Genomic DNA, 72089 nt, shown 5'->3' with positions numbered 1-72089 from the left:
TCATCTAGCACCAAGGGAACGGTTTGCAGGAGTCACTTTTTCTCTGCTTTCTCAGTCTGTTTCCTAGTGCCGGTTTGAAGTTCCTGCAGTTTTCACTGTAAAACAGAGTTGGAGCTAGTACCTCCCCATATATATGTATGGAATGGAGTTTGCAACTGAAAAGAAACTTTGTGTTCCCAACAAGCAAGGTGAAGGACGGCTTTCACACACACATATCTCTCAGAACTGAGCAAGTGAAGAGACGTTCGTTCATCTAGCACCAAGGCAACGGGTTGCAGGAGACACTTTTTCTCTGCTTTCTCAGTCTGTTTCCTAGTGCCGGTTTGAAGTTCCTGCAGTTTTCAATGTAAAACCGAGTTGGAGCTAGTACCTCCTCATATATATGTATGGAAAGTAGTTTGCAACTGAAAAGAAACTTTGTGTTCCCAACAAGCTTGGTGAAGGACGGCTTTCACACACACATATCTCTCAGAACTGAGCAAGTGGAGAGACGTTCGTTCATCTGGCACCAAGGGAACGGGTTGCAGGAGAAACTATTTCTCTGCTTTCTCAGTCTGTTTCCTAGTGCCGGTTTGAAGTTCCTGCAGTTTTCAATGTAAAACCGAGTTGGAACAAGTACCTCCCCATATATATGTATGGAATGGAGTTTGCAACTGAAAAGAAACTTTGTGTTCCCAACAAGCTAGGTGAAGGACGGCTTTCACACACACTTATCTCTCAGAACTGAGCAAATGGAGAGACGTTCGTTCATCTAGCACCAAGGGAACGGGTTGCAGGAGTCACTTTTTCTCTGCTTTCTCAGTCTGTTTCCTAGTGCCGATTTGAAGTTCCTGCAGTTTTCACTGTCAAACCGAGTTGGAGCTTGTACCTCCCCATATATCTGTATGGAATGGAGTTTGCAACTGAAAGGAAACTTTGTTTTCCCAACAAGCTAGGTGAAGGACGGCTTTCACACACACTTATCTCTCAGAACTAAGCAAGTGGAGAGACGTTCGTTCATCTAGCACCAAGGGAACGGGTTGCAGGAGACACTTTTTCTCTGCTTTCTCAGTCTGTTTCCTAGTGCCGGTTTGAAGTTCCTGCAGTTTTCACTGTAAAACCGAGTTGGAGCTAGTACCTCCTCATATATATGTATGGAATGGAGTTTGCAACTGAAAAGAAACTTTGTGTTCCCAACAAGCAAGGTGAAGGACGGCTTTCACACACACATATCTCTCAGAACTGAGCAAGTGGAGAGACGTTCGTTCATCTAGCACCAAGGGAACGGGTTGCAGGAGACACTTTTTCTCTGCTTTCTCAGTCTGTTTCCTAGTGCCGGTTTGAAGTTCCTGCAGTTTTCACTGTAAAACCGAGATGGAGCTACTACCTCCCCATATATATGTATGGAATGGAGTTTGCAACTGAAAAGAAACTTTGTGTTCCCAATAAGCTAGGTGAAGGACGGCTTTCACACACACTTATCTCTCAGAACTGAGCAAGTGGAGAGACGTTCGTTCATCTAGCACCAAGGGAAAGGGTTGCAGGGGACACTTTTTCTCTGCTTTCTCAGTCTGTTTCCTAGTGCCGATTTGAAGTTCCTGCAGTTTTCAGTGTAAAACCGAGTTGGAGCTAGTACCTCCTCATATATATGTATGGAATGGAGTTTGCAACTGAAAAGAAACTTTGTGTTCCCAACAAGCTAGGTGAAGGACGGCTTTCACACACACTTATCTCTCAGAACTGAGCAAGTGGAGAGACGTTCGTTCATCTAGCACCAAGGGAAAGGGTTGCAGGGGACACTTTTTCTCTGCTTTCTCAGTCTGTTTCCTAGTGCCGATTTGAAGTTCCTGCAGTTTTCACTGTAAAACCGAGTTGGAGCTAGTACCTCCTCATATATATGTATGGAATGGAGTTTGCAACTGAAAAGAAACTTTGTGTTCCCAACAAGCTAGGTGAAGGACGGCTTTCACACACACATATCTCTCAGAACTGAGCAAGTGGAGAGACGTTCGTTCATCTGGCACCAACGGAACGGGTTGCAGGAGACACATTTTCTCTGCTTTCTCAGTCTGTTTCCTAGTGCCGGTTTGAAGTTCCTGCAGTTTTCACTGTCAAACCGAGTTGGAGCTTGTACCTCCCCATATATCTGTATGGAATGGAGTTTGCAACTGAAAGGAAACTTTGTTTTCCCAACAAGCTTGGTGAAGGACGGCTTTCACACACACATATCTCTCAGAACTGAGCAAGTGGAGAGACGTTCGTTCATCTGGCACCAAGGGAACGGGTTGCAGGAGACACATTTTCTCTGCTTTCTCAGTCTGTTTCCTAGTGCCGGTTTGAAGTTCCTGCAGTTTTCACTGTCAAACCGAGTTGGAGCTTGTACCTCCCCATATATCTGTATGGAATGGAGTTTGCAACTGAAAGGAAACTTTGTTTTCCCAACAAGCTTGGTGAAGGACGGCTTTCACACACACATATCTCTCAGAACTGAGCAAGTGGAGAGACGTTCGTTCATCTGGCACCAAGGGAACGGGTTGCAGGAGACACTATTTCTCTGCTTTCTCAGTCTGTTTCCTAGTGCCGGTTTGAAGTTCCTGCAGTTTTCAATGTAAAACCGAGTTGGAACAAGTACCTCCCCATATATATGTATGGAATGGAGTTTGCAACTGAAAAGAAACTTTGTGTTCCCAACAAGCTAGGTGAAGGACGGCTTTCACACACACTTATCTCTCAGAACTGAGCAAATGGAGAGACGTTCGTTCATCTAGCACCAAGGGAACGGGTTGCAGGAGTCACTTTTTCTCTGCTTTCTCAGTCTGTTTCCTAGTGCCGGTTTGAAGTTCCTGCAGTTTTCAATGTAAAACCGAGTTGGAGCTAGTACCTCCTCATATATATGTATGGAAAGTAGTTTGCAACTGAAAAGAAACTTTGTGTTCCCAACAAGCTTGGTGAAGGACGGCTTTCACACACACATATCTCTCAGAACTGAGCAAGTGGAGAGACGTTCGTTCATCTGGCACCAAGGGAACGGGTTGCAGGAGAAACTATTTCTCTGCTTTCTCAGTCTGTTTCCTAGTGCCGGTTTGAAGTTCCTGCAGTTTTCAATGTAAAACCGAGTTGGAACAAGTACCTCCCCATATATATGTATGGAATGGAGTTTGCAACTGAAAAGAAACTTTGTGTTCCCAACAAGCTAGGTGAAGGACGGCTTTCACACACACTTATCTCTCAGAACTGAGCAAATGGAGAGACGTTCGTTCATCTAGCACCAAGGGAACGGGTTGCAGGAGTCACTTTTTCTCTGCTTTCTCAGTCTGTTTCCTAGTGCCGATTTGAAGTTCCTGCAGTTTTCACTGTCAAACCGAGTTGGAGCTTGTACCTCCCCATATATCTGTATGGAATGGAGTTTGCAACTGAAAGGAAACTTTGTTTTCCCAACAAGCTAGGTGAAGGACGGCTTTCACACACACTTATCTCTCAGAACTAAGCAAGTGGAGAGACGTTCGTTCATCTAGCACCAAGGGAACGGGTTGCAGGAGACACTTTTTCTCTGCTTTCTCAGTCTGTTTCCTAGTGCCGGTTTGAAGTTCCTGCAGTTTTCACTGTAAAACCGAGTTGGAGCTAGTACCTCCTCATATATATGTATGGAATGGAGTTTGCAACTGAAAAGAAACTTTGTGTTCCCAACAAGCAAGGTGAAGGACGGCTTTCACACACACATATCTCTCAGAACTGAGCAAGTGGAGAGACGTTCGTTCATCTAGCACCAAGGGAACGGGTTGCAGGAGACACTTTTTCTCTGCTTTCTCAGTCTGTTTCCTAGTGCCGGTTTGAAGTTCCTGCAGTTTTCACTGTAAAACCGAGATGGAGCTACTACCTCCCCATATATATGTATGGAATGGAGTTTGCAACTGAAAAGAAACTTTGTGTTCCCAATAAGCTAGGTGAAGGACGGCTTTCACACACACTTATCTCTCAGAACTGAGCAAGTGGAGAGACGTTCGTTCATCTAGCACCAAGGGAAAGGGTTGCAGGGGACACTTTTTCTCTGCTTTCTCAGTCTGTTTCCTAGTGCCGATTTGAAGTTCCTGCAGTTTTCAGTGTAAAACCGAGTTGGAGCTAGTACCTCCTCATATATATGTATGGAATGGAGTTTGCAACTGAAAAGAAACTTTGTGTTCCCAACAAGCTAGGTGAAGGACGGCTTTCACACACACTTATCTCTCAGAACTGAGCAAGTGGAGAGACGTTCGTTCATCTAGCACCAAGGGAAAGGGTTGCAGGGGACACTTTTTCTCTGCTTTCTCAGTCTGTTTCCTAGTGCCGATTTGAAGTTCCTGCAGTTTTCACTGTAAAACCGAGTTGGAGCTAGTACCTCCTCATATATATGTATGGAATGGAGTTTGCAACTGAAAAGAAACTTTGTGTTCCCAACAAGCTAGGTGAAGGACGGCTTTCACACACACATATCTCTCAGAACTGAGCAAGTGGAGAGACGTTCGTTCATCTGGCACCAACGGAACGGGTTGCAGGAGACACATTTTCTCTGCTTTCTCAGTCTGTTTCCTAGTGCCGGTTTGAAGTTCCTGCAGTTTTCACTGTCAAACCGAGTTGGAGCTTGTACCTCCCCATATATCTGTATGGAATGGAGTTTGCAACTGAAAGGAAACTTTGTTTTCCCAACAAGCTTGGTGAAGGACGGCTTTCACACACACATATCTCTCAGAACTGAGCAAGTGGAGAGACGTTCGTTCATCTGGCACCAAGGGAACGGGTTGCAGGAGACACATTTTCTCTGCTTTCTCAGTCTGTTTCCTAGTGCCGGTTTGAAGTTCCTGCAGTTTTCACTGTCAAACCGAGTTGGAGCTTGTACCTCCCCATATATCTGTATGGAATGGAGTTTGCAACTGAAAGGAAACTTTGTTTTCCCAACAAGCTTGGTGAAGGACGGCTTTCACACACACATATCTCTCAGAACTGAGCAAGTGGAGAGACGTTCGTTCATCTGGCACCAAGGGAACGGGTTGCAGGAGACACTATTTCTCTGCTTTCTCAGTCTGTTTCCTAGTGCCGGTTTGAAGTTCCTGCAGTTTTCAATGTAAAACCGAGTTGGAACAAGTACCTCCCCATATATATGTATGGAATGGAGTTTGCAACTGAAAAGAAACTTTGTGTTCCCAACAAGCTAGGTGAAGGACGGCTTTCACACACACTTATCTCTCAGAACTGAGCAAATGGAGAGACGTTCGTTCATCTAGCACCAAGGGAACGGGTTGCAGGAGTCACTTTTTCTCTGCTTTCTCAGTCTGTTTCCTAGTGCCGATTTGAAGTTCCTGCAGTTTTCACTGTCAAACCGAGTTGGAGCTTGTACCTCCCCATATATCTGTATGGAATGGAGTTTGCAACTGAAAGGAAACTTTGTTTTCCCAACAAGCTAGATGAAGGACGGCTTTCACACACACTTATCTCTCAGAACTAAGCAAGTGGAGAGACGTTCGTTCATCTAGCACCAAGGGAACGGGTTGCAGGAGACACTTTTTCTCTGCTTTTTCAGTCTGTTTCCTAGTGCCGGTTTGAAGTTCCTGCAGTTTTCACTGTAAAACCGAGTTGGAGCTAGTACCTCCTCATATATATGTATGGAATGGAGTTTGCAACTGAAAAGAAACTTTGTGTTCCCAACAAGCAAGGTGAAGGACGGCTTTCACACACACATATCTCTCAGAACTGAGCAAGTGGAGAGACGTTCGTTCATCTAGCACCAAGGCAACGGGTTGCAGGAGACACTTTTTCTCTGCTTTCTCAGTCTGTTTCCTAGTGCCGGTTTGAAGTTCCTGCAGTTTTCATTGTAAAACCGAGTTGGAGCTAGTACCTCCTCATTATGTATGGAATGGAGTTTGCAACTGAAAAGAAACTTTGTGTTCCCAACAAGCAAGGTGAAGGACGGCTTTCACACACACATATCTCTCAGAACTGAGCAAGTGGAGAGACGTTCGTTCATCTAGCACCAAGGGAACGGGTTGTAGGAGACACTTTTTCTCTGCTTTCTCAGTCTGTTTCCTAGTGCCGGTTTGAAGTTCCTGCAGTTTTCACTGTAAAACCGAGATGGAGCTACTACCTCCCCATATATATGTATGGAATGGAATTTGCAACTGAAAAGAAACTTTGTGTTCCCAACAAGCTAGGTGAAGGATGGCTTTCACACACACTTATCTCTCAGAACTGAGCAAGTGGAGAGACGTTCGTTCATCTAGCACCAAATGAACGGGTTGCAGGAGACACTATTTCTCTGCTTTCTCAGTCTGTTTCCTAGTGCCGGTTTGAAGTTCCTGCAGTTTTCAATGTAAAACCGAGTTGGAGCTAGTACCTCCTCATATATATGTATGGAATGGAGTTTGCAACTGAAAAGAAACTTTGTGTTCCCAACAAGCTAGGTGAAGGACAGCTTTCACACACACATATCTCTCAGAACTGAGCAAGTGGAGAGACGTTCGTTCATCTAGCACCATGGGAACGGGTTGCAGGAGACACTTTTTCTCTGCTTTCTCAGTCTGTTTCCTCGTGCCGGTTTGAAGTTCCTGCAGTTTTCACTGTCAAACCGAGTTGGAGCTTGTACCTCCCCATATATATGTATGGAAAGTAGTTTGCAACTGAAAGGAAACTTTGTTTTCCCAACAAGCTTGGTGAAGAACGGCTTTCACACACACATATCTCTCAGAACTGAGCAAGTGGAGAGACGTTCGTTCATCTAGCACCAAGGGAACGGGTTGCAGGAGACACTATTTCTCTGCTTTCTCAGTCTGTTTCCTAGTGCCGGTTTGAAGTTCCTGCAGTTTTCAATGTAAAACCGAGTTTGAACAAGTACCTCCCCTTATATATGTATGGAATGGAGCTTGCAAATGAAAAGAAACTTTGTGTTCCCAACAAGCTAGGTGAAGGACGGCTTTCACACACACTTATCTCTCAGAACTGAGCAAGTGGAGAGACGTTCGTTCATCTAGCACCAAGGGAACGGGTTGCAGGAGACACTTTTTCTCTGCTTTCTCAGTCTGTTTCCTAGTGCCGGTTTGAAGTTCCTGCAGTTTTCACTGTAAAACCGAGTTGGAGCTCGTACCTCCCCATATATATGTATGGAATGGAGTTTGCAACTGAAAAGAAACTTTGTGTTCCCAACAAGCTAGGTGAAGGACGGCTTTCACACACACTTATCTCTCAGAACTGAGCAAGTGGAGAGACGTTCGTTCATCTAGCACCAAGGGAACGGGTTGCAGGAGACACTTTTTCTCTGCTTTCTCAGTCTGTTTCCTAGTGCCGGTTTGAAGTTCCTGCAGTTTTCACTGTCAAACCGAGTTGGAGTTAGTACCTCCCCATATATATGTATGGAATGGAGTTTGCAACTGAAAAGAAACTATGTGTTCCCAACAATCTAGGTGAAGGAAGGCTTTCACACACACTTATATCTCAGAACTGAGCAAGTGGTGAGACGTTCGTTCATCTAGCACCAAGGGAACGGTTTGCAGGAGTCACTTTTTCTCTGCTTTCTCAGTCTGTTTCCTAGTGCCGGTTTGAAGTTCCTGCAGTTTTCACTGTAAAACCGAGTTGGAGCTAGTACCTCCCCATATATATGTATGGAATGGAGTTTGCAACTGAAAAGAAACTTTGTGTTCCCAACAAGCTAGATGAAGAACGGCTTTCACACACACATATCTCTCAGAACAGAGCAAGTGGAGAGACGTTCGTTCATCTAGCACCAAGGGAACGGGTTGCAGGAGACACTTTTTCTCTGCTTTTTCAGTCTGTTTCCTAGTGCCGGTTTGAAGTTCCTGCAGTTTTCACTGTAAAACCGAGTTGGAGCTAGTACCTCTTCATATATATGTATGGATTGGAGTTTGCAACTGTAAAGAAACTTTGTGTTCCCAACAAGCTAGGTGAAGGACGGCTTTCACACACACTTATCTCTGAGAACTGAGCAAGTGGAGAGACGTTCGTTCATCTAGCACCAAGGGAACGGGTTGCAGGAGACACTTTTTCTCTGCTTTCTCAGTCTGTTTCCTAGTGCCGGTTTGAAGTTCCTGCAGTTTTCACTGTAAAAGCGTGTTGGAGCTAGTACCTCCCCATATATATGTATGGAATGGAGTTTGCAACTGAAAAGAAACTTTGTGTTCCCAACAAGCTAGATGAAGAACGGCTTTCACACACACATATCTCTCAGAACAGAGCAAGTGGAGAGACGTTCGTTCATCTAGCACCAAGGGAACGGGTTGCAGGAGACACTATTTCTCTGCTTTCTCAGTCTGTTTCCTAGTGCCGGTTTGAAGTTCCTGCAGTTTTCACTGTAAAACCGAGTTGGAGCTAGTACCTCCTCATATGTATGTATGGAATGGAGTTTGCAACTGAAAAGAAACTTTGTGTTCCCAACAAGCTAGGTGAAGGACGGCTTTCACACACACATATCTCTCAGAACTGAGCAAGTGGATAGACGTTCGTTCATCTAGCACCAAGGGAACGGGATGCAGGAGACACTTTTTCTCTGCTTTCTCAGTCTGTTTCCTAGTGCCGGTTTGAAGTTCCTGCAGTTTTCAATGTAAAACCGAGTTGGAACAAGTACCTACCCACATATATGCATGGAGTTGAGTTTGCTACTGAAAAGAAACTTTGTGTTCCAAACAAGCTAGGTGAAGGACGGCTTTCACACACACATATCTCTCAGAACTGAGCAAGTGGAGAGACGTTCGTTCATCTAGCACCAAGGGAACGGGTTGCAAGAGACACTTTTTCTCTGCTTTCTCATTCTGTTTCCTAGTGCCGGTTTGAAGTTCCTGCAGTTTTCACTGTAAAACCGAGATGGAGCTACTACCTCCCCATATATATGTATGGAATGGAATTTGCAACTGAAAAGAAACTTTGTGTTCCCAACAAGCTAGGTGAAGGATGGCTTTCACACACACTTATCTCTCAGAACTGAGCAAGTGGAGAGACGTTCGTTCATCTAGCACCAAGGGAACGGGTTGCAGGAGACACTATTTCTCTGCTTTCTCAGTCTGTTTGTTAGTGCCGGTTTGAAGTTCCTGCAGTTATCAATGTAAAACCGAGTTGGAGCTAGTACCTCCTCATATATATGTATGGAATGGAGTTTGCAACTGAAAAGAAACTTTGTGTTCCCAACAAGCTAGGTGAAGGACAGCTTTCACACACACATATCTCTCAGAACTGAGCAAGTGGAGAGACGTTCGTTCATCTAGCACCAAGGGAACGGGTTGCAGGAGACACTTTTTCTCTGCTTTCTCAGTCTGTTTCCTAGTGCCGGTTTGAAGTTCCTGCAGTTTTCACTGTCAAACCGAGTTGGAGCTTGTACCTCCCCATATATATGTATGGAAAGTAGTTTGCAACTGAAAGGAAACTTTGTTTTCCCAACTAGCTTGGTGAAGGACGGCTTTCACACACACATATCTCTCAGAACTGAGCAAGTGGAGAGACGTTCGTTCATCTAGCACCAAGGGAACGGGTTGCAGGAGACACTATTTCTCTGCTTTCTCAGTCTGTTTCCTAGTGCCGGTTTGAAGTTCCTGCAGTTTTCAATGTAAAACCGAGTTGGAGCTAGTACCTCCCCATATATATGTATGGAATGGAGTTTGCAACTGAAAAGAAACTTTGTGTTCCCAACAAGCTAGGTGAAGAACGGCTTTCACCCACACATATCTCTCAGAACTGAGCAAGTGGATAGACGTTCTTTCATCTAGCACCAAGGGAACGGGTTGCAGGAGACACTTTTTCTCTGCTTTCTCAGTCTGTTTCCTAGTGCCGGTTTGAAGTTCCTGCAGTTTTCACTGTAAACCCGAGTTGGAGCTCGTACCTCCCCATATATATGTATGGAATGGAGTTTGCAACTGAAAAGAAACTTTGTGTTCCCAACAAGCTAGGTGAAGGACGGCTTTCACACACACTTATCTCTCAGAACTGAGCAAGTGGTGAGACGTTCGTTCATCTAGCACCAAGGGAACGGTTTGCAGGAGTCACTTTTTCTCTGCTTTCTCAGTCTGTTTCCTAGTGCCGGTTTGAAGTTCCTGCAGTTTTCACTGTAAAACCGAGTTGGAGCTAGTACCTCCCCATATATATGTATGGAATGGAGTTTGCAACTGAAAAGAAACTTTGTGTTCCCAACAAGCTAGATGAAGAACGGCTTTCACACACACATATCTATCAGAACAGAGCAAGTGGAGAGACGTTCGTTCATCTAGCACCAAGGGAACGGGTTGCAGGAGACACTTTTTCTCTGCTTTTTCAGTCTGTTTCCTAGTGCCGGTTTGAAGTTCCTGCAGTTTTCACTGTAAAACCGAGTTGGAGCTAGTACCTCCTCATATATATGTATGGAATGGAGTTTGCAACTGAAAAGAAACTTTGTGTTCCCAACAAGCTAGGTGAAGGACGGCTTTCACACACACATATGTCTCAGAACTGAGCAAGTGGATAGACGTTCGTTCATCTAGCACCAAGGGAACGGGTTGCAGGAGACACTTTTTCTCTGCTTTCTCAGTCTGTTTCCTAGTGCCGGTTTGAAGTTCCTGCAGTTTTCAATGTAAAACCGAGTTGGAACAAGTACCTACCCACATATATGCATGGAGTTGAGTTTGCTACTGAAAAGAAACTTTGTGTTCCAAACAAGCTAGGTGAAGGACGGCTTTCACACACACTTATCTCTGAGAACTGAGCATGTGGAGAGACGTTCGTTCATCTAGCACCAAGGGAACGGGTTGCAGGAAACACTTTTCTCTGTTTTCTCAGTCTGTTTCCTAGTGCCGGTTTGAAGTTCCTGCAGTTTTCACTGTAAAACCGTGTTGGAGCTAGTACCTCCTCATATATATGTATGGAATGGAGTTTGCAACTGAAAAGAAACTTTGTGTTCCCAACAAGCAATGTGAAGGACGGCTTTCACACACACATATCTCTCAGAACTGAGCAAGTGGAGAGACGTTCGTTCATCTAGCACCAAGGGGACGGGTTGCAGGAGACACTTTTTCTCTGCTTTCTCAGTCTGTTTCCTAGTGCCGGTTTGAAGTTCCTGCAGTTTTCATTGTAAAACCGAGTTGGAGCTAGTACCTCCTCATATATATATATGGAATGGAGTTTGCAACTGAAAAGAAACTTTGTGTTCCCAACAAGCAAGGTGAAGGACGGCTTTCACACACACATATCTCTCAGAACTGAGCAAGTGGAGAGACGTTCGTTCATCTAGCACCAAGGGAACGGGTTGCAGGAGACACTTTTCTCTTCTTTCTCAGTCTATTTCCTAGTGCCGGTTTGAAGTTCCTGCAGTTTTCACTGTAAAACCGAGATGGAGCTACTACCTCCCCATATATATGTATGGAATGGAATTTGCAACTGAAAAGAAACTTTGTGTTCCCAACAAGCTAAGTGAAGGATGGCTTTCACACACACTTATCTCTCAGAACTGAGCAAGTGGAGAGACGTTCGTTCATCTAGCACCAAGGGAACGGGTTGCAGGAGACACTTTTTCTCTGCTTTCTCAGTCTGTTTCCTAGTGCCGGTTTGAAGTTCCTGCAGTTTTCACTGTCAAACCGAGTTGGAGCTTGTACCTCCCCATATATATGTATGGAAAGTAGTTTGCAACTGAAAGGAAACTTTGTTTTCCCAACAAGCTTGGTGAAGGACGGCTTTCACACACACATATCTCTCAGAACTGAGCAAGTTGAGAGACGTTCGTTCATCTAGCACCAAGGGAACGGGTTACAAGGGAAATTTTTACTCTGGTTTCTCAGTCTGTTTCCTAGTGCCTGTTTGAATTTCCTGCAGTTTTCACTGTAAAAATGAGTTGGAATTAGTACCACCCCATATATATTTATGGAGTGGAGTTTGCAACATATAAGAACCTTTGTGTTCCCAACAAGCTTGGTGAAGGACGGCTTTCAAACACACTTATCTCTCAGAACTGAGCATCTGGAGAGACGTTCGTTCATCTAGAACCAAGGGAACGTTTGGCAGAAGAAACTTTTGCTCTGGTGCCTCAGTCTGTTTCCTAGTGCCGGTTTGAATTTCCTGCAGTTATCACTGTAAATCGGAGTTGGTGCTAGTACCTCCCCATATATATATATGGAGTGGTGTTTGCAACTGAATAGAAACTTAGTGTTCCCAACAATCTACTTGAAAGACGGCTTTCACACACACTTATCTCTCAGAACTGAGCATGTGGAGAGACGTTCGTTCATCTAGCACCAAGGGAACGGGTTGCAGGAGACACTTTTTCTCTGCTTTCTCAGTCTGTTTCCTAGTGCCGGTTTGAAGTTCCTGCAGTTTTCAATGTAAAACCGAGTTGGAACAAGTACCTACCCATATATATGCATGGAGTTGAGTTTGCTACTGAAAAAAACTTTGTGTTCCAAACAAGCTAGGTGAAGGACGGCTTTCACACACACTTATCTCTGAGAACTGAGCAAGTGGAGAGACGTTCGTTCATCTAGCACCAAGGGAACGGGTTGCAGGAGACACTTTTTCTCTGCTTTCTCAGTCTGTTTCCTAGTGCCGTTTTGAAGTTAATGCAGTTTTCACTGTAAAACAGAGTTGGAGCTACTACCTCCCCATATATATGTATGGAATGGAGTTTGCAACTGAAAAGAAACTTTGTGTTCCCAACAAGCTAGGGGAAGGAAGGCTTTCACCCACACTTATCTCTCAGAACTGAGCAAGTGGAGAGACTTTCGTTCATCTAGCACCAAGGGAACGGGTTGCAGGAGACAATTTTTCTCTGCTTTCTCAGTCTGTTTCCTAGTGCCGGTTTGAAGTTCCTGCAGTTTTCACTGTAAAACCGAGTTGGAGCTAGTACCTCCTCATATATATGTATGGAATGGAGTTTGCAACTGAAAAGAAACTTTGTGTTCCCAACAAGATAGGTGAAGGACGGCTTTCACACACATTTATCTCTCAGAACTGAGCAAGTGGAGAGACGTTCGTTCATCTAGAACCAAGGGAACGGGTTGCAGGGGACACTTTTTCTCTGCTTTCTCAGTCTGTTTCCTAGTGCCGGTTTGAAGTTCCTGCAGTTTTCAATGTAAAACCGAGTTGGAGCTAGTACCTCCTCATATATATGTATGGAATGGAGTTTGCAACTGAAAAGAAACTTTGTGTTCCCAACAAGCTAGGTGAAGGAGAGCTTTCACACACACATATCTCTCAGAACTGATCAAGTGGAGAGACGTTCGTTCATCTAGAACCAAGGGAACGGTTTGCAGGAGACACTTTTTCTCTGTTTTCTCAGTCTGTTTCCTAGTGCCGGTTTGAAGTTCCTGCAGTTTTCACTGTAAAACCGAGTTGGAGATACTACCTCCCCATATATATGTATGGAATGGAGTTTGCAACTGAAAAGAAACTTTGTGTTCCCAACAAGCTAGGGGAAGGAAGGCTTTAACCCACACTTATCTCTCAGAACTGAGCAAGTGGAGAGACGTTCGTTCATCTAGCACCAAGGGAACGGGTTGCAGGAGACACTTTTTCTCTGCTTTCTCAGTCTGTTTCCTAGTGCCGGTTTGAAGTTCCTGCAGTTTTCACTGTAAAACCGAGTTGGAGCTAGTACCTCCTCATATATATGTATGGAATGGAGTTTGCAACTGAAAAGAAACTTTGTGTTCCCAACAAGATAGGTGAAGGACGGCTTTCACACACATTTATCTCTCAGAACTGAGCAAGTGGAGAGACGTTCGTTCATCTAGAACCAAGGGAACGGTTTGCAGGAGACACTTTTCCTCTGCTTTCTCAGTCTGTTTCCTAGTTCCGGTTTGAAGTTCCTGCAGTTTTCAATGTAAAACCGAGTTGGAGCTAGTACCTCCTCATATATATGTATGGAATGGAGTTTGCAACTGAAAAGAAACTTTGTGTTCCCAACAAGCAAGGTGAAGGACGGCTTTCACACACAATTATCTCTCAGAACTGAGCAAGTGGAGAGACGTTCGTTCATCTAGCACCAAGGGAACGGGTTGCAGGAGACACTTTTTCTCTGCTTTCTCAGTCTGTTTCCTAGTGCCGGTTTGAAGTTCCTGCAGTTTTCACTGTAAAACCAAGTTGGAGCTTGTACCTCCGCATATATATATATGGAATGGAGTTTGCAACTGAAAAGAAACTTTGTGTTCCCAACAAGCTAGATGAAGAACGTCTTTCACACACACATATCTCTCAGAACTGAGCAAGTGGAGAGACGTTCGTTCATCTGGCACCAACGGAACGGGTTGCAGGTGACACTTTTTCTCTGCTTTCTCAGTCTGTTTACTAGTGCCGGTTTGAAGTTCCTGCAGTTTTCACTGTAAAACCGAGTTGGAGCTAGTACCTCCACATATATATGTATGGAATGGAGCTTGCAACTGAAAAGAAACTTTGTGTTCCCAACAACGTAGGTGAAGGAAGGCTTTCACACACACTTATCTCTCAGAACTGAGCAAGTGGAGAGACTTTCGTTCATCTAGCACCAAGGGAACGGTTTGCAGGAGACACTTTTTCTCTGCTTTCTCAGTCTGTTTCCTAGTGCCGGTTTGAAGTTCCTGCAGTTTTCACTGTCAAACCGAGTTGGAGCTTGTACCTCCCCATATATATGTATGGAAAGTAGTTTGCAACTGAAAGGAAACTTTGTTTTCCCAACAAGCTTGGTGAAGGACGGCTTTCACACACACATATCTCTCAGAACTGAGCAAGTGGAGAGACGTTCGTTCATCTAGCACCAAGGGAACGGGTTGCAGGAGACACTATTTCTCTGCTTTCTCAGTCTGTTTCCTAGTGCCGGTTTGAAGTTCCTGCAGTTTTCAATGTAAAACCGAGTTGGAACAAGTACCTCCCCTTATATATGTATGGAATGGAGCTTGCAACTGAAAAGAAACTTTGTGTTCCCAACAAGCTAGATGAAGAACGGCTTTCACACACACATATCTCTCAGAACTGAGCAAGTGGAGAGACGTTCGTTCATCTAGCACCAAGGGAACGGGTTGCAGGTGACACTTTTTCTCTGCTTTCTCAGTCTGTTTACTAGTGCCGGTTTGAAGTTCCTGCAGTTTTCACTGTAAAACCGAGTTGGAGCTAGTACCTCCCCATATATATGTATGGAATGGAGCTTGCAACTGAAAAGTAACTTTGTGTTCCCAACAACGTAGGTGAAGGAAGGCTTTCACACACACTTATCTCTCAGAACTGAGCAAGTGGAGAGACGTTCGTTCATCTAGCACCAAGGGAACGGTTTGCAGGAGACACTTTTTCTCTGCTTTCTCAGTCTGTTTCCTAGTGCCGGTTTGAAGTTCCTGCAGTTTTCACTGTCAAACCGAGTTGGAGCTTGTACCTCCCCATATATATGTATGGAAAGTAGTTTGCAACTGAAAGGAAACTTTGTTTTCCCAACAAGCTTGGTGAAGGACGGCTTTCACACACACATATCTCTCAGAACTGAGCAAGTGGAGAGACGTTCGTTCATCTAGCACCAAGGGAACGGGTTGCAGGAGACACTTTTTCTCTGCTTTCTCAGTATGTTTCCTAGTGCCGGTTTGAAGTTCCTGCAGTTTTCACTGTAAAACCGATTTGGAGCTAGTACCTCCCCATATATATGTATGGAATGAAGTTTGCAACTGAAAAGAAACTTTGTGTTCCCAACAAGCTAGGTGAAGGACGGCTTTCACACACACATATCTCTCAGAACTGAGCAAGTGGATAGACGTTCGTTCATCTAGCACCAAGGGAACGGGTTGCAGGAGACACTTTTTCTCTGCTTTCTCAGTCTGTTTCCTAGTGCCGGTTTGAAGTTCCTGCAGTTTTCAATGTAAAACCGAATTGGAATAAGTACCTACCCATATATATGCATGGAGTTGAGTTTGCTCCTGAAAAGAAACTTTATGTTCCAAACAAGCTAGGTGAAGGACGGCTTTCACACACACTTATCTCTGAGAACTGAGCAAGTGGAGAGATGTTCGTTCATCTAGCACCAAGGAAACGGGTTGCAGGAGACACTTTTTCTCTGCTTTCTCAGTCTGTTTCCTAGTGCCGGTTTGAAGTTCCTGCAGTTTTCACTGTCAAACCGAGTTGGAGCTACTACCTCCCCTTCTATATGTATGGAATGGAGTTTGCAACTGAAAAGAAACTTTGTGTTCCCAACAAGCTAGGGGAAGGAAGGCTTTCACCCACACTTATCTCTCAGAACTAAGCAAGTGGAGAGACGTTCGTTCATCTAGCACCAAGGGAACGGGTTGCTGGAGACACTTTTTCTCTGCTTTCTCAGTCTGTTTCCTAGTGCCGGTTTGAAGTTCCTGCAGTTTTCACTGTAAAACCGAGTTGGAGCTAGTACCTCCTCATATATATGTATGGAATGGAGTTTGCAACTGAAAAGAAACTTTGTGTTCCCAACAAGATAGGTGAAGGACGGCTTTCACACACATTTATCTCTGAGAACTGAGCAAGTGGAGAGACGTTCGTTCATCTAGAACCAAGGGAACGGGTTGCAGGAGACACTTTTTCTCTGCTTTCTCACTCTGTTTCCTAGTGCCGGTTTGAAGTTCCTGCAGTTTTCACTGTAAAACCGAGTTGGAGCTAGTACCTACTCATATATATGTATGGAATGGAGTTTGCAACTGAAAAGAAACTTTGTGTTCCCAACAAGCAAGGTGAAGGACGGCTTTCACACACAATTATCTCTCAGAACTGAGCAAGTGGAGAGACGTTCGTTCATCTAGCACCAAGGGAACGGGTTGCAGGAGACACTTTTACTCTGCTTTCTCAGTCTGTTTCCTAGTGCCGGTTTGAAGTTCCTGCAGTTTTCACTGTAAAACCGAGTTGGAGCTTGTACATCCGCATATATATATATGGAATGGAGTTTGCAACTGAAAAGAAACTTTGTGTTCCCAACAAGCTAGATGAAGAACGTCTTTCACACACACATATCTCTCAGAACTGAGCAAGTGGAGAGACGTTCGTTCATCTGGCACCAACGGAACGGGTTGCAGGTGACACTTTTTCTCTGCTTTCTCAGTCTGTTTCCTAGTGCCGGTTTGAAGTTCCTGCAGTTTTCACTGTAAAACCGAGTTGGAGCTAGTACCTCCCCATATATATGTATGGAATGGAGCTTGCAACTGAAAAGAAACTTTGTGTTCCCAACAACGTAGGTGAAGGAAGGCTTTCACACACACTTATCTCTCAGAACTGAGCAAGTGGAGAGACGTTCGTTCATCTAGCACCAAGGGAACGGTTTGCAGGAGACACTTTTTCTCTGCTTTCTCAGTCTGTTTCCTAGTGCCGGTTTGAAGTTCCTGCAGTTTTCACTGTAAAATCGAGTTGGAGCTAGTACCTCCCCTTATATATGTATGGAATGGAGTTTGCAACTGAAAAGAAACTTTGTGTTCCCAACAAGCTAGGTGAAGGACGGCTTTCACACACACTTATCTCTCAGAACTGAGCAAATTGAGAGACGTTCGTTCATCTAGCACCAAGGGAACGAGTTGCAGGAGTCACTTTTTCTCTGCTTTCTCAGTCTGTTTCCTAGTGCCGGTTTGAAGTTCCTGCAGTTTTCACTGTCAAACCGAGTTGGAGCTTGTACCTGCCCATATATATGTATGAAATGGAGTTTGCAACTGAAAGGAAACTTTGTTTTCCCAACAAGCTTGGTGAAGGACGGCTTTCACACACACTTATCTCTCAGAACTAAGCTAGTGGAGAGACGTTCGTTCATCTAGCACCAAGGGAACGGGTTGCAGGAGACACTAATTCTCTGCTTTCTCAGTCTGTTTCCTAGTGCCGGTTTGAAGTTAGTGCAATTTTCAATGTAAAACCGTGTTGGAACATGTAACTACCCATATATATGCATGGAGTTGAGTTTGCTACTGAAAAGAAACTTTGTGTTCCCAACAAGCTAGGTGAAGGACGGCTTTCACGCACACTTATCTCTCAGAACTGAGCAAGTGGAGAGACGTTCGTTCATCTAGCACCAAGGGAACGGGTTGCAGGGGACACTTTTTCTCTGCTTTCTCAGTCTGTTTCCTAGTGCCGGTTTGAAGTTCCTGCAGTTTTCAATGTAAAACCGAGTTGGAACAAGTACCTACCCATATATATGCATGGAGTTGAGTTTGCTACTGAAAAGAAACTTTGTGTTCCAAACAAGCTAGGTGAAGGACGGCTTTCACACACACTTATCTCTGAGAACTGAGCAAGTGGAGAGACGTTCGTTCATCTAGCACCAAGGGAACGGGTTGCAGGAGACACTTTTTCTCTGCTTTCTCAGTCTGTTTCCTAGTGCCGGTTTGAAGTTCCTGCAGTTTTCACTGTAAAACCGAGTTGGAGCTAGTACCTCCTCATATATATGTATGGAATGGAGTTTGCAACTGAAAAGAAACTTGGTGTTCCCAACAAGCAAGGTGAAGGACGGCTTTCACACACACATATCTCTCAGAACTGAGCAAGTGGAGAGACGTTCTTTCATCTAGCACCAAGGCAACGGGTTGCAGGAGACACTTTTTCTCTGCTTTCTCAGTCTGTTTCCTAGTGCCGGTTTGAAGTTCCTGCAGTTTTCATTGTAAAACCGAGTTGGAGCTAGTACCTCCTCATATATATGTATGGAATGGAGTTTGCAACTGAAAAGAAACTTTGTGTTCCCAACAAGCAAGTTGAAGGACGGCTTTCACACACACATATCTCTCAGAACTGAGCAAGTGGAGAGACGTTCGTTCATCTAGCACCAAGGGAACGGGTTGCAGGAGACACTTTTTCTCTGCTTTCTCAGTCTGTTTCCTAGTGCCGGTTTGAAGTTCCTGCAGTTTTCACTGTAAAACCGAGATGGAGCTACTATCTCCCCATATATATGTATGGAATGGAATTTGCAACTGAAAAGAAACTTTGTGTTCCCAACAAGCTAGGTGAAGGATGGCTGTCACACACACTTATCTCTCAGAACTGAGCAAGTGGAGAGACGTTCGTTCATCTAGCACCAAGGGAACGGGTTGCAGGAGACACTTTTTCTCTGCATTCTCAGTCTGTTTCCTAGTGCCGGTTTGAAGTTCCTGCAGTTTTCACTGTAAAACCGAGTTGGAGCCTATACCTACCCATATATATGTATGGAATGGAGTTTGCAACTGAAAAGAAACTTTGTGTTCCCAACAAGCTAGGTGAAGGACGGCTTTCACACACACATATCTCTCAGAACTGAGCAAGTGGAGAGACGTTCGTTCATCTAGCACCAAGGGAACGGGTTGCAGGAGACACTTTTTCTCTGCTTTCTCAGTCTGTTTCCTAGTGCCGGTTTGAAGTTCCTGCAGTTTTCACTGTAAAACCGAGTTGGAGCTTGTACTTCCGCATATATATATATGGAATGGAGTTTGCAACTGAAAAGAAACTTTGTGTTCCCAACAAGCTAGGTGAAGGACGGCTTTCACACACACATATCTCTCAGAACTGAGCAAGTGGAGAGACGTTCGTTCATCTAGCACCAAGGGAACGGGTTGCAGGAGACACTTTTTCTCTGCTTTCTCAGTCTGTTTCCTAGTGCCGGTTTGAAGTTCCTGCAGTTTTCATTGTAAAACCGAGTTGGAGCTAGTACCACCTCATATATATGCATGGAATGGAGTTTGCAACTGAAAAGAAACTTTGTGTTCCCAACAAGCAAGGTGAAGGACGGCTTTCACACACATATATCTCTCAGAACTGAGCAAGTGGAGAGACGTTCGTTCATCTGGCACCAACGGAACGGGTTGCAGGTGACACTTTTTCTCTGCTTTCTCAGTCTGTTTACTAGTGCCGGTTTGAAGTTCCTGCAGTTTTCACTGTAAAACCGAGTTGGAGCTAGTACCTCCCCATATATATGTATGGAATGGAGCTTGCAACTGAAAAGTAACTTTGTGTTCCCAACAACGTAGGTGAAGGAAGGCTTTCACACACACTTATCTCTCAGAACTGAGCAAGTGGAGAGACGTTCGTTCATCTAGCACCAAGGGAACGGGTTGCAGGAGACACTTTTTCTCTGCTTTCTCAGTCTGTTTCCTAGTGCCGGTTTGAAGTTCCTGCAGTTTTCACTGTAAAACCGAGATGGAGCTACTACCTCCCCATATATATGTATGGAATGGAGTTTGCAACTGAAAGGAAACTTTGTTTTCCCAACAAGCTTGGTGAAGGACGTCTTTCACACACACTTATCTCTCAGAACTAAGCAAGTGGAGAGACGTTCGTTCATCTAGCACCAAGGGAACGGGTTGCAGGAGACACTAATTCTCTGCTTTTTCAGTCTGTTTCCTAGTGCCGTTTTGAAGTTCCTGCAGTTTTCAATGTAAAACCATGTTGGAACAAGTAACTACCCATATATATGCATGGAGTTGTGTTTGCTACTGAAAAGAAACTTTGTGTTCCAAACAAGCTAGGTGAAGGACGGCTTTCACACACACTTATCTCTGAGAACTGAGCAAGTGGAGAGACGTTCGTTCATCTAGCACCAAGGGAACGGGTTGCAGGAGACACTTTTTCTCTGCTTTCTCAGTCTGTTTCCTAGTGCCGCTTTGAAGTTCCTGCAGTTTTCACTGTAAAACCGAGTTGGAGCTACTACCTCCCCATATATATGTATGGAATGGAGTTTGCAACTGAAAAGAAACTTTGTGTTCCCAACAAGCTAGGGGAAGGAAGGCTTTCACCCACACTTATCTCTCAGAACTGAGCAAGTGGAGAGACGTTCGTTCATTTAGCACCAAGGGAACGGGTTGCAGGAGACACTTTTTCTCTGCTTTCTCAGTCTGTTTCCTAGTGCCGGTTTGAAGTTCCTGCAGTTTTCACTGTAAAACCGAGTTGGAGCTAGTACCTCCTCATATATATGTATGGAATGGAGTTTGCAACTGAAAAGAAACTTTGTGTTCCCAACAAGATAGGTGAAGGACGGCTTTCACACACATTTATCTCTCAGAACTGAGCAAGTGGAGAGACGTTCGTTCATCTAGCACCAAGGGAACGGGTTGCAGGGGACACTTTTTCTCTGCTTTCTCAGTCTGTTTCCTAGTGCCGGTTTGAAGTTCCTGCAGTTTTCACTGTCAAACCGAGTTGGAGCTTGTACCTCCCCATATATATGTATGGAATGGAGTTTGCAACTGAAAGGAAACTTTGTTTTCACAACAAGCTTGGTGAAGGACGGCATTCACACACACTTATCTCTCAGAACTGAGCAAGTGGAGAGACGTTCGTTCATCTAGCACCAAGGCAACGGGTTGCAGGAGACACTTTTTCTCTGTTTCTCAGTCTGTTTCCTAGTGCCGGTTTGAAGTTCCTGCAGTTTTCATTGTAAAACCGAGTTGGAGCTAGTACCTCCTCATATATATGTATGGAATGGAGTTTGCAACTGAAAAGAAACTTTGTGTTCCCAACAAGCTAGGTGAAGGACGGCTTTCACACACACATATCTCTCAGAACTGAGCAAGTGGAGAGACGTTCGTTCATCTAGCACCAAGGGAACGGGTTGCAGGAGACATTTTTTCTCTGCATTCTCAGACTGTTTCCTAGTGCCGGTTTGAAGTTCCTGCAGTTTTCACTGTAAAACCGTGTTGGAGCTAGTACCTCCTCATATATATGTATGGAATGGAGTTTGCAACTGAAAAGAAACTTTGTGTTCCCAACAAGCAATGTGAAGGACGGCTTTCACACACACATATATCTCAGAACTGAGCAAGTGGAGAGACGTTCGTTCATCTAGCACCAAGGGAACGGGTTGCAGGAGGCACTTTTTCTCTGCATTCTCAGTCTGTTTCCTAGTGCCGGTTTGAAGTTCCTGCAGTTTTCACTGTAAAACCGAGTTGGAGCCTATACCTACCCATATATATGTATGGAATGGAGTTTGCAACTGAAAAGAAACTTTGTGTTCCCAACAAGCTAGGTGAAGGACGGCTTTCACACACACATATCTCTCAGAACTGAGCAAGTGGAGAGACGTTCGTTCATCTAGCACCAAGGGAACGGGTTGCAGGAGACACTTTTACTCTGCTTTCTCAGTCTGTTTCCTAGTGCCGGTTTGAAGTTCCTGCAGTTTTCACTGTAAAACCGAGTTGGAGCTTGTACTTCCGCATATATATATATGGAATGGAGTTTGCAACTGAAAAGAAACTTTGTGTTCCCAACAAGCTAGATGAAGAACGGCTTTCACACACACATATCTCTCAGAACTGAGCAAGTGAAGAGACGTTCGTTCATCTGGCACCAACGGAACGGGTTGCAGGAGACACTTTTTCTCTGCTTTCTCAGTCTGTTTCCTAGTGCCGGTTTGAAGTTCCTGCAGTTTTCACTGTAAAACCGAGATGGAGCTACTACCTCCCCATATATATGTATGGAATGGAGTTTGCAACTGAAAGGAAACTTTGTTTTCCCAACAAGCTTGGTGAAGGACGGCTTTCACACACACTTATCTCTCAGAACTAAGCAAGTGGAGAGACGTTCGTTCATCTAGCACCAAGGGAACGGGTTGCAGGAGACACTAATTCTCTGCTTTCTCAGTCTGTTTCCTAGTGCCGTTTTGAAGTTCCTGCAGTTTTCAATGTAAAACCATGTTGGAACAAGTAACTACCCATATATATGCATGGAGTTGAGTTTGCTACTGAAAAGAAACTTTGTGTTCCAAACAAGCTAGGTGAAGGACGGCTTTCACACACACTTATCTCTGAGAACTGAGCAAGTGGAGAGACGTTCGTTCATCTAGCACCAAGGGAACGGGTTGCAGGAGACACTTTTTCTCTGCTTTCTCAGTCTGTTTCCTAGTGCCGGTTTGAAGTTCCTGCAGTTTTCACTGTAAAACCGAGTTGGAGCTAGTACCTCCCCATATATATGTATGGAATGGAGCTTGCAACTGAAAAGAAACTTTGTGTTCCCAACAATGTAGGTGAAGGAAGGCTTTCACACACACTTATCTCTCAGAACTGAGCAAGTGGAGAGACGTTCGTTCATCTAGCACCAAGGGAACGGTTTGCAGGAGACACTTTTTCTCTGCTTTCTCAGTCTGTTTCCTAGTGCCGGTTTGAAGTTCCTGCAGTTTTCACTGTCAAACCGAGTTGGAGCTTGTACCTTCCCATATATATGTATGGAAAGTAGTTTGCAACTGAAAAGAAACTTTGTTTTCCCAACAAGCTTGGTGAAGGACGGCTTTCACACACACATACCTCTCAGAACTGAGCAAGTGGAGAGACGTTCGTTCATCTAGCACCAAGGGAACGGGTTGCAGGAGACACTATTTCTCTGCTTTCTCAGTCTGTTTCCTAGTGCCGGTATGAAGTTCCTGCAGTTTTCAATGTAAAACCGAGTTGGAACAAGTACCTCCCCTTATATATGTATGGAATGGAGCTTGCAACTGAAAAGAAACTTTGTGTTCCCAACAAGCTAGGTGAAGGACGGCTTTCACACACACTTATCTCTCAGAACTGAGCAAGTGGAGAGACGTTCGTTCATCTAGCACCAAGGGAACGGGTTGCAGGAGACACTTTTTCTCTGCTTTCTCAGTCTGTTTCCTAGTGCCGGTTTGAAGTTCCTGCAGTTTTCACTGTAAAACCGAGTTGGAGCTAGTACCTCCCCATATATATGTATGGAATGGAGTTTTCAACTGAAAAGAAACTTTGTGTTCCCAACAAGCTAGGTGAAGGATGGCTTTCACACACACTTATCTCTCAGAACAGAGCAAATGGAGAGACGTTCGTTCATCTAGCACCAAGGGAACGAGTTGCAGGAGTCACTTTTTCTCTGCTTTCTCAGTCTGTTTCCTAGTGCCGGTTTGAAGTTCCTGCAGTTTTCACTGTCAAACCGAGTTGGAGCTTGTACCTGCCCATTTATATGTATGAAATGGAGTTTGCAACTGAAAGGAAACTTTGTTTTCCCAACAATCTTGGTGAAGGACGGCTTTCACACACACTTATCTCTCAGAACTAAGCAAGTGAAGAGACGTTCGTTCATCTAGCACCAAGGGAACGGGTTGCAGGAGACACTAATTCTCTGCTTTCTCACTCTGTTTCCTAGTGCCGGTTTGAAGTTCCTGCAGTTTTCAATGTAAAACCGTGTTGGAACAAGTACCTACCCATATATATTCATGGAGTTGAGTTTGCTACTGAAAAGAAACTTTGTGTTCCCAACACGCTAGGTGAAGGACGGCTTTCACGCACACTTATCTCTCAGAACTGAGCAAGTGGAGAGACGTTCGTTCATCTAGCACCAAGGGAACGGGTTGCAGGAGACACTTTTTCTCTGCTTTCTCAGTCTGTTTCCTAGTGCCGGTTTGAAGTTCCTGCAGTTTTCAATGTAAAACCGAGTTGGAACAAGTACCTACCCATATATATGCATGGAGTTGAGTTTGCTACTGAAAAGAAACTTTGTGTTCCAAACAAGCTAGGTGAAGGACGGCTTTCACACACACTTATCTCTCAGAACTGAGCAAGTGGAGAGACGTTCGTTCATCTAGCACCAAGGGAACGGGTTGCAGGAGACACTTTTTCTCTGCTTTCTCAGTCTGTTTCCTAGTGCCGGTTTGAAGTTCCTGCAGTTTTCACTGTAAAACCGAGTTGGAGCTAGTACCTCCCCATATATATGTATGGAATGGAGTTTGCAACTGAAAAGAAACTATGTGTTCCCAACAAGCTAGGTGAAGGAAGGCTTTCACACACACTTATCTCTCAGAACTGAGCAAGTGGTGAGACGTTCGTTCATCTAGCACCAAGGGAACGGGTTGCAGGAGACACTTTTTCTCTGCTTTTTCAGTCTGTTTCCTAGTGCCGGTTTGAAGTTCCTGCAGTTTTCACTGTAAAACCGAGTTGGAGCTAGTACCTCCTCATATATATGTATGGAATGAAGTTTGCAACTGAAAAGAAACTTTGTGTTCCCAACAAGCTAGGTGAAGGACGGCTTTCACACACACATATCTCTCAGAACTGAGCAAGTGGATAGACGTTCGTTCATCTAGGACCAAGGGAACGGGTTGCAGGAGACACTTTTTCTCTGCTTTCTCAGTCTGTTTCCTAGTGCCGGTTTGAAGTTCCTGCAGTTTTCAATGTAAAACCGAGTTGGAACAAGTACCTACCCATATATATGCATGGAGTTGAGTTTGCTACTGAAAAGAAACTTTGTGTTCCAAACAAGCTAGGTGAAGGACGGCTTTCACACACACTTATCTCTGAGAACTGAGCAAGTGGAGAGACGTTCGTTCATCTAGCACCAAGGGAACGGGTTGCAGGAGACACTTTTTCTCTGCTTTCTCAGTCTGTTTCCTAGTGCCGGTTTGAAGTTAATGCAGTTTTCACTGTAAAACAGAGTTGGAGCTACTACCTCCCCATATATATGTATGGAATGGAGTTTGCAACTGAAAAGAAACTTTGTGTTCCCAACAAGCTAGGGGAAGGAAGGCTTTCACCCGCACTTATCTCTGAGAACTGAGCAAGTGGAGAGACGTTCGTTCATCTAGCACCAAGGGAACGGGTTGCAGGAGACACTTTTTCTCTGCTTTCTCAGTCTGTTTCCTAGTGCCGGTTTGAAGTTCCTGCAGTTTTCACTGTAAAACCGAGTTGGAGCTACTACCTCCCCATATATATGTATGGAATGGAGTTTGCAACTGAAAAGAAACTTTGTGTTCCCAACAAGCTAGGGGAAGGAAGGCTTTCACCCACACTTATCTCTCAGAACTGAGCAAGTGGAGAGACGTTCGTTCATCTAGCACCAAGGGAACGGGTTGCAGGAGACACTTTTTCTCTGCTTTCTCAGTCTGTTTCCTAGTGCCGGTTTGAAGTTCCTGCAGTTTTCACTGTAAAACCGAGTTGGAGCTAGTACCTCCTCATATATATGTATGGAATGGAGTTTGCAACTGAAAAGAAACTTTGTGTTCCCAACAAGATAGGTGAAGGACGGCTTTCACACACATTTATCTCTCAGAACTGAGCAAGTGGAGAGACGTTCGTTCATCTAGCACCAAGGGAACGGGTTGCAGGGGACACTTTTTCTCTGCTTTCTCAGTCTGTTTCCTAGTGCCGGTTTGAAGTTCCTGCAGTTTTCACTGTCAAACCGAGTTGGAGCTTGTACCTCCCCATATATATGTATGGAATGGAGTTTGCAACTGAAAGGAAACTTTGTTTTCCCAACAAGCTTGGTGAAGGACGGCATTCACACACACTTATCTCTCAGAACTGAGCAAGTGGAGAGACGTTCGTTCATCTAGCACCAAGGCAACGGGTTGCAGGAGACACTTTTTCTCTGCTTTCTCAGTCTGTTTCCTAGTGCCGGTTTGAAGTTCCTGCAGTTTTCATTGTAAAACCGAGTTGGAGCTAGTACCTCCTCATATATATGTATGGAATGGAGTTTGCAACTGAAAAGAAACTTTGTGTTCCCAACAAGCTAGGTGAAGGACGGCTTTCACACACACTTATCTCTCAGAACTGAGCAAGTGGAGAGACGTTCGTTCATCTAGCACCAAGGGAACGGGTTGCAGGAGACACTTTTTCTCTCCTTTCTCAGTCTGTTTCCTAGTGCCGGTTTGAAGTTCCTGCAGTTTTCAATGTAAAACCATGTTGGAACAAGTAACTACCCATATATATGCATGGAGTTGAGTTTGCTACTGAAAAGAAACTTTGTGTTCCAAACAAGCTAGGTGAAGGACGGCTTTCACACACACTTATCTCTGAGAACTGAGCAAGTGGAGAGACGTTCGTTCATCTAGCACCAAGGGAACGGGTGGCAGGAGACACTTTTTCTCTGCTTTCTCAGTCTGTTTCCTAGTGCCGGTTTGAAGTTCCTGCAGTTTTCACTGTAAAACCGAGTTGGAGCTACTACCTCCCCATATATATGTATGGAATGGAGTTTGCAACTGAAAGGAAACTTTGTTTTCCCAACAAGCTTGGTGAAGGACGGCTTTCACACACACTTATCTCTCAGAACTGAGCAAGTGGAGAGACGTTCGTTCATCTAGCACCAAGGCAACGGGTTGCAGGAGACACTTTTTCTCTGCTTTCTCAGTCTGTTTCCTAGTGCCGGTTTGAAGTTCCTGCAGTTTTCATTGTAAAACCGAGTTGGAGCTAGTACCTCCTCATATATATGTATGGAATGGAGTTTGCAACTGAAAAGAAACTTTGTGTTCCCAACAAGCAATGTGAAGGACGGCTTTCACACACACATATCTCTCAGAACTGAGCAAGAGGAGAGACGTTCGTTCATCTAGCACCAAGGGAACGGGTTGCAGGAGACACTTTTTCTCTGCTTTCTCAGTCTGTTTCCTAGTGCCGGTTTGAATTTCCTGCAGTTTTCACTGTAAAACCGAGATGGAGCTACTACCTCCCCATATATACGTATGGAATGGAGTTTGCAACTGAAAAGAAACTTTGTGTTCCCAACAAGCTAGGTGAAGGACGGCTTTCACACACACTTATCTCTCAGAACTGAGCAAGTGGAGAGACGTTCGTTCATCTAGAACCAAGGGAACGGGTTGCAGGAGACACTTTTTCTCTGCTTTCTCAGTCTGTTTCCTAGTGCCGGTTTGAAGTTCCTGCAGTTTTCACTGTAAACCCGAGTTGGAGCTAGTACCTACTCATATATATGTATGGAATGGAGTTTGCAACTGAAAAGAAACTTTGTGTTCCCAACAAGCAAGGTGAAGGACGGCTTTCACACACAATTATCTCTAAGAACTGATCAAGTGGAGAGACGTTCGTTCATCTAGCACCAAGGGAACGGGTTGCAGGAGTCACTTTTTCTCTGCTTTCTCAGTCTGTTTCCTAGTGCCGGTTTGAAGTTCCTGCAGTTTTCACTGTAAAACCGAGTTGGAGCTTGTACCTCCGCATATATATATACATGGAATGGAGTTTGCAACTGAAAAGAAACTTTGTGTTCCCAACAAGCTAGATGTAGAACGTCTTTCACACACACATATCTCTCAGAACTGAGCAAGTGGAGAGACGTTCGTTTATCTGGCACCAACGGAACGGGTTGCAGTTGACACTTTTTCTCTGCTTTCTCAGTCTGTTTACTAGTGCCGGTTTGAAGTTCCTGCAGTTTTCACTGTAAAACCGAGTTGGGGCTAGTACCTCCCCATATATATGTATGGAATGGAGCTTGCAACTGAAAAGAAACTTTGTGTTCCCAACAATGTAGGTGAAGGAAGGCTTTCACACACACTTATCTCTCAGAACTGAGCAAGTGGAGAGACGTTCGTTCATCTAGCACCAAGGGAACGGGTTGCAGGAGACACTATTTCTCTGCTTTCTCAGTCTGTTTCCTAGTGCCGGTTTGAAGTTCCTGCAGTTTTCAATGTAAAACCGAGTTGGAACAAGTACCTCCCCTTATATATGTATGGAATGGAGCTTGCAACTGAAAAGAAACTTTGTGTTCCCAACAAGCTAGGTGAATGACGGCTTTCACACACACTTATCTCTCAGAACTGAGCAAGTGGAGAGACGTTCGTTCATCTAGCACCAAGGGAACGGGTTGCAGGAGACACTTTTTCTCTGCTTTCTCAGTCTGTTTCCTAGTGCCAGTTTGAAGTTCCTGCAGTTTTCACTGTAAAACCGAGTTGGAGCTAGTACCTCCCCATATATATGTATGGAATGGAGTTTTCAACTGAAAAGAAACTTTGTGTTCCCAACAAGCTAGGTGAAGGACGGCTTTCACACACACTTATCTCTCAGAACTGAGCAAATGGAGAGACGTTCGTTCATCTAGCACCAAGGGAACGAGTTGCAGGAGTCACTTATTCTCTGCTTTCTCAGTCTGTTTCCTAGTGCCGGTTTGAAGTTCCTGCAGTTTTCACTGTCAAACCGAGTTGGAGCTTGTACCTGCCCATATATATGTATGGAATGGAGTTTGCAACTGAAAGGAAACTTTGTTTTCCCAACAATCTTGGTGAAGGACGGCTTTCACACACACTTATCTCTCAGAACTAAGCAAGTGGAGAGACGTTCGTTCATCTAGCACCAAGGGAACGGGTTGCAGGAGACACTAATTCTCTGCTTTCTCACTCTGTTTCCTAGTGCCGGTTTGAAGTTCCTGCAGTTTTCAATGTAAAACCGTGTTGGAACAAGTACCTACCCATATATATGCATGGAGTTGAGTTTGCTACTGAAAAGAAACTTTGTGTTCCCAACACGCTAGGTGAAGGACGGCTTTCACGCACACTTATCTCTCAGAACTGAGCAAGTGGAGAGACGTTCGTTCATCTAGCACCAAGGGAACGGGTTGCAGGAGACACTTTTTCTCTGCTTTCTCAGTCTGTTTCCTAGTGCCGGTTTGAAGTTCCTGCAGTTTTAAATGTAAAACCGAGTTGGAACAAGTACCTACCCATATATATGCATGGAGTTGAGTTTGCTACTGAAAAGAAACTTTGTGTTCCAAACAAGCTAGGTGAAGGACGGCTTTCACACACACTTATCTCTCAGAACTGAGCAAGTGGAGAGAAGTTCGTTCATCTAGCACCAAGGGAACGGGTTGCAGGAGACACTTTTTCTCTGCTTTTTCAGTCTGTTTCCTAGTGCCGGTTTGAAGTTCCTGCAGTTTTCACTGTAAAACAGAGTTGGAGCTAGTACCTCCTCATATATATGTATGGAATGAAGTTTGCAACTGAAAAGAAACTTTGTGTTCCCAACAAGCTAGGTGAAGGACGGCTTTCACACACACTTATCTCTCAGAACTGAGCAAGTGGAGAGACGTTCGTTCATCTAGAACCAAGGGAACGGGTTGCAGGGGACACTTTTTCTCTGCTTTCTCAGTCTGTTTCCTAGTGCCGGTTTGAAGTTCCTGCAGTTTTCAATGTAAAACCGAGTTGGAGCTAGTACCTCCTCATATATATGTATGGAATGGAGTTTGCAACTGAAAAGAAACTTTGTGTTCCCAACAAGCTAGGTGAAGGAGAGCTTTCACACACACATATCTCTCAGAACTGATCAAGTGGAGAGACGTTCGTTCATCTAGAACCAAGGGAACGGTTTGCAGGAGACACTTTTTCTCTGTTTTCTCAGTCTGTTTCCTAGTGCCGGTTTGAAGTTCCTGCAGTTTTCACTGTAAAACCGAGTTGGAGCTACTACCTCCCCATATATATGTATGGAATGGAGTTTGCAACTGAAAAGAAACTTTGTGTTCCCAACAAGCTAGGGGAAAGAAGGCTTTAACCCACACTTATCTCTCAGAACTGAGCAAGTGGAGAGACGTTCGTTCATCTAGCACCAAGGGAACGGGTTGCAGGAGACACTTTTTCTCTGCTTTCTCAGTCTGTTTCCTAGTGCCGGTTTGAAGTTCCTGCAGTTTTCACTGTAAAACCGAGTTGGAGCTAGTACCTCCTCATATATATGTATGGAATGGAGTTTGCAACTGAAAAGAAACTTTGTGTTCCCAACAAGATAGGTGAAGGACGGCTTTCACACACATTTATCTCTCAGAACTGAGCAAGTGGAGAGACGTTCGTTCATCTAGAACCAAGGGAACGGGTTGCAGGAGACACTTTTCCTCTGCTTTCTCAGTCTGTTTCCTAGTGCCGGTTTGAAGTTCCTGCAGTTTTCAATGTAAAACCGAGTTGGAGCTAGTACCTCCTCATATATATGTATGGAATGGAGTTTGCAACTGAAAAGAAACTTTGTGTTCCCAACAAGCAAGGTGAAGGACGGCTTTCACACACAATTATCTCTCAGAACTGAGCAAGTGGAGAGACGTTCGTTCATCTAGCACCAAGGGAACGGGTTGCAGGAGACACTTTTTCTCTGCTTTCTCAGTCTGTTTCCTAGTGCCGGTTTGAAGTTCCTGCAGTTTTCACTGTAAAACCAAGTTGGAGCTTGTACCTCCGCATATATATATATGGAATGGAGTTTGCAACTGAAAAGAAACTTTGTGTTCCCAACAAGCTAGATGAAGAACGTCTTTCACACACACATATCTCTCAGAACTGAGCAAGTGGAGAGACGTTCGTTCATCTGGCACCAACGGAACGGGTTGCAGGTGACACTTTTTCTCTGCTTTCTCAGTCTGTTTACTAGTGCCGGTTTGAAGTTCCTGCAGTTTTCACTGTCAAACCGAGTTGGAGCTTGTACCTCCCCATATATATGTATGGAAAGTAGTTTGCAACTGAAAGGAAACTTTGTTTTCCCAACAAGCTTGGTGAAGGACGGCTTTCACACACACATATCTCTCAGAACTGAGCAAGTGGAGAGACGTTCGTTCATCTAGCACCAAGGGAACGGGTTGCAGGAGACACTTTTTCTCTGCTTTCTCAGTCTGTTTCCTAGTGCCGGTTTGAAGTTCCTGCAGTTTTCAATGTAAAACCGAGTTGGAACAAGTACCTCCCCTTATATATGTATGGAATGGAGCTTGCAACTGAAAAGAATCTTTGTGTTCCCAACAAGCTAGGTGAAGGACGGCTTTCACACACACTTATCTCTCAGAACTGAGCAAGTGGAGAGACGTTCGTTCATCTAGCACCAAGGGAACGGGTTGCAGGAGACACTTTTTCTCTGCTTTCTCAGTCTGTTTCCTAGTGCCGGTTTGAAGTTCCTGCAGTTTTCACTGTCAAACCGAGTTGGAGCTTGTACCTGCCCATATATATGTATGGAATGGAGTTTGCAACTGAAAGGAAACTTTGTTTTCCCAACAATCTTGGTGAAGGACGGCTTTCACACACACTTATCTCTCAGAACTAAGCAAGTGGAGAGACGTTCGTTCATCTAGCACCAAGGGAACGGGTTGCAGGAGACACTAATTCTCTGCTTTCTCAGTCTGTTTCCTAGTGCCGGTTTGAAGTTCCTGCAGTTTTCAATGTAAAACCGTGTTGGAACAAGTACCTACCCATATATATGCATGGAGTTGAGTTTGCTACTGAAAAGAAACTTTGTGTTCCCAACACGCTAGGTGAAGGACGGCTTTCACGCACACTTATCTCTCAGAACTGAGCAAGTGGAGAGACGTTCGTTCATCTAGCACCAAGGGAACGGGTTGCAGGAGACACTTTTTCTCTGCTTTCTCAGTCTGTTTCCTAGTGCCGGTTTGAAGTTCCTGCAGTTTTAAATGTAAAACCGAGTTGGAACAAGTACCTACCCATATATATGCATGGAGTTGAGTTTGCTACTGAAAAGAAACTTTGTGTTCCAAACAAGCTAGGTGAAGGACGGCTTTCACACACACTTATCTCTCAGAACTGAGCAAGTGGAGAGAAGTTCGTTCATCTAGCACCAAGGGAACGGGTTGCAGGAGACACTTTTTCTCTGCTTTTTCAGTCTGTTTCCTAGTGCCGGTTTGAAGTTCCTGCAGTTTTCACTGTAAAACAGAGTTGGAGCTAGTACCTCCTCATATATATGTATGGAATGAAGTTTGCAACTGAAAAGAAACTTTGTGTTCCCAACAAGCTAGGTGAAGGACGGCTTTCACACACATTTATCTCTCAGAACTGAGCAAGTGGAGAGACGTTCGTTCATCTAGCACCAAGGGAACGGGTTGCAGGGGACACTTTTTCTCTGCTTTCTCAGTCTGTTTCCTAGTGCCGGTTTGAAGTTCCTGCAGTTTTCAATGTAAAACCGAGTTGGAGCTAGTACCTCCTCATATATATGTATGGAATGGAGTTTGCAACTGAAAAGAAACTTTGTGTTCCCAACAAGCTAGGTGAAGGAGAGCTTTCACACACACATATCTCTCAGAACTGATCAAGTGGAGAGACGTTCGTTCATCTAGAACCAAGGGAACGGTTTGCAGGAGACACTTTTTCTCTGTTTTCTCAGTCTGTTTCCTAGTGCCGGTTTGAAGTTCCTGCAGTTTTCACTGTAAAACCGAGTTGGAGCTACTACCTCCCCATATATATGTATGGAATGGAGTTTGCAACTGAAAAGAAACTTTGTGTTCCCAACAAGCTAGGGGAAAGAAGGCTTTAACCCACACTTATCTCTCAGAACTGAGCAAGTGGAGAGACGTTCGTTCATCTAGCACCAAGGGAACGGGTTGCAGGAGACACTTTTTCTCTGCTTTCTCAGTCTGTTTCCTAGTGCCGGTTTGAAGTTCCTGCAGTTTTCACTGTAAAACCGAGTTGGAGCTAGTACCTCCTCATATATATGTATGGAATGGAGTTTGCAACTGAAAAGAAACTTTGTGTTCCCAACAAGATAGGTGAAGGACGGCTTTCACACACATTTATCTCTCAGAACTGAGCAAGTGGAGAGACGTTCGTTCATCTAGAACCAAGGGAACGGGTTGCAGGAGACACTTTTCCTCTGCTTTCTCAGTCTGTTTCCTAGTGCCGGTTTGAAGTTCCTGCAGTTTTCAATGTAAAACCGAGTTGGAGCTAGTACCTCCTCATATATATGTATGGAATGGAGTTTGCAACTGAAAAGAAACTTTGTGTTCCCAACAAGCAAGGTGAAGGACGGCTTTCACACACAATTATCTCTCAGAACTGAGCAAGTGGAGAGACGTTCGTTCATCTAGCACCAAGGGAACGGGTTGCAGGAGACACTTTTTCTCTGCTTTCTCAGTCTGTTTCCTAGTGCCGGTTTGAAGTTCCTGCAGTTTTCACTGTAAAACCAAGTTGGAGCTTGTACCTCCGCATATATATATATGGAATGGAGTTTGCAACTGAAAAGAAACTTTGTGTTCCCAACAAGCTAGATGAAGAACGTCTTTCACACACACATATCTCTCAGAACTGAGCAAGTGGAGAGACGTTCGTTCATCTGGCACCAACGGAACGGGTTGCAGGTGACACTTTTTCTCTGCTTTCTCAGTCTGTTTACTAGTGCCGGTTTGAAGTTCCTGCAGTTTTCACTGTCAAACCGAGTTGGAGCTTGTACCTCCCCATATATATGTATGGAAAGTAGTTTGCAACTGAAAGGAAACTTTGTTTTCCCAACAAGCTTGGTGAAGGACGGCTTTCACACACACATATCTCTCAGAACTGAGCAAGTGGAGAGACGTTCGTTCATCTAGCACCAAGGGAACGGGTTGCAGGAGACACTTTTTCTCTGCTTTCTCAGTCTGTTTCCTAGTGCCGGTTTGAAGTTCCTGCAGTTTTCAATGTAAAACCGAGTTGGAACAAGTACCTCCCCTTATATATGTATGGAATGGAGCTTGCAACTGAAAAGAAACTTTGTGTTCCCAACAAGCTAGGTGAAGGACGGCTTTCACACACACTTATCTCTCAGAACTGAGCAAGTGGAGAGACGTTCGTTCATCTAGCACCAAGGGAACGGGTTGCAGGAGACACTTTTTCTCTGCTTTCTCAGTCTGTTTCCTAGTGCCGGTTTGAAGTTCCTGCAGTTTTCAATGTAAAACCGAGTTGGAGCTAGTACCTCCCCATATATATGTATGGAAAGTAGTTTGCAACTGAAAAGAAACTTTGTGTTCCCAACAAGCTAGGTGAAGGACGGCTTTCACACACACTTATCTATCAGAACTGAGCAAATTGAGAGACGTTCGTTCATCTAGCACCAAGGGAACGAGTTGCAGGAGTCACTTTTTCTCTGCTTTCTCAGTCTGTTTCCTAGTGCCGGTTTGAAGTTCCTGCAGTTTTCACTGTCAAAACGAGTTGGAGTTTGTACCTCCCCATATATATGTATGGAAAGTAGTTTGCAACTGAAAGGAAACTTTGTTTTCCCAACAAGCTTGGTGAAGGACGGCTTTCACACACACATATCTCTCAGAACTGAGCAAGTGGAGAGACGTTCGTTCATCTAGCACCAAGGGAACGGGTTGCAGGAGACACTATTTCTCTGCTTTCTCAGTCTGTTTCCTAGTGCCGGTTTGAAGTTCCTGCAGTTTTCAATGTAAAACCGAGTTGGAACAAGTACCTCCCCTTATATATGTATGGAATGGAGCTTGCAACTGAAAAGAAACTTTGTGTTCCCAACAAGCTAGGTGAACTACGGCTTTCACACACACTTATCTCTCAGAACTGAGCAAGTGGAGAGACGTTCGTTCATCTAGCACCAAGGGAACGGGTTGCAGGAGACACTTTTTCTCTGCTTTCTCAGTCTGTTTCCTAGTGCCGGTTTGAAGTTCCTGCAGTTTTCAATGTAAAACCGAGTTGGAGCTAGTACCTCCCCATATATATGTATGGAATGGAGTTTGCAACTGAAAAGAAACTTTGTGTTCCCAACAAGCTAGGTGAAGGACGGCTTTCACACACACTTATCTATCAGAACTGAGCAAATTGAGAGACGTTCGTTCATCTAGCACCAAGGGAACGAGTTGCAGGAGTCACTTTTTCTCTGCTTTCTCAGTCTGTTTCCTAGTGCCGGTTTGAAGTTCCTGCAGTTTTCACTGTCAAACCGAGTTGGAGCTTGTACCTCCCCATATATATGTATGGAATGGAGTTTGCAACTGAAAGGAAACTTTGTTTTCCCAACAAGCTTGGTGAAGGACGGCTTTCACACACACTTATCTCTCAGAACTAAGCTAGTGGAGAGACGTTCGTTCATCTAGCACCAAGGGAACGGTTTGCAGGAGACACTTTTTCTCTGCTTTCTCAGTCTGTTTCCTAGTGCCGGTTTGAAGTTCCTGCAGTTTTCACTGTAAAACCGAGTTAGAGCTAGTACCTACTCATATATATGTATGGAATGGAGTTTGCAACTGAAAAGAAACTTTGTGTTCCCAACAAGCAAGGTGAAGGACGGCTTTCACACACAATTATCTCTCAGAACTGAGCAAGTGGAGAGACGTTCGTTCATCTGGCACCAACGGAACGGGTTGCAGGTGACACTTTTTCTCTGCTTTCTCAGTCTGTTTACTAGTGCCGGTTTGAAGTTCCTGCAGTTTTCACTGTAAAACCGAGTTGGAGCTAGTACCTCCCCATATATATGTATGGAATGGAGCTTGCAACTGAAAAGTAACTTTGTGTTCCCAACAACGTAGGTGAAGGAAGGCTTTCACACACACTTATCTCTCAGAACTGAGCAAGTGGAGAGACGTTCGTTCATCTAGCACCAAGGGAACGGTTTGCAGGAGACACTTTTTCTCTGCTTTCTCAGTCTGTTTCCTAGTGCCGGTTTGAAGTTCCTGCAGTTTTCACTGTCAAACCGAGTTGGAGCTTGTACCTCCCCATATATATGTATGGAAAGTAGTTTGCAACTGAAAGGAAACTTTGTTTTCCCAACAAGCTTGGTGAAGGACGGCTTTCACACACACATATCTCTCAGAACTGAGCAAGTGGAGAGACGTTCGTTCATCTAGCACCAAGGGAACGGGTTGCAGGAGACACTTTTTCTCTGCTCTCTCAGTATGTTTCCTAGTGCCGGTTTGAAGTTCCTGCAGTTTTCACTGTAAAACCGAGTTGGAGCTAGTACCTCCCCATATATATGTATGGAATGAAGTTTGCAACTGAAAAGAAACTTTGTGTTCCCAACAAGATAGGTGAAGGACGGCTTTCACACACACATATCTCTCAGAACTGAGCAAGTGGAGAGACGTTCGTTCATCTAGCACCAAGGGAACGGGTTGCAGGAGACACTATTTCTCTGCTTTCTCAGTCTGTTTCCTAGTGCCGGTTTGAAGTTCCTGCAGTTTTCAATGTAAAACCGAGTTGGAACAAGTACCTCCCCTTATATATGTATGGAATGGAGCTTGCAACTGAAAAGAAACTTTGTGTTCCCAACAAGCTAGGTGAAGGACGGCTTTCACACACACTTATCTCTCAGAACTGAGCAAGTGGAGAGACGTTCGTTCATCTAGCACCAAGGGAACGGGTTGCAGGAGACACTTTTTCTCTGCTTTCTCAGTCTGTTTCCTAGTGCCGGTTTGAAGTTCCTGCAGTTTTCAATGTAAAACCGAGTTGGAGCTAGTACCTCCCCATATATATGTATGGAATGGAGTTTGCAACTGAAAAGAAACTTTGTGTTCCCAACAAGCTAGGTGAAGGACGGCTTTCACACACACTTATCTATCAGAACTGAGCAAATTGAGAGACGTTCGTTCATCTAGCACCAAGGGAACGAGTTGCAGGAGTCACTTTTTCTCTGCTTTCTCAGTCTGTTTCCTAGTGCCGGTTTGAATTTCCTGCAGTTTTCACTGTAAAACCGAGTTGGAGCTAGTACCTCCCCATATATATGTATGGAATGGAGCTTGCAACTGAAAAGTAACTTTGTGTTCCCAACAACGTAGGTGAAGGAAGGCTTTCACACACACTTATCTCTCAGAACTGAGCAAGTGGAGAGACGTTCGTTCATCTAGCACCAAGGGAACGGTTTGCAGGAGACACTTTTTCTCTGCTTTCTCAGTCTGTTTCCTAGTGCCGGTTTGAAGTTCCTGCAGTTTTCACTGTCAAACCGAGTTGGAGCTTGTACCTCCCCATATATATGTATGGAAAGTAGTTTGCAACTGAAAGGAAACTTTGTTTTCCCAACAAGCTTGGTGAAGGACGGCTTTCACACACACATATCTCTCAGAACTGAGCAAGTGGAGAGACGTTCGTTCATCTAGCACCAAGGGAACGATTTGCAGGGGACACTTTTTCTCTGCTCTCTCAGTATGTTTCCTAGTGCCGGTTTGAAGTTCCTGCAGTTTTCACTGTAAAACCGAGTTGGAGCTAGTACCTCCCCATATATATGTATGGAATGAAGTTTGCAACTGAAAAGAAACTTTGTGTTCCCAACAAGCTAGGTGAAGGACGGCTTTCACACACACATAACTCTCAGAACTGAGCAAGTGGAGAGACGTTCGTTCATCTAGCACCAAGGGAACGGGTTGCAGGAGACACTATTTCTCTGCTTTCTCAGTCTGTTTCCTAGTGCCGGTTTGAAGTTCCTGCAGTTTTCAATGTAAAACCGAGTTGGAACAAGTACCTCCCCTTATATATGTATGGAATGGAGCTTGCAACTGAAAAGAAACTTTGTGTTCCCAACAAGCTAGGTGAAGGACGGCTTTCACACACACTTATCTCTCAGAACTGAGCAAGTGGATAGACGTTCGTTCATCTAGCACCAAGGGAACGGGTTGCAGGAGACACTTTTTCTCTGCTTTCTCAGTCTGTTTCCTAGTGCCGGTTTGAAGTTCCTGCAGTTTTCAATGTAAAACCGAGTTGGAGCTAGTACCTCCCCATATATATGTATGGAATGGAGTTTGCAACTGAAAAGAAACTTTGTGTTCCCAACAAGCTAGGTGAAGGACGGCTTTCACACACACTTATCTATCAGAACTGAGCAAATTGAGAGACGTTCGTTCATCTAGCACCAAGGGAACGAGTTGCAGGAGTCACTTTTTCTCTGCTTTCTCAGTCTGTTTCCTAGTGCCGGTTTGAAGTTCCTGCAGTTTTCACTGTCAAACCGAGTTGGAGCTTGTACCTCCCCATATATATGTATGGAATGGAGTTTGCAACTGAAAGGAAACTTTGTTTTCCCAACAAGCTTGGTGAAGGACGGCTTTCACACACAATTATCTCTCAGAACTAAGCTAGTGGAGAGACGTTCGTTCATCTAGCACCAAGGGAACGGGTTGCAGGAGACACTTTTTCTCTGCTTTCTCAGTCTGTTTCCTAGTGCCGGTTTGAAGTTCCTGCAGTTTTCACTGTAAAACCGAGTTAGAGCTAGTACCTACTCATATATATGTATGGAATGGAGTTTGCAACTGAAAAGAAACTTTGTGTTCCCAACAAGCAAGGTGAAGGACGGCTTTCACACACAATTATCTCTCAGAACTGAGCAAGTGGAGAGACGTTCGTTCATCTGGCACCAACGGAACGGGTTGCAGGTGACACTTTTTCTCTGCTTTCTCAGTCTGTTTACTAGTGCCGGTTTGAAGTTCCTGCAGTTTTCACTGTAAAACCGAGTTGGAGCTAGTACCTCCCCATATATATGTATGGAATGGAGCTTGCAACTGAAAAGTAACTTTGTGTTCCCAACAACGTAGGTGAAGGAAGGCTTTCACACACACTTATCTCTCAGAACTGAGCAAGTGGAGAGACGTTCGTTCATCTAGCACCAAGGGAACGGTTTGCAGGAGACACTTTTTCTCTGCTTTCTCAGTCTGTTTCCTAGTGCCGGTTTGAAGTTCCTGCAGTTTTCACTGTCAAACCGAGTTGGAGCTTGTACCTCCCCATATATATGTATGGAAAGTAGTTTGCAACTGAAAGGAAACTTTGTTTTCCCAACAAGCTTGGTGAAGGACGGCTTTCACACACACATATCTCTCAGAACTGAGCAAGTGGAGAGACGTTCGTTCATCTAGCACCAAGGGAACGGGTTGCAGGAGACACTTTTTCTCTGCTCTCTCAGTATGTTTCCTAGTGCCGGTTTGAATTTCCTGCAGTTTTCACTGTAAAACCGAGTTGGAGCTAGTACCTCCCCATATATATGTATGGAATGAAGTTTGCAACTGAAAAGAAACTTTGTGTTCCCAACAAGCTAGGTGAAGGACGGCTTTCACACACACATATCTCTCAGAACTGAGCAAGTGGATAGACGTTCGTTCATCTAGCACCAAGGGAACGGGTTGCAGGAGACACTTTTTCTCTGCTTTCTCAGTCTGTTTCCTAGTGCCGGTTTGAAGTTCCTGCAGTTTTCAATGTAAAACCGAGTTGGAACAAGTACCTACCCATATATATGCATGGAGTTGAGTTTGCTACTGAAAAGAAACTTTGTGTTCCCAACAAGCTAGGTGAAGGACGGCTTTCCCGCACACTTATCTCTCAGAACTGAGCAAGTGGAGAGACGTTCGTTCATCTAGCACCAAGGGAACGGGTTGCAGGGGACACTTTTTCTCTGCTTTCTCAGTCTGTTTCCTAGTGCCGGTTTGAAGTTCCTGCAGTTTTCAATGTAAAACCGAGTTGGAACAAGTACCTACCCATATATATGCATGGAGTTGAGTTTGCTACTGAAAAGAAACTTTGTGTTCCAAACAAGCTAGGTGAAGGACGGCTTTCACACACACTTATCTCTGAGAACTGAGCAAGTGGAGAGACGTTCGTTCATCTAGCACCAAGGGAACGGGTTGCAGGAGACACTTTTTCTCTGCTTTCTCAGTCTGTTTCCTAGTGCCGGTTTGAAGTTCCTGCAGTTTTCACTGTAAAACCGAGTTGGAGCTAGTACCTCCTCATATATATGTATGGAATGGAGTTTGCAACTGAAAAGAAACTTTGTGTTCCCAACAAGCAAGGTGAAGGACGGCTTTCACACACACATATCTCTCAGAACTGAGCAAGTGGAGAGACGTTCTTTCATCTAGCACCAAGGCAACGGGTTGCAGGAGACACTTTTTCTCTGCTTTCTCAGTCTGTTTCCTAGTGCCGGTTTGAAGTTCCTGCAGTTTTCATTGTAAAACCGAGTTGGAGCTAGTACCTCCTCATATATATGTATGGAATGGAGTTTGCAACTGAAAAGAAACTTTGTGTTCCCAACAAGCAAGTTGAAGGACGGCTTTCACACACACATATCTCTCAGAACTGAGCAAGTGGAGAGACGTTCGTTCATCTAGCACCAAGGGAACGGGTTGCAGGAGACACTTTTTCTCTGCTTTCTCAGTCTGTTTCCTAGTGCCGGTTTGAAGTTCCTGCAGTTTTCACTGTAAAACCGAGATGGAGCTACTATCTCCCCATATATATGTATGGAATGGAATTTGCAACTGAAAAGAAACTTTGTGTTCCCAACAAGCTAGGTGAAGGATGGCTTTCACACACACTTATCTCTCAGAACTGAGCAAGTGGAGAGACGTTCGTTCATCTAGCACCAAGGGAACGGGTTGCAGGAGACACTATTTCTCTGCTTTCTCAGTCTGTTTCCTAGTGCCGGTTTGAAGTTCCTGCAGTTTTCAATGTAAAACCGAGTTGGAGCTAGTACCTCCTCATATATATGTATGGAATGGAGTTTGCAACTGAAAAGAAACTTTGTGTTCCCAACAAGCTAGTTGAAGGACAGCTTTCACACACACATATCTCTCAGAACTGAGCAAGTGGAGAGACGTTCGTTCATCTAGCACCCAGGGAACGGGTTGCAGGAGACACTTTTTCTCTGCTTTCTCAGTCTGTTTCCTAGTGCCGGTTTGAAGTTCCTGCAGTTTTCACTGTCAAACCGAGTTGGAGCTTGTACCTCCCCATATATATGTATGGAAAGTAGTTTGCAACTGAAAGGAAACTTTGTTTTCCCAACAAGCTTGGTGAAGGACGGCTTTCACACACACATATCTCTCAGAACTGAGCAAGTGGAGAGACGTTCGTTCATCTAGCACCAAGGGAACGGGTTGCAGGAGACACTATTTCTCTGCTTTCTCAGTCTGTTTCCTAGTGCCGGTTTGAAGTTCCTGCAGTTTTCAATGTAAAACCGAGTTGGAGCTTGTACTTCCGCATATATATATATGGAATGGAGTTTGCAACTGAAAAGAAACTTTGTGTTCCCAACAAGCTAGATGAAGAACGGCTTTCACACACACATATCTCTGAGAACTGAGCAAGTGAAGAGACGTTCGTTCATCTAGCACCAAGGGAACGGGTTGCAGGGGACACTTTTTCTCTGCTTTCTCAGTCTGTTTCCTAGTGCCGGTTTGAAGTTCCTGCAGTTTTCACTGTAAAACCGAGATGGAGCTACTACCTCCCCATATATATGTATGGAATGGAGTTTGCAACTGAAAAGAAACTTTGTGTTCCCAATAAGCTAGGTGAAGGACGGCTTTCACACACACTTATCTCTCAGAACTGAGCAAGTGGAGAGACGTTCGTACATCTAGCACCAAGGTAACGGGTTGCAGGAGACACTTTTTCTCTGCTTTCTCAGTCTGTTTCCTAGTGCCGGTTTGAAGTTCCTGCAGTTTTCACTGTCAAACCGAGTTGGAGCTTGTACCTCCCCATATATATGTATGGAAAGTAGTTTGCAACTGAAAGGAAACTTTGTTTTCCCAACAAGCTTGGTGAAGGACGGCTTTCACACACACATATCTCTCAGAACTGAGCAAGTGGAGAGACGTTCGTTCATCTAGCACCAAGGGAACGGGTTGCAGGAGACACTATTTCTCTGCTTTCTCAGTCTGTTTCCTAGTGCCGGTTTGAAGTTCCTGCAGTTTTCAATGTAAAACCGAGTTGGAACAAGTACCTCCCCATATATATGTATGGAATGGAGTTTGCAACTGAAAAGAAACTTTGTGTTCCCAACAAGCTAGATGAAGAACGGCTTTCACACACACATATCTCTCAGAACTGAGCAAGTGGAGAGACGTTCGTTCATCTAGCACCAAGGGAACGGGTTGCAGGAGACACTTTTTCTCTGCTTTCTCAGTCTGTTTCCTAGTGCCGGTGTGAAGTTCCTGCAGTTTTCACTGTAAAACCGAGTTGGAGCTAATACCTCCCCATAGATATGTATGGAATGGAGTTTGCAACTGAAAAGAAACTTTGTGTTCCCAACAAGCTAGGTGAAGGACGGCTTTCACACACAATTATCTCTCAGAACTGAGCAAGTGGAGAGACGTTCGTTCATCTAGCACCAAGGGAACGGGTTGCAGGAGACACTTTTTCTCTGCTTTCTCAGTCTGTTTCCTAGTGCCGGTTTGAAGTTCCTGCAGTTTTCAATGTAAAACCGAGTTGGAACAAGTACCTCCCCATATATATGTATGGAATGGAGTTTGCAACTGAAAAGAAATTTTGTGTTCCCAACAAGCTAGATGAAGAACGGCTTTCACACACACATATCTCTCAGAACTGAGCAAGTGGAGAGACGTTCTTTCATCTAGCACCAAGGGAACGGGTTGCAGGAGACACTTTTTCTCTGCTTTCTCAGTATGATTCCTAGTGCCGGTTTGAAGTTCCTGCAGTTTTCACTGTAAAACCGAGTTGGAGCTAATACCTCCCCATATATATGTATGGAATGGAGTTTGCAACTGAAAAGAAACTTTGTGTTCCCAACAAGCTAGGTGAAGGACGGCTTTCACACACACTTATCTCTCAGAACTGAGCAAGTGGAGAGACGTTCGTTCATCTAGCACCAAGGGAACGGGTTGCAGGAGACACTTTTTCTCTGCTTTCTCAGTCTGTTTCCTAGTGCCGGTTTGAAGTTCCTGCAGTTTTCACTGTAAAACCGAGTTGGAGCTTGTACTTCCGCATATATATATATGGAATGGAGTTTGCAACTGAAAAGAAACTTTGTGTTCCCAACAAGCTAGATGAAGAACGGCTTTCACACACACATATCTCTGAGAACTGAGCAAGTGAAGAGACGTTCGTTCATCTAGCACCAAGGGAACGGGTTGCAGGGGACACTTTTTCTCTGCTTTCTCAGTCTGTTTCCTAGTGCCGGTTTGAAGTTCCTGCAGTTTTCAATGTAAAATCGAGTTGGAGCTAGTACCTCCTCTTATATATGTATGGAATGGAGTTTTCAACTGAAAAGAAACTTTGTGTTCCCAACAAGCTAGGTGAAGGAGAGCTTTCACACACACATATCTCTCAGAACTGAGCAAGTGGAGAGACGTTCGTTCATCTAGAACCAAGGGAACGGGTTGCAGGAGACACTTTTTCTCTGCTTTCTCAGTCTGTTTCCTAGTGCCGGTTTGAAGTTCCTGCAGTTTTCACTGTAAAACCGAGTTGGAGCTAGTACCTCCCCATATATATGTATGGAATGGAGCTTGCAACTGAAAAGAAACTTTGTGTTCCCAACAACGTAGGTGAAGGAAGGCTTTCACACACACTTATCTCTCAGAACTGAGCAAGTGGAGAGACGTTCGTTCATCTAGAACCAAGGGAAAGGTTTGCAGGAGACACTTTTTCTCTGCTTTCTCAGTCTGTTTCCTAGTGCCGGTTTGAAGTTCCTGCAGTTTTCACTGTAAAACCGAGTTGGAGCTAGTACCTCCTCGTATATATGTATGGAATGAAGTTTGCAACTGAAAAGAAACTTTGTGTTCCCAACAAGCTATGTGAAGGACGGCTTTCACACACACATATCTCTCAGAACTGAGCAAGTGGATAGACGTTCGTTCATCTAGCACCAAGGGAACGGGTTGCAGGATACACTTTTTCTCTGCTTTCTCAGTCTGTTTCCTAGTGCCGGTTTGAAGTTCCTGCAGTTTTCACTGTAAAACCGAGTTGGAGCTTGTACCTCCGCATATATATATATGGAATGCAGTTTGCAACTGAAAAGAAACTTTGTGTTCCCAACAAGCTAGATGAAGAACATCTTTCACACACACATATCTCTCAGAACTGAGCAAGTGGAGAGACGTTCGTTCATCTGGCACCAACGGAACGGGTTGCAGGTGACACTTTTTCTCTGCTTTCTCAGTCTGTTTACTAGTGCCGGTTTGAAGTTCCTGCAGTTTTCACTGTAAAACCGAGTTGGAGCTAGTACCTCCCCATATATATGTATGGAATGGAGCTTGCAACTGAAAAGAAACTTTGTGTTCCCAACAACGTAGGTGAAGGAAGGCTTTCACACACACTTATCTCTCAGAACTGAGCAAGTGGAGAGACGTTCGTTCATCTAGAACCAAGGGAAAGGTTTGCAGGAGACACTTTTTCTCTGCTTTCTCAGTCTGTTTCCTAGTGCCGGTTTGAAGTTCCTGCAGTTTTCACTGTAAAACCGAGTTGGAGCTAGTACCTCCTCGTATATATGTATGGAATGAAGTTTGCAACTGAAAAGAAACTTTGTGTTCCCAACAAGCTATGTGAAGGACGGCTTTCACACACACATATCTCTCAGAACTGAGCAAGTGGATAGACGTTCGTTCATCTAGCACCAAGGGAACGGGTTGCAGGATACACTTTTTCTCTGCTTTCTCAGTCTGTTTCCTAGTGCCGGTTTGAAGTTCCTGCAGTTTTCAATGTAAAACCGAGTTGGAACAAGTACCTACCCATATATATGCATGGAGTTGAGTTTGCTACTGAAAAGAAACTTTGTTTTCCAAACAAGCTAGGTGAAGGACGGCTTTCACACACACTTATCTCTGAGAACTGAGCAAGTGAAGAGACGTTCGTTCATCTAGCACCAAGGTAACGGGTTGCAGGTGACACTTTTTCTCTGCTTTCTCAGTCTGTTTCCTAGTGCCGGTTTGAAGTTCCTGCAGTTTTCACTGTAAAACCGAGTTGGAGCTACTACCTCCCCATATATATGTATGGAATGGAGTTTGCAACTGAAAAGAAACTTTGTGTTCCCAACAAGCTAGGGGAAGGAAGGCTTTAACCCACACTTATCTCTCAGAACTTAGCAAGTGGAGAGACGTTCGTTCATCTAGCACCAAGGGAACGGGTTGCAGGAGACACTTTTTCTCTGCATTCTCAGTCTGTTTCCTAGTGCCGGTTTGAAGTTCCTGCAGTTTTCACTGTAAAACCGAGTTGGAGCTAGTACCTCCTCATATATATGTATGGAATGGAGTTTGCAACTGAAAAGAAACTTTGTGTTCCCAACAAGATAGGTGAAGGACGGCTTTCACACACACTTATCTCTCAGAACTGAGCAAGTGGAGAGACGTTCGTTCATCTAGCACCAAGGGAACGGGTTGCAGGAGACACTTTTTCTCTGCTTTCTCAGTCTGTTTCCTAGTGCCGGTTTGAAGTTCCTGCAGTTTTCAATGTAAAACCGAGTTGGAGCTAGTACCTCCTCATATATATGTATGGAATGGAGTTTGAAACTGAAAAGAAACTTTGTGTTCCCAACAAGCAAGGTGAAGGACGGCTTTCACACACAATTATCTCTCAGAACTGAGCAAGTGGAGAGACGTTCGTTCATCTAGCACCAAGGGAACGGGTTGCAGGATACACTTTTTCTCTGCTTTCTCAGTCTGTTTCCTAGTGCCGGTTTGAAGTTCCTGCAGTTTTCACTGTAAAACCGAGTTAGAGCTAGTACCTACTCATATATATGTATGGATTGGAGTTTGCAACTGAAAAGAAACTTTGTGTTCCCAACAAGCAAGGTGAAGGACGGCTTTCACACACAATTATCTCTCAGAACTGAGCAAGTGGAGAGACGTTCGTTCATCTAGCACCAAGGGAACGGGTTGCAGGAGACACTTTTTCTCTGCTTTCTCAGTCTGTTTCCTAGTGCCGGTTTGAAGTTCCTGCAGTTTTCATTGTAAAACCGAGTTGGAACTTGTACCTACGCATATATATATATGGAATGGAGTTTGCAACTGAAAAGAAACTTTGTGTTCCCAACAAGCTAGATGAAGAACATCTTTCACACACACATATCTCTCAGAACTGAGCAAGTGGAGAGACGTTCGTTCATCTGGCACCAACGGAACGGGTTGCCGGTGACACTTTTTCTCTGCTTTCTCAGTCTGTTTACTAGTGCCGGTTTGAAGTTCCTGCAGTTTTCACTGTAAAACCGAGTTGGAGCTAGTACCTCCCCATATATATGTATGGAATGGAGCTTGCAACTGAAAAGTAACTTTGTGTTCCCAACAACGTAGGTGAAGGAAGGCTTTCACACACACTTATCTCTCAGAACTGAGCAAGTGGAGAGACGTTCGTTCATCTAGCACCAAGGGAACGGTTTGCAGGAGACAATTTTTCTCTGCTTTCTCAGTCTGTTTCCTAGTGCCGGTTTGAAGTTCCTGCAGTTTTCACTGTCAAACCGAGTTGGAGCTTGTACCTCCCCATATATATGTATGGAAAGTAGTTTGCAACTGAAAGGAAACTTTGTTTTCCCAACAAGCTTTGTGAAGGACGGCTTTCACACACACATATCTCTCAGAACTGAGCAAGTGGAGAGACGTTCGTTCATCTAGCACCAAGGGAACGGGTTGCAGGAGACACTTTTTCTCTGCTTTCTCAGTATGTTTCCTAGTGCCGGTTTGAAGTTCCTGCAGTTTTCACTGTAAAACCGAGTTGGAGCTAGTACCTCCTCATATATATGTATGGAATGAAGTTTGCAACTGAAAAGAAACTTTGTGTTCCCAACAAGCTAGGTGAAGGACGGCTTTCACACACACATATCTCTCAGAACTGAGCAAGTGGATAGACGTTCGTTCATCTAGCACCAACGGAACGGGTTGCAGGAGACACTTTTTCTCTGCTTTCTCAGTCTGTTTCCTAGTGCCGGTTTGAAGTTCCTGCAGTTTTCAATGTAAAACCGAGTTGGAACAAGTACCTACCCATATATATGCATGGAGTTGAGTTTGCTACTGAAAAGAAACTTTATGTTCCAAACAAGCTAGGTGAAGAACGGCTTTCACACACACTTATCTCTGAGAACTGAGCAAGTGGAGAGACGTTCGTTCATCTAGCACCAAGGGAACGGGTTGCAGGAGACACTTTTTCTCTGCTTTCTCAGTCTGTTTCCTAGTGCCGGTTTGAAGTTCCTGCAGTTTTCACTGTAAAACCGAGTTGGAGCTTGTACATCCGCATATATATATATGGAATGGAGTTTGCAACTGAAAAGAAACTTTGTGTTCCCAACAAGCTAGATGAAGAACGTCTTTCACACACACATATCTCTCAGAACTGAGCAAGTGGAGAGACGTTCGTTCATCTGGCACCAACGGAACGGGTTGCAGGTGACACTTTTTCTCTGCTTTCTCAGTCTGTTTCCTAGTGCCGGTTTGAAGTTCCTGCAGTTTTCACTGTAAAACCGAGTTGGAGCTAGTACCTCCCCATATATATGTATGGAATGGAGCTTGCAACTGAAAAGAAACTTTGTGTTCCCAACAACGTAGGTGAAGGAAGGCTTTCACACACACTTATCTCTCAGAACTGAGCAAGTGGAGAGACGTTCGTTCATCTAGCACCAAGGGAACGGTTTGCAGGAGACACTTTTTCTCTGCTTTCTCAGTCTGTTTCCTAGTGCCGGTTTGAAGTTCCTGCAGTTTTCACTGTAAAACCGAGTTGGAGCTAGTACCTCCCCATATATATGTATGGAATGGAGTTTGCAACTGAAAAGAAACTTTGTGTTCCCAACAAGCTAGGTGAAGGACGGCTTTCACACACACTTATTTCTCAGAACTGAGCTAATTGAGAGACGTTCGTTCATCTAGCACCAAGGGAACGAGTTGCAGGAGTCACTTTTTCTCTGCTTTCTCAGTCTGTTTCCTAGTGCCGGTTTGAACTTCCTGCAGTTTTCACTGTCAAACCGAGTTGGAGCTTGTACCTCCCCATATATATGTATGGAATGGAGTTTGCAACTGAAAGGAAACTTTGTTTTCCCAACAAGCTTGGTGAAGGACGGCTTTCACACACACTTATCTCTCAGAACTAAGCTAGTGGAGAGACGTTCGTTCATCTAGCACCAAGGGAACGGGTTGCAGGAGACACTAATTCTCTGCTTTCTCAGTCTGTTTCCTAGTGCCGGTTTGAAGTTCCTGCAATTTTCAATGTAAAACCGTGTTGGAACATGTAACTACCCATATATATGCATGGAGTTGAGTTTGCTACTGAAAAGAAACTTTGTGTTCCCAACAAGCTAGGTGAAGGACGGCTTTCACGCACACTTATCTCTCAGAACTGAGCAAGTGGAGAGACGTTCGTTCATCTAGCACCAAGGGAACGGGTTGCAGGGGACACTTTTTCTCTGCTTTCTCAGTCTGTTTCCTAGTGCCGGTTTGAAGTTCCTGCAGTTTTCAATGTAAAACCGAGTTGGAACAAGTACCTACCCATATATATGCATGGAGTTGAGTTTGCTACTGAAAAGAAACTTTGTGTTCCAAACAAGCTAGGTGAAGGACGGCTTTCACACTCACTTATCTCTGAGAACTGAGCAAGTGGAGAGACGTTCGTTCATCTAGCACCAAGGGAACGGGTTGCAGGAGACACTTTTTCTCTGCTTTCTCAGTCTGTTTCCTAGTGCCGGTTTGAAGTTCCTGCAGTTTTCACTGTAAAACCGAGTTGGAGCTAGTACCTCCTCATATATATGTATGGAATGGAGTTTGCAACTGAAAAGAAACTTTGTGTTCCCAACAAGCAAGGTGAAGGACGGCTTTCACACACACATATCTCTCAGAACTGAGCAAGTGGAGAGACGTTCTTTCATCAAGCACCAAGGCAACGGGTTGCAGGAGACACTTTTTCTCTGCTTTCTCAGTCTGTTTCCTAGTGCCGGTTTGAAGTTCCTGCAGTTTTCATTGTAAAACCGAGTTGGAGCTAGTACCTCCTCATATATATGTATGGAATGGAGTTTGCAACTGAAAAGAAACTTTGTGTTCCCAACAAGCAAGTTGAAGGACGGCTTTCACACACACATATCTCTCAGAACTGAGCAAGTGGAGAGACGTTCGTTCATCTAGCACCAAGGGAACGGGTTGCAGGAGACACTTTTTCTCTGCTTTCTCAGTCTGTTTCCTAGTGCCGGTTTGAAGTTCCTGCCGTTTTCACTGTAAAACCGAGATGGAGCTACTATCTCCCCATATATATGTATGGAATGGAATTTGCAACTGAAAAGAAACTTTGTGTTCCCAACAAGCTAGGTGAAGGATGGCTTTCACACACACTTATCTCTCAGAACTGAGCAAGTGGAGAGACGTTCGTTCATCTAGCACCAAGGGAACGGGTTGCAGGAGACACTATTTCTCTGCTTTCTCAGTCAGTTTCCTAGTGCCGGTTTGAAGTTCCTGCAGTTTTCAATGTAAAACCGAGTTGGAGCTAGTACCTCCTCATATACATGTATGGAATGGAGTTTGCAACTGAAAAGAAACTTTGTGTTCCCAACAAGCTAGTTGAAGGACAGCTTTCACACACACATATCTCTCAGAACTGAGCAAGTGGAGAGACGTTCGTTCATCTAGCACCCAGGGAACGGGTTGCAGGAGACACTTTTTCTCTGCTTTCTCAGTCTGTTTCCTAGTGCCGGTTTGAAGTTCCTGCAGTTTTCACTGTAAAACCGAGTTGGAGCTAGTACCTCCTCATATATATGTATGGAATGGAGTTTGCAACTGAAAAGAAACTTTGTGTTCCCAACAAGCTAGGTGAAGGACGGCTTTCAAACACACATATCTCTCAGAACTGAGCAAGTGTAGAGACGTTCGTTCATCTGGCACCAACGGAACGGGTTGCAGGAGACACATTTTCTCTGCTTTCTCAGTCTGTTTCCTAGTGCCTGTTTGAAGTTCCTGCAGTTTTCACTGTCAAACCGAGTTGGAGCTTGTACCTCCCCATATATATGTATGGAAAGTAGTTTGCAACTGAAAGGAAACTTTGTTTTCCCAACAAGCTTGGTGAAGGACGGCTTTCACACACACATATCTCTCAGAACTGAGCAAGTGGAGAGACGTTCGTTCATCTAGCACCAAGGGAACTGGTTGCAGGAGACACTATTTCTCTGCTTTCTCAGTCTGTTTCCTAGTGCCGGTTTGAAGTTCCTGCAGTTTTCAATGTAAAACCGAGTTGGAACAAGTACCTCCCCATATATATGTATGGAATGGAGTTTGCAACTGAAAAGAAACTTTGTGTTCCCAACAAGCTAGATGAAGAACGGCTTTCACGCACACATATCTCTCAGAACTGAGCAAGTGGAGAGACGTTCGTTCATCTAGCACCAAGGGAACGGGTTGCAGGAGACACTTTTTCTCTGCTTTCTCAGTCTGTTTCCTAGTGCCGGTGTGAAGTTCCTGCAGTTTTCACTGTAAAACCGAGTTGGAGCTAATACCTCCCCATATATATGTATGGAATGGAGTTTGCAACTGAAAGGAAACTTTGTTTTCCAAACAAGCTTGGTGAAGGACGGCTTTCACACACACATATCTCTCAGAACTGAGCAAGTGGAGAGACGTTCGTTCATCTAGCACTAAGGGAACGGGTTGCAGGAGACACTATTTCTTTGCTTTCTCAGTCTGTTTCCTAGTGCCGGTTTGAAGTTCCTGCAGTTTTCAATGTAAAACCGAGTTGGAGCTTGTACTTCCGCATATATATATATGGAATGGAGTTTGCAACTGAAAAGAAACTTTGTATTCCCAACAAGCTAGATGAAGAACGGCTTTCACACACACATATCTCTGAGAACTGAGCAAGTGAAGAGACGTTCGTTCATCTAGCACCAAGGGAACGGGTTGCAGGTGACACTTTTTCTCTGCTTTCTCAGTCTGTTTCCTAGGGCCGGTTTGAAGTTCCTGCAGTTTTCACTGTAAAACCGAGATGGAGCTACTACCTCCCCATATATATGTATGGAATGGAGTTTGCAACTGAAAAGAAACTTTGTGTTCCCAATAAGCTAGGTGAAGGACGGCTTTCACACACACTTATCTCTCAGAACTGAGCAAGTGGAGAGACGTTCGTACATCTAGCACCAAGGGAACGGGTTGCAGGAGACACTTTTTCTCTGCTTTCTCAGTCTGTTTCCTAGTGCCGGTTTGAAGTTCCTGCAGTTTTCACTGTCAAACCGAGTTGGAGCTTGTACCTCCCCATATATATGTATGGAAAGTAGTTTGCAACTGAAAGGAAACTTTGTTTTCCCAACAAGCTTGGTGAAGGACGGCTTTCACACACACATATCTCTCAGAACTGAGCAAGTGGAGAGACGTTCGTTCATCTAGCACCAAGGGAACGGGTTGCAGGAGACACTATTTCTCTGCTTTCTCAGTCTGTTTCCTAGTGCCGTTTTGAAGTTCCTGCAGTTTTCAATGTAAAACCGAGTTGGAACAAGTACCTCCCCATATATATGTATGGAATGGAGTTTGCAACTGAAAAGAAACTTTGTGTTCCCAACAAGCTAGATGAAGAACGGCTTTCACACACACATATCTCTCAGAACTGAGCAAGTGGAGAGACGTTCGTTCATCTAGCACCAAGGGAACGGGTTGCAGGAGACACTTTTTCTCTGCTTTCTCAGTCTGTTTCCTAGTGCCGGTGTGAAGTTCCTGCAGTTTTCACTGTAAAACCGAGTTGGAGCTAATACCTCCCCATATATATGTATGGAATGGAGTTTGCAACTGAAAAGAAACTTTGTGTTCCCAACAAGCTAGGTGAAGGACGGCTTTCACACACACTTATCTCTCAGAACTGAGCAAGTGGAGAGACGTTCGTTCATCTAGCACCAAGGGAACGGGTTGCAGGAGACACTTTTTCTCTGCTTTCTCAGTCTGTTTCCTAGTGCCGGTTTGAAGTTCCTGCAGTTTTCACTGTCAAACCGAGTTGGAGCTTGTACCTCCCCATATATATGTATGGAAAGTAGTTTGCAACTGAAAGGAAACTTTGTTTTCCCAACAAGCTTGGTGAAGGACGGCTTTCACACACACATATCTCTCAGAACTGAGCAAGTGGAGAGACGTTCTTTCATCTAGCACCAAGGGAACGGGTTGCAGGAGACACTATTTCTCTGCTTTCTCAGTCTGTTTCCTAGTGCCGGTTTGAAGTTCCTGCAGTTTTCAATGTAAAACCGAGTTGGAACAAGTACCTCCCCATATATATGTATGGAATGGAGTTTGCAACTGAAAAGAAACTTTGTGTTCCCAACAAGCTAGATGAAGAACGGCTTTCACACACACATATCTCTCAGAACTGAGCAAGTGGAGAGACGTTCGTTCATCTAGCACCAAGGGAACGGGTTGCAGGAGACACTTTTTCTCTGCTTTCTCAGTCTGTTTCCTAGTGCCGGTTTGAAGTTCCTGCAGTTTTCACTGTAAAACCGAGTTGGAGCTAATACCTCCCCATATATATGTATGGAATGGAGTTTGCAACTGAAAAGAAACTTTGTGTTCCCAACAAGCTAGGTGAAGGACGGCTTTCACACACACTTATCTCTCAGAACTGAGCAAGTGGAGAGACGTTCGTTCATCTAGCACCAAGGGAACGGGTTGCAGGAGACACTTTTTCTCTGCTTTCTCAGTCTGTTTCCTAGTGCCGGTTTGAAGTTCCTGCAGTTTTCACTGTAAAACCGAGATGGAGCTACTACCTCCCCATATATATGTATGGAATGGAGTTTGCAACTGAAAAGAAACTTTGTGTTCCCAATAAGCTAGGTGAAGGACGGCTTTCACACACACTTATCTCTCAGAACTGAGCAAGTGGAGAGACGTTCGTTCATCTAGCACCAAGGGAAAGGGTTGCAGGGGACACTTTTTCTCTGCTTTCTCAGTCTGTTTCCTAGTGCCGATTTGAAGTTCCTGCAGTTTTCACTGTAAAACCGAGTTGGAGCTAGTACCTCCTCATATATATGTATGGAATGGAGTTTGCAACTGAAAAGAAACTTTGTGTTCCCAACAAGCAAGTTGAAGGACGGCTTTCAAACACACATATCTCTCAGAACTGAGCAAGTGGAGAGACGTTCGTTCATCTGGCACCGACGGAACGGGTTGCAGGAGACACATTTTCTCTGCTTTCTCAGTCTGTTTCCTAGTGCCTGTTTGAAGTTCCTGCAGTTTTCACTGTCAAACCGAGTTGGAGCTTGTACCTCCCCATATATATGTATGGAAAGTAGTTTGCAACTGAAAGGAAACTTTGTTTTCCCAACAAGCTTGGTGAAGGACGGCTTTCACACACACATATCTCTCAGAACTGAGCAAGTGGAGAGACGTTCGTTCATCTAGCACCAAGGGAACGGGTTGCAGGAGACACTATTTCTCTGCTTTCTCAGTCTGTTTCCTAGTGCCGGTTTGAAGTTCCTGCAGTTTTCAATGTAAAACCGAGTTGGAACAAGTACCTCCCCATATATATGTATGGAATGGAGTTTGCAACTGAAAAGAAACTTTGTGTTCCCAACAAGCTAGATGAAGAACGGCTTTCACACACACATATCTCTCAGAACTGAGCAAGTGGAGAGACGTTCGTTCATCTAGCACCAAGGGAACGGGTTGCAGGAGACACTTTTTCTCTGCTTTCTCAGTCTGTTTCCTAGTGCCGGTGTGAAGTTCCTGCAGTTTTCACTGTAAAACCGAGTTGGAGCTAATACCTCCCCATATATATGTATGGAATGGAGTTTGCAACGGAAAAGAAACTTTGTGTTCCCAACAATCTAGGTGAAGGACGGCTTTCACACACACTTATCTCTCAGAACTGAGCAAGTGGAGAGACGTTCGTTCATCTAGCACCAAGGGAACGGGTTGCAGGAGACACTTTTTCTCTGCTTTCTCAGTCTGTTTCCTAGTGCCGGTTTGAAGTTCCTGCAGTTTTCACTGTCAAACCGAGTTGGAGCTTGTACTTCCCCATATATATGTATGGAAAGTAGTTTGCAACTGAAAAGAAACTTTGTTTTCCCAACAAGCTTGGTGAAGGACGGCTTTCACACACACATATCTCTCAGAACTGAGCAAGTGGAGAGACGTTCGTTCATCTAGCACCAAGGGAACGGGTTGCAGGAGACACTATTTCTCTGCTTTCTCAGTCTGTTTCCTAGTGCCGGTTTGAAGTTCCTGCAGTTTTCACTGTAAAACCGAGTTGGAACAAGTACCTCCCCATATATATGTATGGAATGGAGTTTGCAACTGAAAAGAAATTTTGTGTTCCCAAAAAGCTAGATGAAGAACGGCTTTCACACACACATATCTCTCAGAACTGAGCAAGTGGAGAGACGTTCGTTCATCTAGCACCAAGGGAACGGGTTGCAGGAGACACTTTTTCTCTGCTTTCTCAGTCTGTTTCCTAGTGCCGGTTTGAAGTTCCTGCAGTTTTCACTGTAAAACCGAGTTGGAGCTAATACCTCCCCATATATATGTATGGAATGGAGTTTGCAACTGAAAAGAAACTTTGTGTTCCCAACAAGCTAGGTGAAGGACGGCTTTCACACACACTTATCTCTCAGAACTGAGCAAGTGGAGAGACGTTCGTTCATCTAGCACCAAGGGAACGGGTTGCAGGAGACACTTTTTCTCTGCTTTCTCAGTCTGTTTCCTAGTGCCGGTTTGAAGTTCCTGCAGTTTTCACTGTAAAACCGAGATGGAGCTACTACCTCCCCATATATATGTATGGAATGGAGTTTGCAAGTGAAAAGAAACTTTGTGTTCCCAATAAGCTAGGTGAAGGACGGCTTTCACACACACTTATCTCTGAGAACTGAGCAAGTGGAGAGACGTTCGTTCATCTAGCACCAAGGGAAAGGGTTGCAGGGGACACTTTTTCTCTGCTTTCTCAGTCTGTTTCCTAGTGCCGATTTGAAGTTCCTGCAGTTTTCACTGTAAAACCGAGTTGGAGCTAGTACCTCCTCATATATATGTATGGAATGGAGTTTGCAACTGAAAAGAAACTTTGTGTTCCCAACAAGCTAGGTGAAGGACGGCTTTGAAACACACATATCTCTCAGAACTGAGCAAGTGGAGAGACGTTCGTTCATCTGGCACCAACGGAACGGGTTGCAGGAGACACATTTTCTCTGCTTTCTCAGTCTGTTTCCTAGTGCCTGTTTGAAGTTCCTGCAGTTTTCATTGTAAAACCGAGATGGAGCTAGTACCTCCTCATATATATGTATGGAATGGTGTTTGCAACTGAAAAGAAACTTTGTGTTCCCAACAAGCAAGGTGAAGGACGGCTTTCACACTCATATATCTCTCAGAACTGAGCAAGTGGAGAGACGTTCGTTCATCTAGCACCAAGGGAACGGTTTGCAGGAGTCACTTTTTCTCTGCTTTCTCAGTCTGTTTCCTAGTGCCGGTTTGAAGTTCCTGCAGTTTTCACTGTAAAACCGAGTTGGAGCTAGTACCTCCCCATATATATGTATGGAATGGAGTTTGCAACTGAAAAGAAACTTTGTGTTCCCAACAAGCAAGGTGAAGGACGGCTTTCACACACACATATCTCTCAGAACTGAGCAAGTGGAGAGACGTTCGTTCATCTAGCACCAAGGGAACGGGTTGCAGGAGACACTTTTTCTCTGCTTTCTCAGTCTGTTCCCTAGTGCCGGTTTGAAGTTCCTGCAGTTTTCACTGTAAAACCGAGATGGAGCTACTACCTCCCCATATATATGTATGGAATGGAATTTGCAACTGAAAAGAAACTTTGTGTTCCCAACAAGCTAGGTGAAGGATGGCTTTCACACACACTTATCTCGCAGAACTGAGCAAGTGGAGAGACGTTCGTTCATCTAGCACCAAGGGAACGGGTTGCAGGAGACACTATTTCTCTGCTTTCTCAGTCTGTTTCCTAGTGCCGGTTGGAAGTTCCTGCAGTTTTCAATGTAAAACCGAGTTGGAGCTAGTACCTCCTCATATATATGTATGGAATGGAGTTTGCAACTGAAAAGAAACTTTGTGTTCCCAAAAAGCTAGTTGAAGGACAGCTTTCACACACACATATCTCTGAGAACTGAGCAAGTGGAGAGACGTTCGTTCATCTAGCACCAAGGGAACGGGTTGCAGGTGACACTTTTTCTCTGCTTTCTCAGTCTGTTTCCTCGTGCCGGTTTGAAGTTCCTGCAGTTTTCACTGTCAAACCGAGTTGGAGCTTGAACCTCCCCATATATATGTATGGAAAGTAGTTTGCAACTGAAAGGAAACTTTGTTTTCCCAACAAGCTTGGTGAAGGACGGCTTTCACACACACATATCTCTCAGAACTGAGCAAGTGGAGAGACGTTCGTTCATCTAGCACCAAGGGAACGGGTTGCAGGAGACACTATTTCTCTGCTTTCTCAGTCTGTTTCCTAGTGCCGGTTTGAAGTTCCTGCAGTTTTCAATGTAAAACCGAGTTGGAACAAGTACCTCCCCATATATATGTATGGAATGGAGTTTGCAACTGAAAAGAAACTTTGTGTTCCCAACAAGCTAGGTGAAGGACGGCTTTCACACACACTTATCTCTCAGAACTGAGCAAATGGAGAGACGTTCGTTCATCTAGCACCAAGGGAACGGGTTGCAGGAGTCACTTTTTCTCTGCTTTCTCAGTCTGTTTCCTAGTGCCGATTTGAAGTTCCTGCAGTTTTCACTGTCAAACCGAGATGGAGCTACTACCTCCCCATATATATGTATGGAATGGAGTTTGCAACTGAAAGGAAACTTTGTTTTCCCAACAAGCTTGGTGAAGGACGGCTTTCACACACACTTATCTCTCAGAACTAAGCAAGTGGAGAGACGTTCGTTCATCTAGCACCAAGGGAACGGGTTGCAGGAGACACTAATTCTCTGCTTTCTCAGTCTGTTTCCTAGTGCCGGTTTGAAGTTCCTGCAGTTTTCACTGTAAAACCGAGTTGGAGCTAGTACCTCCTCATATATATGTATGGAATGGAGTTTGCAACTGAAAAGAAACTTTGTGTTCCCAACAAGCAAGGTGAAGGACGGCTTTCACACACAAATATCTCTCAGAACTGAGCAAGTGGAGAGACGTTCGTTCATCTAGCACCAAGGCAACGGGTTGCAGGAGACACTTTTTCTCTGCTTTCTCAGTCTGTTTCCTAGTGCCGGTTTGAAGTTCCTGCAGTTTTCATTGTAAAACCGAGTTGGAGCTAGTACCTCCTCATATATATGTATGGAATGGAGTTTGCAACTGAAAAGAAACTTTGTGTTCCCAACAAGCAAGGTGAAGGACGGCTTTCACACACACATATCTCTCAGAACTGAGCAAGTGGAGAGACGTTCGTTCATCTAGCACCAAGGGAACGGGTTGCAGGAGACACTTTTTCTCTGCTTTCTCAGTCTGTTTCCTAGTGCCGGTTTGAAGTTCCTGCAGTTTTCACTGTCACACCGAGTTGGAGCTAATACCTCCCCATATATATGTATGGAATGGAGTTTGCAACTGAAAAGAAACTTTGTGTTCCCAACAAGCTAGGTGAAGGACGGCTTTCACACACACTTATCTCTCAGAACTGAGCAAGTGGAGAGACGTTCGTTCATCTAGCACCAAGGGAACGGGTTGCAGGAGACACTTTTTCTCTGCTTTCTCAGTCTGTTTCCTAGTGCCGGTTTGAAGTTCCTGCAGTTTTCACTGTCAAACCGAGTTGGAGCTTGTACCTCCCCATATATATGTATGGAAAGTAGTTTGCAACTGAAAGGAAACTTTGTTTTCCCAACAAGCTTGGTGAAGGACGGCTTTCACACACACATATCTCTGAGAACTGAGCAAGTGGAGAGACGTTCGTTCATCTAGCACCAAGGGAACGGGTTGCAGGAGACACTATTTCTCTGCTTTCTCAGTCTGTTTCCTAGTGCCGGTTTGAAGTTCCTGCAGTTTTCAATGTAAAACCGAGTTGGAACAAGTACCTCCCCATATATATGTATGGAATGGAGTTTGCAACTGAAAAGAAATTTTGTGTTCCCAACAAGCTAGATGAAGAACGGCTTTCACACACACATATCTCTCAGAAATGAGCAAGTGGATAGACGTTCGTTCATCTAGCACCAAGGGAACGGGTTGCAGGAGACACTTTTTCTCTGCTTTCTCAGTCTGTTTCCTAGTGCCGGTTTGAAGTTCCTGCAGTTTTCACTGTAAAACCGAGTTGGAGCTAATACCTCCCCATATATATGTATGGAATGGAGTATGCAACTGAAATGAAACTTTGTGTTCCCAACAAGCTAGGTGAAGGACGGCTTTCACACACACTTATCTCTCAGAACTGAGCAAGTGGATAGACGTTCGTTCATCTAGCACCAAGGGAACGGGTTGCAGGAGACACTTTTTCTCTGCTTTCTCAGTCTGTTTCCTAGTGCCGGTTTGAAGTTCCTGCAGTTTTCACTGTAAAACCGAGTTGGAGCTTGTACTTCCGCATATATATATATGGAATGGAGTTTGCAACTGAAAAGAAACTTTGTGTTCCCAACAAGCTAGATGAAGAACGGCTTTCACACACACATATCTCTGAGAACCGAGCAAGTGAAGAGACGTTCGTTCATCTAGCACCAAGGGAACGGGTTGCAGGAGACACTTTTTCTCTGCTTTCTCAGTCTGTTTCCTAGTGCCGGTTTGAAGTTCCTGCAGTTTTCACTGTAAAACCGAGATGGAGCTACTACCTCCCCATATATATGTATGGAATGGAGTTTGCAACTGAAAAGAAACTTTGTGTTCCCAACAAGCTAGGTGAAGGACGGCTTTCACACACACATATCTCTCAGAACTGAGCAAGTGGAGAGACGTTCGTTCATCTGGCACCAACGGAACGGGTTGCAGGAGACACATTTTCTCTGCTTTCTCAGTCTGTTTCCTAGTGCCGGTTTGAAGTTCCTGCAGTTTTCATTGTAAAACCGAGTTGGAGCTAGTACCTCCTCATATATATGTATGGAATGGAGTTTGCAACTGAAAAGAAACTTTGTTTTCCCAACAAGCAAGGTGAAGGACGGCTTTCACACTCATATATCTCTCAGAACTGAGCAAGTGGAGAGACGTTCGTTCATCTAGCACCAAGGGAACGGGTTGCAGGAGACACTTTTTCTCTGCTTTCTCAGTCTGTTTCCTAGTGCCGGTTTGAAGTTCCTGCAGTTTTCAATGTAAAACCGAGTTGGAGCTAGTACCTCCTCATATATATGTATGGAATGGAGTTTGCAACTGAAAAGAAACTTTGTGTTCCCAACAAGCTAGTTGAAGGACAGCTTTCACACACACATATCTCTCAGAACTGAGCAAGTGGAGAGACGTTCGTTCATCTAGCACCAAGGGAACGGGTTGCAGGAGACACTTTTTCTCTGCTTTCTCAGTCTGTTTCCTAGTGCCGGTTTGAAGTTCCTGCAGTTTTCACTGTCACACCGAGTTGGAGCTTGTACCTCCCCATATATATGTATGGAAAGTAGTTTGCAACTGAAAGGAAACTTTGTTTTCCCAACAAGCTTGGTGAAGGACGGCTTTCACACACACATATCTCTCAGAACTGAGCAAGTGGAGAGACGTTCGTTCATCTAGCACCAAGGGAACGGGTTGCAGGAGTCACTTTTTCTCTGCTTTCTCAGTCTGTTTCCTAGTGCCGATTTGAAGTTCCTGCAGTTTTCACTGTCAAACCGAGTTGGAGCTTGTACCTCCCCATATATCTGTATGGAATGGAGTTTGCAACTGAAAGGAAACTTTGTTTTCCCAACAAGCTAGGTGAAGGACGGCTTTCACACACACTTATCTCTCAGAACTGAGCAAGTGGATAGACGTTCGTTCATCTAGCACCAAGGGAACGGGTTGCAGGAGACACTTTTTCTCTGCTTTCTCAGTCTGTTTCCTAGTGCCGGTTTGAAGTTCCTGCAGTTTTCACTGTAAAACCGAGATGGAGCTACTACCTCCCCATATATATGTATGGAATGGAGTTTGCAACTGAAAAGAAACTTTGTGTTCCCAATAAGCTAGGTGAAGGACGGCTTTCACACACACTTATCTCTCAGAACTGAGCAAGTGGAGAGACGTTCGTTCATCTAGCACCAAGGGAAAGGGTTGCAGGGGACACTTTTTCTCTGCTCTCTCAGTCTGTTTCCTAGTGCCGATTTGAAGTTCCTGCAGTTTTCACTGTAAAACCGAGTTGGAGCTAGTACCTCCTCATATATATGTATGGAATGGAGTTTGCAACTGAAAAGAAACTTTGTGTTCCCAACAAGCTAGGTGAAGGACGGCTTTCACACACACATATCTCTCAGAACTGAGCAAGTGGAGAGACGTTCGTTCATCTGGCACCAACGGAACGGGTTGCAGGAGACACATTTTCTCTGCTTTCTCAGTCTGTTTCCTAGTGCCGGTTTGAAGTTCCTGCAGTTTTCATTGTAAAACCGAGTTGGAGCTAGTACCTCCTCATATATATGTATGGAATGGAGTTTGCAACTGAAAAGAAACTTTGTGTTCCCAACAAACAAGGTGAAGGACGGCTTTCACACTCATATATCTCTCAGAACTGAGCAAGTGGAGAGACGTTCGTTCATCTAGCACCAAGGGAACGGTTTGCAGGAGTCACTTTTTCTCTGCTTTCTCAGTCTGTTTCCTAGTGCCGGTTTGAAGTTCCTGCAGTTTTCACTGTAAAACCGAGTTGGAGCTAGTACCTCCCCATATATATGTATGGAATGGAGTTTGCAACTGAAAAGAAACTTTGTGTTCCCAACAAGCAAGGTGAAGGACGGCTTTCACACACACATATCTCTCAGAACTGAGCAAGTGGAGAGACGTTCGTTCATCTAGCACCAAGGGAACGGGTTGCAGGAGACACTTTTTCTCTGCTTTCTCAGTCTGTTTCCTAGTGCCGGTTTGAAGTTCCTGCAGTTTTCAATGTAAAACCGAGTTGGAGCTAGTACCTCCTCATATATATGTATGGAATGGAGTTTGCAACTGAAAAGAAACTTTGTGTTCCCAACAAGCTAGTTGAAGGACAGCTTTCACACACACATATCTCTCAGAACTGAGCAAGTGGAGAGACGTTCGTTCATCTAGCACCAAGGGAACGGGTTGCAGGAGACACTTTTTCTCTGCTTTCTCAGTCTGTTTCCTAGTGCCGGTTTGAAGTTCCTGCAGTTTCCACTGTCACACCGAGTTGGAGCTTGTACCTCCCCATATATATGTATGGAAAGTAGTTTGCAACTGAAAGGAAACTTTGTTTTCCCAACAAGCTAGGTGAAGGACGGCTTTCACACACACATATCTCTCAGAACTGAGCAAGTGGAGAGACGTTCGTTCATCTAGCACCAAGGGAACGGGTTGCAGGAGACACTATTTCTCTGCTTTCTCAGTCTGTTTCCTAGTGCCGGTTTGAAGTTCCTGCAGTTTTCAATGTAAAACCGAGTTGGAACAAGTACCTCCCCATATATATGTATGGAATGGAGTTTGCAACTGAAAAGAAACTTTGTGTTCCCAACAAGCTAGGTGAAGGACGGCTTTCACACACACTTATCTCTCAGAACTGAGCAAATGGAGAGACGTTCGTTCATCTAGCACCAAGGGAACGGGTTGCAGGAGTCACTTTTTCTCTGCTTTCTCAGTCTGTTTCCTAGTGCCGATTTGAAGTTCCTGCAGTTTTCACTGTCAAACCGAGTTGGAGCTTGTACCTCCCCATATATCTGTATGGAATGAAGTTTGCAACTGAAAGGAAACTTTGTTTTCCCAACAAGCTTGGTGAAGGACGGCTTTCACACACACTTATCTCTCAGAACTAAGCAAGTGGAGAGACGTTCGTTCATCTAGCACCAAGGGAACGGGTTGCAGGAGACACTTTTTCTCTGCTTTCTCAGTCTGTTTCCTAGTGCCGGTTTGAAGTTCCTGCAGTTTTCACTGTAAAACAGAGTTGGAGCTAGTACCTCCTCATATATATGTATGGAATGGAGTTTGCAACTGAAAAGAAACTTTGTGTTCCCAACAAGCAATGTGAAGGACGGCTTTCACACACACATATCTCTCAGAACTGAGCAAGTGGAGAGACGTTCGTTCATCTAGCACCAAGGCAACGGGTTGCAGGAGACACTTTTTCTCTGCTTTCTCAGTCTGTTTCCTAGTGCCGGTTTGAAGTTCCTGCAGTTTTCATTGTAAAACCGAGTTGGAGCTAGTACCTCCTCATATATATGTATGGAAAGTAGTTTGCAACTGAAAGGAAACTTTGTTTTCCCAACAAGCTTGGTGAAGGACGGCTTTCACACACACATATCTCTCGGAACTGAGCAAGTGGAGAGACGTTCGTTCATCTGTCACCAAGGGAACGGGTTGCAGGAGACACTATTTCTCTGCTTTCTCAGTCTGTTTCCTAGTGCCGGTTTGAAGTTCCTGCAGTTTTCAATGTAAAACCGAGTTGGAACAAGTACCTCCCCATATATATGTATGGAATGGAGTTTGCAACTGAAAAGAAACTTTGTGTTCCCAACAAGCAATGTGAAGGACGGCTTTCACACACACATATCTCTCAGAACTGAGCAAGTGGAGAGACGTTCGTTCATCTAGCACCAAGGCAACGGGTTGCAGGAGACACTTTTTCTCTGCTTTCTCAGTCTGTTTCCTAGTGCCGGTTTGAAGTTCCTGCAGTTTTCATTGTAAAACCGAGTTGGAGCTAGTACCTCCTCATATATATGTATGGAAAGTAGTTTGCAACTGAAAGGAAACTTTGTTTTCCCAACAAGCTTGGTGAAGTACGGCTTTCACACACACATATCTCTCAGAACTGAGCAAGTGGAGAGACGTTCGTTCATCTGGCACCAAGGGAACGGGTTGCAGGAGACACTATTTCTCTGCTTTCTCAGTCTGTTTCCTAGTGCCGGTTTGAAGTTCCTGCAGTTTTCAATGTAAAACCGAGTTGGAACAAGTACCTCCCCATATATATGTATGGAATGGAGTTTGCAACTGAAAAGAAACTTTGTGTTCCCAACAAGCTAGGTGAAGGACGGCTTTCACACACACTTATCTCTCAGAACTGAGCAAATGGAGAGACGTTCGTTCATCTAGCACCAAGGGAACGGGTTGCAGGAGTCACTTTTTCTCTGCTTTCTCAGTCTGTTTCCTAGTGCCGATTTGAAGTTCCTGCAGTTTTCACTGTCAAACCGAGTTGGAGCTTGTACCTCCCCATATATCTGTATGGAATGGAGTTTGCAACTGAAAGGAAACTTTGTTTTCCCAACAAGCTAGGTGAAGGACGGCTTTCACACACACTTATCTCTCAGAACTAAGCAAGTGGAGAGACGTTCGTTCATCTAGCACCAAGGGAACGGGTTGCAGGAGACACTTTTTCTCTGCTTTCTCAGTCTGTTTCCTAGTGCCGGTTTGAAGTTCCTGCAGTTTTCACTGTAAAACCGAGTTGGAGCTAGTACCTCCTCATATATATGTATGGAATGGAGTTTGCAACTGAAAAGAAACTTTGTGTTCCCAACAAGCAAGGTGAAGGACGGCTTTCACACACACATATCTCTCAGAACTGAGCAAGTGGAGAGACGTTCGTTCATCTAGCACCAAGGGAACGGGTTGCAGGAGACACTTTTTCTCTGCTTTCTCAGTCTGTTTCCTAGTGCCGGTTTGAAGTTCCTGCAGTTTTAACTGTAAAACCGAGATGGAGCTACTACCTCCCCATATATATGTATGGAATGGAGTTTGCAACTGAAAAGAAACTTTGTGTTCCCAATAAGCTAGGTGAAGGACGGCTTTCACACACACTTATCTCTCAGAACTGAGCAAGTGGAGAGACGTTCGTTCATCTAGCACCAAGGGAAAGGGTTGCAGGGGACACTTTTTCTCTGCTTTCTCAGTCTGTTTCCTAGTGCCGATTTGAAGTTCCTGCAGTTTTCACTGTAAAACCGAGTTGGAGCTAGTACCTCCTCATATATATGTATGGAATGGAGTTTGCAACTGAAAAGAAACTTTGTGTTCCCAACAAGCTAGGTGAAGGACGGCTTTCACACACACATATCTCTCAGAACTGAGCAAGTGGAGAGACGTTCGTTCATCTGGCACCAACGGAACGGGTTGCAGGAGACACATTTTCTCTGCTTTCTCAGTCTGTTTCCTAGTGCCGGTTTGAAGTTCCTGCAGTTTTCATTGTAAAACCGAGTTGGAGCTAGTACCTCCTCATATATATGTATGGAATGGAGTTTGCAACTGAAAAGAAACTTTGTGTTCCCAACAAAAAAGGTGAAGGACGGCTTTCACACTCATATATCTCTCAGAACTGAGCAAGTGGAGAGACGTTCGTTCATCTAGCACCAAGGGAACGGTTTGCAGGAGTCACTTTTTCTCTGCTTTCTCAGTCTGTTTCCTAGTGCCGGTTTGAAGTTCCTGCAGTTTTCACTGTAAAACCGAGTTGGAGCTAGTAGCTCCCCATATATATGTATGGAATGGAGTTTGCAACTGAAAAGAAACTTTGTGTTCCCAACAAGCAAGTTGAAGGACGGCTTTCACACACACATATCTCTCAGAACTGAGCAAGTGGAGAGACGTTCGTTCATCTAGCACCAAGGGAACGGGTTGCAGGAGACACTTTTTCTCTGCTTTCTCAGTCTGTTTCCTAGTGCCGGTTTGAAGTTCCTGCAGTTTTCAATGTAAAACCGAGTTGGAGCTAGTACCTCCTCATATATATGTATGGAATGGAGTTTGCAACTGAAAAGAAACTTTGTGTTCCCAACAAGCTAGTTGAAGGACAGCTTTCACACACACATATCTCTCAGAACTGAGCAAGTGGAGAGACGTTCGTTCATCTAGCACCAAGGGAACGGGTTGCAGGAGACACTTTTTCTCTGCTTTCTCAGTCTGTTTCCTAGTGCCGGTTTGAAGTTCCTGCAGTTTTCACTGTCACACCGAGTTGGAGCTTGTACCTCCCCATATATATGTATGGAAAGTAGTTTGCAACTGAAAGGAAACTTTGTTTTCCCAACAAGCTTGGTGAAGGACGGCTTTCACACACACATATCTCTCAGAACTGAGCAAGTGGAGAGACGTTCGTTCATCTAGCACCAAGGGAACGGGTTGCAGGAGACACTATTTCTCTGCTTTCTCAGTCTGTTTCCTAGTGCCGGTTTGAAGTTCCTGCAGTTTTCAATGTAAAACCGAGTTGGAACAAGTACCTCCCCATATATATGTATGGAATGGAGTTTGCAACTGAAAAGAAACTTTGTGTTCCCAACAAGCTAGGTGAAGGACGGCTTTCACACACACTTATCTCTCAGAACTGAGCAAATGGAGAGACGTTCGTTCATCTAGCACCAAGGGAACGGGTTGCAGGAGTCACTTTTTCTCTGCTTTCTCAGTCTGTTTCCTAGTGCCGATTTGAAGTTCCTGCAGTTTTCACTGTCAAACCGAGTTGGAGCTTGTACCTCCCCATATATCTGTATGGAATGGAGTTTGCAACTGAAAGGAAACTTTGTTTTCCCAACAAGCTTGGTGAAGGACGGCTTTCACACACACTTATCTCTCAGAACTAAGCAAGTGGAGAGACGTTCGTTCATCTAGCACCAAGGGAACGGGTTGCAGGAGACACTTTTTCTCTGCTTTCTCAGTCTGTTTCCTAGTGCCGGTTTGAAGTTCCTGCAGTTTTCACTGTAAAACCGAGTTGGAGCTAGTACCTCCTCATATATATGTATGGAATGGAGTTTGCAACTGAAAAGAAACTTTGTGTTCCCAACAAGCAATGTGAAGGACGGCTTTCACACACACATATCTCTCAGAACTGAGCAAGTGGAGAGACGTTCGTTCATCTAGCACCAAGGCAACGGGTTGCAGGAGACACTTTTTCTCTGCTTTCTCAGTCTGTTTCCTAGTGCCGGTTTGAAGTTCCTGCAGTTTTCATTGTAAAACCGAGTTGGAGCTAGTACCTCCTCATATATATGTATGGAAAGTAGTTTGCAACTGAAAGGAAACTTTGTTTTCCCAACAAGCTTGGTGAAGGACGGCTTTCACACACACATATCTCTCAGAACTGAGCAAGTGGAGAGACGTTCGTTCATCTGGCACCAAGGGAACGGGTTGCAGGAGACACTATTTCTCTGCTTTCTCAGTCTGTTTCCTAGTGCCGGTTTGAAGTTCCTGCAGTTTTCAATGTAAAACCGAGTTGGAACAAGTACCTCCCCATATATATGTATGGAATGGAGTTTGCAACTGAAAAGAAACTTTGTGTTCCCAACAAGCTAGGTGAAGGACGGCTTTCACACACACTTATCTCTCAGAACTGAGCAAATGGAGAGACGTTCGTTCATCTAGCACCAAGGGAACGGGTTGCAGGAGTCACTTTTTCTCTGCTTTCTCAGTCTGTTTCCTAGTGCCGATTTGAAGTTCCTGCAGTTTTCACTGTCAAACCGAGTTGGAGCTTGTACCTCCCCATATATCTGTATGGAATGGAGTTTGCAACTGAAAGGAAACTTTGTTTTCCCAACAAGCTTGGTGAAGGACGGCTTTCACACACACTTATCTCTCAGAACTAAGCAAGTGGAGAGACGTTCGTTCATCTAGCACCAAGGGAACGGGTTGCAGGAGACACTTTTTCTCTGCTTTCTCAGTCTGTTTCCTAGTGCCGGTTTGAAGTTCCTGCAGTTTTCACTGTAAAACAGAGTTGGAGCTAGTACCTCCTCATATATATGTATGGAATGGAGTTTGCAACTGAAAAGAAACTTTGTGTTCCCAACAAGCAATGTGAAGGACGGCTTTCACACACACATATCTCTCAGAACTGAGCAAGTGGAGAGACGTTCGTTCATCTAGCACCAAGGCAACGGGTTGCAGGAGACACTTTTTCTCTGCTTTCTCAGTCTGTTTCCTAGTGCCGGTTTGAAGTTCCTGCAGTTTTCATTGTAAAACCGAGTTGGAGCTAGTACCTCCTCATATATATGTATGGAAAGTAGTTTGCAACTGAAAGGAAGCTTTGTTTTCCCAACAAGCTTGGTGAAGGACGGCTTTCACACACACATATCTCTCAGAACTGAGCAAGTGGAGAGACGTTCGTTCATCTGGCACCAAGGGAACGGGTTGCAGGAGAAACTATTTCTCTGCTTTCTCAGTCTGTTTCCTAGTGCCGGTTTGAAGTTCCTGCAGTTTTCAATGTAAAACCGAGTTGGAACAAGTACCTCCCCATATATATGTATGGAATGGAGTTTGCAACTGAAAAGAAACTTTGTGTTCCCAACAAGCTAGGTGAAGGACGGCTTTCACACACACTTATCTCTCAGAACTGAGCAAATGGAGAGACGTTCGTTCATCTAGCACCAAGGGAACGGGTTGCAGGAGTCACTTTTTCTCTGCTTTCTCAGTCTGTTTCCTAGTGCCGATTTGAAGTTCCTGCAGTTTTCACTGTCAAACCGAGTTAGAGCTTGTACCTCCCCATATATCTGTATGGAATGGAGTTTGCAACTGAAAGGAAACTTTGTTTTCCCAACAAGCTAGGTGAAGGACGGCTTTCACACACACTTATCTCTCAGAACTAAGCAAGTGGAGAGACGTTCGTTCATCTAGCACCAAGGGAACGGGTTGCAGGAGACACTTTTTCTCTGCTTTCTCAGTCTGTTTCCTAGTGCCGGTTTGAAGTTCCTGCAGTTTTCACTGTAAAACCGAGTTGGAGCTAGTACCTCCTCATATATATGTATGGAATGGAGTTTGCAACTGAAAAGAAACTTTGTGTTCCCAACAAGCAAGGTGAAGGACGGCTTTCACACACACATATCTCTCAGAACTGAGCAAGTGGAGAGACGTTCGTTCATCTAGCACCAAGGGAACGGGTTGCAGGAGACACTTTTTCTCTGCTTTCTCAGTCTGTTTCCTAGTGCCGGTTTGAAGTTCCTGCAGTTTTCACTGTAAAACCGAGATGGAGCTACTAGCTCCCCATATATATGTATGGAATGGAGTTTGCAACTGAAAAGAAACTTTGTGTTCCCAATAAGCTAGGTGAAGGACGGCTTTCACACACACTTATCTCTCAGAACTGAGCAAGTGGAGAGACGTTCGTTCATCTAGCACCAAGGGAAAGGGTTGCAGGGGACACTTTTTCTCTGCTTTCTCAGTCTGTTTCCTAGTGCCGATTTGAAGTTCCTGCAGTTTTCACTGTAAAACCGAGTTGGAGCTAGTACCTCCTCATATATATGTATGGAATGGAGTTTGCAACTGAAAAGAAACTTTGTGTTCCCAACAAGCTAGGTGAAGGACGGCTTTCACACACACTTATCTCTCAGAACTGAGCAAGTGGAGAGACGTTCGTTCATCTAGCACCAAGGGAAAGGGTTGCAGGGGACACTTTTTCTCTGCTTTCTCAGTCTGTTTCCTAGTGCCGATTTGAAGTTCCTGCAGTTTTCACTGTAAAACCGAGTTGGAGCTAGTACCTCCTCATATATATGTATGGAATGGAGTTTGCAACTGAAAAGAAACTTTGTGTTCCCAACAAGCTAGGTGAAGGACGGCTTTCACACACACATATCTCTCAGAACTGAGCAAGTGGAGAGACGTTCGTTCATCTGGCACCAACGGAACGGGTTGCAGGAGACACATTTTCTCTGCTTTCTCAGTCTGTTTCCTAGTGCCGGTTTGAAGTTCCTGCAGTTTTCACTGTCAAACCGAGTTGGAGCTTGTACCTCCCCATATATCTGTATGGAATGGAGTTTGCAACTGAAAGGAAACTTTGTTTTCCCAACAAGCTTGGTGAAGGACGGCTTTCACACACACATATCTCTCAGAACTGAGCAAGTGGAGAGACGTTCGTTCATCTGGCACCAAGGGAACGGGTTGCAGGAGCCACATTTTCTCTGCTTTCTCAGTCTGTTTCCTAGTGCCGGTTTGAAGTTCCTGCAGTTTTCACTGTCAAACCGAGTTGGAGCTTGTACCTCCCCATATATCTGTATGGAATGGATTTGCAACTGAAAGGAAACTTTGTTTTCCCAACAAGCTTGGTGAAGGACGGCTTTCACACACACATATCTCTCAGAACTGAGCAAGTGGAGAGACGTTCGTTCATCTGGCACCAAGGGAACGGGTTGCAGGAGACACTATTTCTCTGCTTTCTCAGTCTGTTTCCTAGTGCCGGTTTGAAGTTCCTGCAGTTTTCAATGTAAAACCGAGTTGGAACAAGTACCTCCCCATATATATGTATGGAATGGAGTTTGCAACTGAAAAGAAACTTTGTGTTCCCAACAAGCTAGGTGAAGGACGGCTTTCACACACACTTATCTCTCAGAACTGAGCAAATGGAGAGACGTTCGTTCATCTAGCACCAAGGGAACGGGTTGCAGGAGTCACTTTTTCTCTGCTTTCTCAGTCTGTTTCCTAGTGCCGATTTGAAGTTCCTGCAGTTTTCACTGTCAAACCGAGTTGGAGCTTGTACCTCCCCATATATCTGTATGGAATGGAGTTTGCAACTGAAAGGAAACTTTGTTTTCCCAACAAGCTAGATGAAGGACGGCTTTCACACACACTTATCTCTCAGAACTAAGCAAGTGGAGAGACGTTCGTTCATCTAGCACCAAGGGAACGGGTTGCAGGAGACACTTTTTCTCTGCTTTTTCAGTCTGTTTCCTAGTGCCGGTTTGAAGTTCCTGCAGTTTTCACTGTAAAACCGAGTTGGAGCTAGTACCTCCTCATATATATGTATGGAATGGAGTTTGCAACTGAAAAGAAACTTTGTGTTCCCAACAAGCAAGGTGAAGGACGGCTTTCACACACACATATCTCTCAGAACTGAGCAAGTGGAGAGACGTTCGTTCATCTAGCACCAAGGCAACGGGTTGCAGGAGACACTTTTTCTCTGCTTTCTCAGTCTGTTTCCTAGTGCCGGTTTGAAGTTCCTGCAGTTTTCATTGTAAAACCGAGTTGGAGCTAGTACCTCCTCATTATGTATGGAATGGAGTTTGCAACTGAAAAGAAACTTTGTGTTCCCAACAAGCAAGGTGAAGGACGGCTTTCACACACACATATCTCTCAGAACTGAGCAAGTGGAGAGACGTTCGTTCATCTAGCACCAAGGGAACGGGTTGTAGGAGACACTTTTTCTCTGCTTTCTCAGTCTGTTTCCTAGTGCCGGTTTGAAGTTCCTGCAGTTTTCACTGTAAAACCGAGATGGAGCTACTACCTCCCCATATATATGTATGGAATGGAATTTGCAACTGAAAAGAAACTTTGTGTTCCCAACAAGCTAGGTGAAGGATGGCTTTCACACACACTTATCTCTCAGAACTGAGCAAGTGGAGAGACGTTCGTTCATCTAGCACCAAATGAACGGTTTGCAGGAGACACTATTTCTCTGCTTTCTCAGTCTGTTTCCTAGTGCCGGTTTGAAGTTCCTGCAGTTTTCAATGTAAAACCGAGTTGGAGCTAGTACCTCCTCATATATATGTATGGAATGGAGTTTGCAACTGAAAAGAAACTTTGTGTTCCCAACAAGCTAGGTGAAGGACAGCTTTCACACACACATATCTCTCAGAACTGAGCAAGTGGAGAGACGTTCGTTCATCTAGCACCATGGGAACGGGTTGCAGGAGACACTTTTTCTCTGCTTTCTCAGTCTGTTTCCTCGTGCCGGTTTGAAGTTCCTGCAGTTTTCACTGTCAAACCGAGTTGGAGCTTGTACTTCCCCATATATATGTATGGAAAGTAGTTTGCAACTGAAAGGAAACTTTGTTTTCCCAACAAGCTTGGTGAAGAACGGCTTTCACACACACATATCTCTCAGAACTGAGCAAGTGGAGAGACGTTCGTTCATCTAGCACCAAGGGAACGGGTTGCAGGAGACACTATTTCTCTGCTTTCTCAGTCTGTTTCCTAGTGCCGGTTTGAAGTTCCTGCAGTTTTCAATGTAAAACCGAGTTTGAACAAGTACCTCCCCATATATATGTATGGAATGGAGTTTGCAACTGAAAAGAAACTTTGTGTTCCCAACAAGCTAGGTGAAGGACGGCTTTCACACACACTTATCTCTCAGAACTGAGCAAGTGGAGAGACGTTCGTTCATCTAGCACCAAGGGAACGGGTTGCAGGAGACACTTTTTCTCTGCTTTCTCAGTCTGTTTCCTAGTGCCGGTTTGAAGTTCCTGCAGTTTTCACTGTCAAACTGAGTTGGAGTTAGTACCTCCCCATATATATGTATGGAATGGAGTTTGCAACTGAAAAGAAACTATGTGTTCCCAACAATCTAGGTGAAGGAAGGCTTTCACACACACTTATATCTCAGAACTGAGCAAGTGGTGAGACGTTCGTTCATCTAGCACCAAGGGAACGGTTTGCAGGAGTCACTTTTTCTCTGCTTTCTCAGTCTGTTTCCTAGTGCCGGTTTGAAGTTCCTGCAGTTTTCACTGTAAAACCGAGTTGGAGCTAGTACCTCCCCATATATATGTATGGAATGGAGTTTGCAACTGAAAAGAAACTTTGTGTTCCCAACAAGCTAGATGAAGAACGGCTTTCACACACACATATCTCTCAGAACAGAGCAAGTGGAGAGACGTTCGTTCATCTAGCACCAAGGGAACGGGTTGCAGGAGACACTTTTTCTCTGCTTTTTCAGTCTGTTTCCTAGTGCCGGTTTGAAGTTCCTGCAGTTTTCACTGTAAAACCGAGTTGGAGCTAGTACCTCTTCATATATATGTATGGATTGGAGTTTGCAACTGTAAAGAAACTTTGTGTTCCCAACAAGCTAGGTGAAGGACGGCTTTCACACACACTTATCTCTCAGAACTGAGCAAGTGGAGAGACGTTCGTTCATCTAGCACCAAGGGAACGGGTTGCAGGAGACACTTTTTCTCTGCTTTCTCAGTCTGTTTCCTAGTGCCGGTTTGAAGTTCCTGCAGTTTTCACTGTAAAAGCGTGTTGGAGCTAGTACCTCCCCATATATATGTATGGAATGGAGTTTGCAACTGAAAAGAAACTTTGTGTTCCCAACAAGCTAGATGAAGAACGGCTTTCACACACACATATCTCTCAGAACAGAGCAAGTGGAGAGACGTTCGTTCATCTAGCACCAAGGGAACGGGTTGCAGGAGACACTATTTCTCTGCTTTCTCAGTCTGTTTCCTAGTGCCGGTTTGAAGTTCCTGCAGTTTTCACTGTAAAACCGAGTTGGAGCTAGTACCTCCTCATATGTATGT

This window comes from Camelus bactrianus, chromosome 2 (assembly GCF_048773025.1).
Source record: "Camelus bactrianus isolate YW-2024 breed Bactrian camel chromosome 2, ASM4877302v1, whole genome shotgun sequence".
In the NCBI taxonomy this organism is placed as follows: domain Eukaryota; kingdom Metazoa; phylum Chordata; class Mammalia; order Artiodactyla; family Camelidae; genus Camelus; species Camelus bactrianus.
The sequence above is the reverse complement of the archived record's forward strand: the minus strand, read 5'-3'. Positions refer to the sequence as shown.